At 37.5% G+C, this 72,089-nt stretch overlaps 4 protein-coding genes and 1 pseudogene across 8 annotated transcripts; 4 read left to right on the forward strand and 1 right to left on the reverse strand.

The window, feature by feature from the left end:
• The first annotated feature begins 3,490 nt into the window (after nt 1-3,490).
• LOC124829386 (putative disease resistance RPP13-like protein 1) lies at nt 3,491-7,361 on the forward strand. Its single transcript, XM_047302884.2, has one exon. It carries the CDS (start codon nt 3,712-3,714, stop codon nt 7,183-7,185), a length of 3,474 nt encoding a protein of 1,157 aa, XP_047158840.2. The 5' UTR covers nt 3,491-3,711; the 3' UTR covers nt 7,186-7,361.
• A 9,982-nt stretch (nt 7,362-17,343) lies between these two features.
• On the forward strand, nt 17,344-20,189 carry LOC148202548 (protein Iojap-related, mitochondrial-like). Its single transcript, XM_088110387.1, has 4 exons — nt 17,344-17,685; nt 17,813-17,900; nt 19,240-19,337; nt 19,931-20,189. The coding sequence occupies exons 1-4, from the start codon at nt 17,401-17,403 to the stop codon at nt 20,000-20,002; spliced, it is 543 nt and encodes a 180-aa protein (XP_087966513.1). The 5' UTR covers nt 17,344-17,400; the 3' UTR covers nt 20,003-20,189.
• A 4,631-nt stretch (nt 20,190-24,820) lies between these two features.
• Nucleotides 24,821-27,832, forward strand: LOC148202549 (pentatricopeptide repeat-containing protein At5g66631 pseudogene; annotated as a pseudogene). 2 transcript variants are annotated; one of them, XR_015785128.1, is made up of 2 exons: nt 24,821-27,047; nt 27,448-27,832. The product of XR_015785128.1 is annotated as a pentatricopeptide repeat-containing protein At5g66631 pseudogene, transcript variant X1 (transcript). The 2 variants fall into 2 exon arrangements; XR_015785129.1 differs by lacking the exon at nt 27,448-27,832 and adding an exon at nt 27,277-27,395.
• Nucleotides 27,833-30,829: 2,997 nt separating this feature from the next.
• Nucleotides 30,830-33,395, forward strand: LOC148202550 (serine/threonine receptor-like kinase NFP). Its single transcript, XM_088110386.1, has one exon. The coding sequence runs from the start codon at nt 31,072-31,074 to the stop codon at nt 32,863-32,865; it is 1,794 nt and encodes a 597-aa protein (XP_087966512.1). The 5' UTR covers nt 30,830-31,071; the 3' UTR covers nt 32,866-33,395.
• A 27,747-nt stretch (nt 33,396-61,142) lies between these two features.
• On the reverse strand, nt 61,143-66,287 carry LOC148202551 (uncharacterized). Of its 3 annotated transcripts, none has more exons than XM_088110391.1 (5): nt 66,092-66,287; nt 65,839-65,946; nt 61,980-62,089; nt 61,769-61,893; nt 61,143-61,638 (listed from the first exon to the last, which is right to left on the reverse strand). In XM_088110391.1, exons 3-5 carry the CDS (start codon nt 62,059-62,061, stop codon nt 61,405-61,407), a joined length of 441 nt encoding a protein of 146 aa, XP_087966517.1. In that variant the 5' UTR covers nt 62,062-62,089; nt 65,839-65,946; nt 66,092-66,287; the 3' UTR covers nt 61,143-61,404. The 3 variants fall into 3 exon arrangements, with proteins under 3 accessions (XP_087966517.1, XP_087966514.1, XP_087966515.1); XM_088110388.1 differs by having other exon boundaries at nt 65,839-65,961; XM_088110389.1 differs by having other exon boundaries at nt 65,839-65,964.
• Nucleotides 66,288-72,089: the final 5,802 nt, after the last annotated feature.

The following is a 72,089-nucleotide window of genomic DNA, read 5'->3' on the forward strand; positions in this document are numbered from 1 at the left end:
ATTTTCTTTTAATGGAAAATAATTGGTTTCTATTTATTTTTTTTAATTTTTGAATTATTTTTGGGCTTAATGTATTTTGGGCTTTCTTTTGGAGTTTCTTAGGTGTCTTAAAATTTTGTGCTTGTATACAGGGATACAAAATACATATGTAGACACTTTTGAATCATAATATATGCATTTGCATTTTTTAGAGAGGATTCTTTGGTTCTTGGATTAAAACTCTGATTCTTATAAAAGATTAATATCTTTGTGGCGAATCTTCACTTGACTTATCAATCTGCTAGATTGTCGTATCCCCATCTTTGTCTTGTTCCGCATTATTCTTTGGTTTATTTTTGTTGTACTGATGAGTCAATATTTTCTCAACTACACTTAGTTTATTGTACTAGAATTAATCAGGAATTGTGCTTAAATGTCCAATATTTTTCTATTTTTGCTAATTATGCTTAATTCGATCAGAAATTCTTATTTTGATTAATTTTAATTATCTGAGATTAATTATTTACATTATTGAGTGCAGGGAAAATTTTGGAAATGTTTTGGGACTTCAAGATAAATGTGATATAAACCACACGGCCATTCACGGTGCAGCAAGAATTACACAATGCACATAAAGTGTGAATTTTAGAATAGAGGGAACCACATGTAGTGCAGCTCACGGTTTTACAGCTCTCTTGTAAGATAAATGGGCTGCCACATCTTCTTAATTGTCACGTAAAAGAGTGCTTGGAGAGCCCCCTCATGGCTTTAGCACGTTAGCAATTAATTGAAGGAAGAAAAGGAAGTCATCATCCAAGAGTGGAGCTCACGGTTATTGACCCATAGGAAAACTCATTTTGGTAAGCAAATACCAAAGCATACAATGGAGATGGAGGGGGACCACCATGGTGAAAATTCACGTCCAAAAACCCCAAAGTGCAAGAGCTGAATTTGTTGAAGACAAGCATTATATGCTTTGAATAGAATGTGGGAGCCGCGCCACCTAGGACCATTGGAGAATTTCTCTTTGGTTTAAGAATGAAGTAAGGCCGTGAATGGAGGGACCAGATATTGCAAGTAAGTTCACGGGTTTGCACAATTGGAAAAGCATATAAACATATGGAGAAGAAGCACATAATGGAGGGGACCACGTTTTGAAAGCTCATGACCAAAAAGAAAACATCACTCGGCAATTTACATGAAATAGGAATTTTCTTCCTTTAAGACACATCACACGGCCCACATAGAAAGAGATGGCATTCACTTTGGCTTCATGCAGAATATTGATTACTCTGGGTGTTTTTCCACTCAAAGCAACTCCAGCACTTCACGCTCCAGCTCTTTGAAGTCCAGCAGCTCCATGCACGCAGACCACCATCAAGCACTCCATTACTCCTCACGCAACAGCTGGTTCAGTTTGGAGAAGTGGAAGAGGAGAAGCATGTAGCAGAGGTATCACGGCTTGTGTCCAGCACCTTGCAGTAACGTCCAACACTCCTTCACATCCAGTGGGAGATTCATTGGCTGGAAGAAAAGCACACAAGGAGCAACACTTGGAGGAGAAGAAGTCTCGGCCCTTGAGCAGTAGCCACCACCGAGAAGATGTCTTCACTTTTCTCCATTGGTTCACGCTTGGAAGAATGAAGGAGATGGAGTTGAACGTGTGAAAGAAGAGGAACGTATGGAGAAGCTAGGAAGGGAACCCACGGCTGCAAAACCATTTCCATGAGGAAGAAGTGTGTCTACGGGAACAATTTGAAGAAGAAGACAAACAATGGAGGGCCCACCTATTTCTTTGGCACCTTTAAGAGTTGAAGAAAGTCTCCAACCTACGAGGGAGACAAAAACAAACGTGAAAGTGGGAAGGAATTCAGGCTGTCAATTGAGAACAAGACAAAACAACTATGCTGAATGAGAGAGAGGATCCCACGGGAGTTGGTCAGAGAATTGGTTATAAAAGAGCAGCAGGCAGTCAGTGAAGATTCATTAGAGTTTTAGGAGTAGGAATTAGGAGAGAGTTTACGTTCTGCTTTCATTTTTCCACCTCCCCTTTGGGGAGGTTTTGGATTTGTTCCCCAGTATGTTTTCCAATTTGTTTTACAATTTCAATCTGCACATTTAATTTCCAGTGTGTTTTTCAGTTGTCAAAACTCTACTTTCATCAGCAATTACCTTGCGTTTGCAATTTCGTCTGAACGTTTAAAGCTTTGATCAAATTATTGTCACTGCAAGTTTCTGCTCACATCAATTTCCTTTAAGTTTCATTGCACATTTTAATTTCTATAAGAAGTTTATTTGTTTTTGCAATTTACAGTTTTCTGAATTTACCGTTTTCGTTTTTACCGTTTTTTATCGTTCTGTTTTTACAGTCTTTAAACTTTATTTCAACATTTTTAATTTTGCTTTATTAAATTTCCAGTTTTAATTTTATTTTCCGCATCCAAAACTTTCAAAACCCCCCACTTCGTGTTTAATCTGAGACTGAACCATAAACATTGATCCTTGAGAGACGATCTAGGAGTCACTTCTTAGTCTATACTGCATTATTTTCGTGCAATCAACTTTTGCGAGAGGCGCGACCCTCTCGTCATGTACTCCTTGAGAATTCATATTTAGAGAAGATTGTATTCTTTCCTAGACAGGATCATATCATTTATTAGTTTAGTTTTAATACTTTTTGTTTTGATAAATTTAGTTTTAGTCTTAGTTTTTATTAGTTCATACTTTTAATCTTGAAACTATGCTGGAAACATTCAATATAAAATATTGTGCTAGATGTTTTTTGTTTTCTAGGTTAGGAAAAATTGTAAAAACAAATAAATTATTTTAAAAAAATGCTACAATTGATGTTTATTAATTGACGTTTATTAGTACACTAAAAGACATCAATTAACGTTGGTCTTCTTGGGAATAAAGTGTGAAACTAAGTCTCACATTAGATAGAAATGAGAAAGTTGTACATTATATAAAGATGAAAGATCCATTAACCTATTGCGTTAAGGTTTTGGATACAGAGTGATGTTAATCCTTTATATGATTGAGCTTATATGTCATTGGTGTTTGTGTCTCTCTGGTGAATCTCCTCCTCAATAGACCCAACAGGTCTATATCATAACCAACCACAATTACTTGGTTTTCCATTCCGAAGTTAAATTGACGTCTCTAGCTAAGATGTTAGAGTTTAGACTAACTTCAAATATAAAAAATAATGGATGTCAAAACTCATTTTTGTAGTAGTGATTGAATTTTCAAAGTATGTTTTTACATAGTACCTATTTTAAAAAATAAATAAACGAATAGATAAATGATACTTTCACAAACATAAATTTTTTACATTTATTTAACACTTTCCTTTCTTACTTTTTTTTTTTTCTTATAACTACAAAAAATTCACCCTATTTTATCTTTTATTACGTGTGTTAAATGAAGGTAAACTTTTCTCATCCTACCATACTCTAATAAATATGATGGAAATAAATATTCATTGATGGAAAACAGCTGTGTAAATTTGTGTTGACGGGAAGACTTTAAATTTATTGGTTGATTATTATGGTCTTCGAACAAAATGACCTTCTGCACTGCATTATTCAATGGATTGTGATTCTCTTTCAATTTACTCATTTCCGTTCATCTGCATATTCCGTTTTTCTGTATCCATCTTCCATTAAATAGTTGTTCATCTAGATTATCTCAGCACTCACTCATTCCCATTCATCCACCCCATTTTCTACCATGGCTGTTCAATTGATTACCGATGCTGCTCTGTCCAAATTCTTTGAGAAGACTTTTGACATTTTATTTTCTCGTTTTGAGGGCATATTTCGTGGAGATAATAAAAGTAAAAAGAAACAGATAAGCAACTTGAAGGGGAAGCTCCTGGCCATTGATGTTGTGGCTGATGATGCAGAACAGAAACAGTTCACAAATCCGCGAGTGAGAGATTGGCTTCTCGCAGCCAAAGATGCCGTGTATGATGCAGAGGATCTCCTGGAGGAAATAGATCATGATGCTAAAGAGGTTTGCAATCCCCTCACTTCTTCTTTTATCAGTTTCTTTGAAAATAAATTTGAATCAAGGATGGAAAAACTCATTGAAGACCTAGAAGATCTTGCAACACAAAGCCATGTTCTAGGTTTGAAAAAGGCTGATGATGTTGGGGTCTCAGGATGGGTCAGTAAATTACGATCAACATATTTGCCAAATGAAAGTGTTATATATGGCAGAGATGATGATAAAAAATTTGTGTTTGAGTGGCTCACATCTAACACTCACAACAACCTGTCTATACTTTCTATTGTGGGAATGCCTGGGGTGGGTAAGACCACTCTTGCCCAACATTTATTCAATGACCCAAGCATGAATAAGGATAAATTTGAAGTCAAAGTTTGGGTCTGTGTTTCAGATGAATTTGATGTTTTCAAGGTATCAAGAGCAATTCTTGAGGATGTTACTGGATCACCTGATGATAGCAGAGATACACAGATGGTTCACAAAAGATTGAAAGAAAAATTTACGGGGAAAAAATTTCTTATTGTTTTGGATGACGTTTGGAATGAAAATCAATCTAAATGGGAAGAGGTGCAAAAGCCCCTTGTTTTCGGAGCCCAAGGGAGTAGGATTCTTGTCACTACACGTAATAAGGAAGTTGCTAGTATCATGCAGTCAGAGGAACACTCCCTAGAGCAACTACAGTACGAACATAGCTGGAGATTGTTTGCTAAACATGCATTCGGAAATGATGATACTAAACCAAATCCGAAGTACAATGAGATTGATGTCAAGATTGTTAAGAAATGTAAAGGATTACCTCTTGCCTTGAAAACAATGGGAAGTTTATTATACAACAAATCATCTGTTCCAGAATGGGAAACTGTGTTACAAAGCGAAATATGGGAATTTTCCCAAGAGCGTTGTGATATTGTTCCCGCTTTAGCATTGAGCTATATCCACCTTCCATCTCATTTGAAGGTCTGCTTTGCTTATTGTGCACTATTCCCTAAGGATTATGAGTTTAGAAAAGAGGATTTGATTCAGTTGTGGATGACTGAAAATTTCCTACACTGTCATCAACATAGTAAGAGTCCGGAAGAAGCTTGCCAACAATACTTCAATGATTTAAAATCAAGGTCCCTCTTTCAACCATTAACTGAAAAGAAAGAAGTATTTGTCATGCATGACCTTCTAAATGATTTGGCAAAATATGTTGCTGGAGGCATATATTTCAGGGGCAATATTGATCAAACAAAAAAAATACAAGAAGTAACTCGTCATTTTTCATTTGAACTTGGTTACGACCGACATTTTGAAGGGTTTGGAACTTTATACAAAAGACAAAGGTTACGTACATTTATGCCAACAGGTAGGAGCATGGATCAACTTCCCTGTTATTGGAATTGCAAAATATCGATACCTGAATTGTTCGCCATGTTTAGCTTATTGCGTATCTTATCCCTCTCTCATTGTTCTGACCTTAAAGAGGTACCTGACTGTGTCGGCAATCTTAAGTATCTTCGTTCGTTAGACCTCTCTCGTACTGCCATAAAAAAGTTATCTGAAAGCATATGTTCACTTTCCCGCTTGCAAATACTGAAATTGAATTATTGTGGCGATTTGGTGGAGTTGCCCTCAAATTTGAATTCACTCACCACTTTGTGTCGCCTTGAATTTATAGAGACTAAAGTGATAAAGGTGCCAGATTTGAAAAATTTGAAGAATCTTAAACTAAAGATGAGTTCCTTTAACGTTGGCTGTAGTAGCGAGTTGGGTATTCAACGGTTAGGAGAGCTAAACAACCTTCATGAAAGCCTATCAATTGACGAGTTGGAGAAAATTGAGAAACCCCGGGATGCATCAGAAGCAAATTTGAAGAATAATACACACCTTGTGAAGCTAGAGTTGAAATGGAATTCAAGGAGGAAAGATAACCCTATTGATTCAAAAAAAGAAGAGGATGTAATTGACAAATTGCAACCTTCCAAAAACTTAAAGGAGTTATCAATCTTTAGCTATGGAGGCACACAATTTCCAGATTGGTTACTAGAAGATTCATCATGGGAGATGGTGTCCTTAGCCTTTAAGGAATGTAAGTCTTGCCAACGTTTACCTCCACTTGGACTTTGGAAAGATCTAAAGGACTTGAAGATTGGAGGACTTGATGGGATAGTGAGTATTGATGCTGATTTTTATGGGAACAACTCTTCTTCCTTTAATTCCCTTGAAAATTTAGAGATCTCTGATATGAAACAATTGGAAAAATGGGAGTGTAAAGCTGTGAGAGGTGCTTTTCCAAGTCTGAAACGTCTTTCAATAAGTAATTGTCCCAAGCTGAAAGGAGATCTGCCAGAGCAACTTGTTCCTTTAAATGATCTAAAGATTTCTCATTGTGATCAAGCTTTAACTGTTACTGCTCTAAAAGTGCGATGGCCTACAATGAAACGTCTAAAAATAGACGGGGACTACTTGGAAGCATCAATGGTGAAAATTGTTTGGCACTTCACTTCTCTTGAAGTCTTAGACATTAATTCACACTCGAAGACAAACAGTGATGAATCTGTCTCTCCGTGGACCTTTCCTCTACATTTCTTCCCAACATTAAGTGCGCTTAATCTCAGAGGGTTTCTTAATCTGCAGATGATCTCACAGGATGACCGTCATAATCATCTCAAGTATCTGACAATCGAAAAGTGCCCAAAATTTGAATCATTGCCTGAAAGCATGCATACATTGCTTCCATCTCTCATGAGGCTAAGCATATATGATTGTCAAAAACTTGAGTCGTTCCCTCACGGAGGTTTGCCATCAAATCTAAATTTCGTGAAACTCCAGAATTGCTGCTCCACACTTATTGGCTCATTGAAAGGAGCTTTGCGAGCCAATACCCTGAAAAGCTTGTGGATTGGACTCGTGGATGCAGAATGTTTTCCTGATGAAGGTTTGCTTCCCCTCTCTCTTACTTCTCTATGCATCTATTGTTTTGAAAATCTAAAAAAATTGGACTACGAGGGTCTTCGTCAACTCTCATCTCTCGAAAAACTGAGTCTTCGTGATTGCCCCAATCTCGAAAGCTTACCGGAGGAGGGCCTTCCCGAATCAATTTCACAATTTTCAATTTCGGGTAACTGCCCTTTACTCAAACATCGTTGTCAGAAAGAAGTAGGGGAAGACTGGGAAAAGATTTCACACATCCAAAACCTGGATGTGGAATGATATTTGGCTGAATGTATGTGCACTGAGTTATCTACCATTCGATCAAACATTTCACTCTTGAAATTCGTTTCCCAAAGTCCTACTATAAATTACCATGACATTGCTGACTAGTTTTTGATATATTGTTTGATAATTCGAACAATCGGATCAATAGAAACATTTCTTTGCAAACACAATTTTTTTTGTTGTAAATTTTAAAACAATAGCCGAATAATAGTAAAACTATTAAAAAAGATTAATAATTTATCGAAAACATCCATCATTTAAAATACTACTAGTATTATATATATGTAAGATACCCGAGTTTAAACATAGAATGTTATACAAACATCTCAGTATAATATTTACAAAGTCTTTTAAATATAAGATTAAAAAATAGGCATGATGACGTAAATATTTGAACAATTATTTCCGCATAATTAATTTCTTAATTTAAAATACTAACAGTATTGATTTACTGCAGAAAAAAATTGCAAATAATAACTAAAATACAACAATCAAATTTACTGCATATTTCAAATTAATTTTGCATCCAAATGATTTTCTCTAAAACCACACCATTAAATTTTTTAATTTCACTTCTTAATATAATTTATACATAGTTACAGTACACGGTTCAACATGGTTGAAAGAAGATGATTTGCAATTTCATGTTTACCATCTATATTGTTTTGTTTGGAGCGTGATTTCTATTATCTCCTTATCTTCCTTTTATGTTTTACTTTTCTTTTTTCAATGATTTTCTTTTTCAATTTTTAAGCTATAACAAATTATTAAAGTTAATTTTTAATAGATATTTTAACTTATCAATTATCAATTAATAACCAAGTTCCGTTTCCCACCTGTTTAATCACTAAGACATCATAATTTGAACTTTGATTGAAAGACATTTTTAACAGAGTTTTCATTATATCTTTTCAATCTTTTCTAGCATGCTTTAAGAGAACTCACATGGAAGAGATAGATATTAGGTTTAGAATAATTATAGAACTCTGTTTGAACTCCTTGAAAAATATATTTATCTGTATTTTATGTTTAATATCATATTATTACTTTTAAATTATACTTTAAATATTTAAAAAAAAATTAGTCTTTTCACCTACTCTTGTCTTAATAATGAATATATGTATATATGTTTATCTTATATATATTTTTATCATAACATAAGCTGTAAATAGAGGTAATAGAAGTGACTTAATATTGTATCTGATTCCTTGTCATCTGCGCGTTTGAATGAGCACTGCGGATACTGTATCAGTCTGAAAACCGTTTGCAACTTTTCAAATAACACCTCCTTCGGAATTCTAAGACTATATTCAACACATCACTGTTTAACTTTTAAAAAGGAATAATCAGAAGCGATGAATAAAAGAGAATGTTGAAGGAGGAGTTGAATTCGTAGAGTTATGTGAGTTTTGGTTATAACTAAATTCAATTAGTTCAATCCTTCAACTCAAAACATTAATTAAATCAAGATAATTTCTCTTATAATATGTTAGGTCAATAGATTTTTCCTGTAATCCATGGTTTTTTTTTATATATATTAACAATAAAAGAATTAACCCAAGTTACAGTAAAATTAGTATAGGCAACTTAACTCGATGTTTTACAACATGATCGGGAAGTGGATGTAAGCATGTTCCAATCACCATCCAAACTCAAACAATTAACGTAGTATAATCACTTTCTAGCTTTATTGTTGGGTTGAATTTTTTTATTAATTTAATTTATTTATATTAGTTTCAATACGAGATTTTTTTAAGCATTAAAATAATTAGTTGTGGAGGTATGTGTAACGTCCCAAAATACAGTAATTACCATAAGTCAGAATTAATTACAATTAACAGTAAAGTGAACAGTCTTTACAATTAACAGAAAAACACGTTTCAAAAGCCGAACGGCCTTGATACAAAATAACGAGTGTATCATAACAACAGGAATTAAATCAGAACGAACGGTTTTACAAAAGAAATAACCGAACGTCCTCATAAGCTAACATTTACAATCTAAACATCTACGAGCGCTCTAATCAAAATGAAAGAACGACGTCCTACTGCTCCGCTTTCACTTCTACTTCAACTAAGTTTTCTTCCTCGATGACGTCCTCTAGAGTGGCCTCGCCTTCTGCTCACATCCACACGGATGATCATTGCAAGACAGGACGAACGTACAGATACGATGGACAACAAAGGAAAACGAAAGGGTAAGCTTATATAATTTAAGTTATACATCATCACATACAATAAACATATCATTCCACACAAGCACATAGTTTTCACATATAACAATCATGTAACATTATATATATATATATATATATATATATATATATATATTTATGACGACCGTCCGGACTGTATGATCTGTGTAGTTACAAGCGTCCTTGCACTCGAGTGATGTAATAACCGGGATACACCTAATCAGCTGCCACTCGAGGTTAGTCCGTTCTTACGTCACCCATGTTAACTTATGGACTAAGGACCTCCTGCCATTCACACGCATGACTTACCCTCTCTACGTGAGAAGAGTAATCACTGAATATCAGGATGGACAGCGAGTCTTAACTTATCCACAGTCATACTTTACCAAATTTAATATTTAACATATCTGAGACGTTCCTCCTTGGAACGCTCGTTCAAATCCCATACTCGTATAACCATTTAATATAGTGTTTGAACATCTTAACATTTCATATTTATCACATTTTCATTCTATGTTCCACTCTCTTAATAAAACGAACGTTCAACTCTCGGAAGGAAGAGGACGAACGTTAAAACCAGATTTAGCGGGACCCAGTAATAATCAAAAAGACTCCAGAATAATAAGACCCTTTTTCAGAATATTTTAAGTACCAAGAGGTCAGGTTGACTCAACTTGTACGAAGATACATCAAGATAAATACTTAACTACATTAGGAACTTTTTGTTTAAAAGGGGAGGCTGCCAGTTAATGACCGAACGCGCCAACATTCATTTACTAAGTATTTTGGACGAACGCGATTTACGTTCGTTAAGGAATCAAAAATAAGGACGAGCGTTCGGTTTAAGACCGAACGCTACATTAAAGCGAACGCTAGGTAGATGACCGAGCACCAATCATGACGAACGCTTGGTATAAGACCGAGCGCTATTTAGGACGAACGCTTCGGTATAAGACCGAGCGCTAATTTGAACGAACGCTTCGGTATAAGACCGAGCGCTAATTTGAACGAACGCTTCGGTATAAGACCGAGCGCTAATTTGAACGAACGTTCGGTATAAGACCGAACGTTACGTATTTTAAAGTTTATGGTATTTATATATAGCTGAGCTGGAACGAACACTCAGACATTCAAATGGGGACTCTCGTTCTCGAGCGGAGTTCTTTCCAAATGAAAGAATTCCAGTCTAAGTTATTTCCAGGAAAAACCGAACGGTATAAGACCATACGGTGACGAGCGTATTTTATCATAGGAAGAGTTTATCATATCCAGATTTTTTTCCAACTTTCTTAACTTTAACATTTCTCATACGATACATACTTTATAATTTCATATCCACATTAATTTACATACTATACAGCTTTCTTCACATTAATAAATCCAACTATACTATAGTCATACATCTTTCATACGAGTCCAATTCAACATGCATTTCAACCAACAGAAAACATATTCATACAGCACAACAGGGTTCGTTCATGCAGATCCAGAACAGCACATATACATATATTTCATACAGACAACCCAGATCCTGCCTTCATAAAATCATACAAGTATAAATTAAATATATAAGCTTCCCTTACCCGGATCAGTATGCGAACTTCCTAAAGCAAGGTATGGTGCGTCCTCTAACAGCGTTCTACCCTCAGTTTTACTAAACACTTTCACTTGATCTAAACACCAAAATCAGAGATGACTCAGATATAATTCATGCATGAACCCAGAACTTGTTTTCGCATGAAACCCTAATAGACGAACTACTAGAGAAGAGTACTTACCAGCTCAGATTCTAATTTTGTTTGGTCCAGAATAACGTCCGTGTCTCCGAGAACGTTCCTACGGTTCTGAAATGAAATCGGAGGAGAAGGGAATGAATTACAGTAGAGAGAAGGTGAACTGGTTCTAGAGAGAAGGTGGAGAAAATGGAGAAATCAGTTTTGAGGAAGAAGGTGAATGCATGCAGAGAATGGGAAGGAGTGTTTTCAGAAAATTAAATTCTCTTTCCCAAGTCAAACGGACGTTCATTCACACGCGGACACCTGTCTTCCACTACTGATTTTTAGAAGGTTCCAGCATGACACATGGCAGATGGGTGGCAGAGAGTGTGAGTGGATTTTTAATGTTCTGAGTAATGGCATGGGTGCGTTTTTCAATGCTTGGCAGAGTGGTTTAATCACATTAAATCTGATTGGACAGGTGTTTTGCAGAGTTAAATATCTAGGGTCTTACATTCTCCCTAACTAAAAAAAAAATTTTCGACCTCGAAAATTAGTACTAACCCGGAAATAAATGAGGATACAAGTCCCTCATAGCATCTTCGACTTCCCACGTTGAATCACCAGTCTTCGCGTCCCACACCATTTTGACTAGACGAACGTCCTTTCCTTTGTATAGCTTGGTGCGGCTGTCTTCCACACGCACTGGTTGCAACTCCAGCGTTCGGTCGTGGCGTAGTGGAACGTCTTCCAACTCCAATATATGAGAGGGGTTGGCTATGTACTTCCGGAGTTGGGAAACGTGGAAGACTGGATGAAGATTTGATAGTTGAGGAGGCAAGGCAAGTTCATACGCCACTGGTCCAATCTTCTTCAAAATCTGGTACGGACGTGAGCTTGTTCGGTTTGATGGAAAGCTTAGGACGCCGGGATCTCTTCTACGGTCTCTGAAATGGGATCGGAGTAGAGAACAGTAAGTTACAGAAGAGAGAAGATGGAGGCTTTTTAGAGAGAAGTTGGAGAAAATGAAATCTGAGTTTTGGGAGGAAGAAGGTGTGTGCAGGAGAGTGGAAGGGTTTTTCAGAAAATTCATTTTGTTTTCCCCACGTCCACACGAACGTGCGTCTCTCCTGTCGACACTTGCAACCCCATTTCTGACTTCAATTCTTTCCTGGTGACACTTGGCGGAAGTTGCAGAGTTAAATTCAGTGGGTTTTAATGAAATCAGAGAAGGTTATCAGTGCATTAAATGTGATTTAACAGGTGGAGGCTGGTTTAAATCTCCCAGGTCTTACAAATTTAAACTTATATAATATTTATATATCATAATTAATTTCGATAATTTAATGTTATAATTATTATTTATAATAATGAATCATTTTATTATTATTAATTACAATGTTGTTATATGTTTGAAATAAGTATTATTTTAATCAGAACATTGTAACATCTGATTATATAATAACCAATATTATATAATATAGACGTCAACATCTAAATAAAGAGAACAGTCGGAGTATGACGTGTAATTAAATGTGAAATTACAGTCATCCAAAAATAAAAGAAACGAAAATTTAAACCTAAACAGTTTAAAGGAATGAACACTACAAGTGTTCGAATAGGAAAAATTCCTAAGAAGACTACTCCGCAACATCAGTAACCTCCAGTTTTTGCTCCAAAGGAATCTCCTCGACAACGTCTGCTCCCATCCAAGTGGATGATCATCGCCAAAGAAACATACCCAAACAGCACACAATACAAACAATGCAAGGGTGAGCTAGATATAAAAACATGTTATACATATAATACAGTTAATTCATGTCATCATACATAGATACATATAAAGGAACAATTAAAGCATGCTCATTAAATCACAACTCACACATCTTTACGCTTGCATAGTTCAGCTGGCACTCCCCAACACTATGCAAGGTAAATTTCCAACACACGACTCATCCGGATTTGTATAACTGTCGAACTAACAGTCGTCTTTGCACTTGCATAGTTCTGTCTTTGCACTTGCAAAGTTCTGCTGGCACTCTCCAACACTAGCAAGGTAAATCCCCAACCTGCCTATATCTGCCATTAAAGGCTATAGACGAGGACCTCCCTCTACTCTCACCACTGACACTGTTCTTCTCTATGTGAGCATGAACAATGCTTTGAGTGTAGGGATAGACAGACCGATCCTAAGTTCACTACAGTTATACAGAACAACCACAACACCACATAACCACTTATAGTCATCTCTCCCTGAGATGTCCACTTCATACTCACATACATCATTTACATTTACAATCATATCATCACAGTAATTTATCATATTTCATACATTCACATATTTTCACATACATCACATCGCAGCATATATTCCAAACATTTGTTGTAACATCCCAAAATACAGTAATAACCATAATCAGAATTTAATTACATTTAACAGTAAAACAGTGCAGTCTTTACACTAACAAAAATCTAATAAAGTCGAACGGCTTAAGTACAGAGTTAATTACAACGCAACAGTAATTCCAGGTTCAGATACGAACGGTTTTACAAACATTAACCGAACGTTCAAAAGTTACAAAACAGAATTACTAAAGACTAAACTTAACGAGCACTCTAGGGCTCGGCTTTAACCTCTACTTCGACCAGATTGGCGTCTTCCAAATTTTCTTCCTCCAGCGTTTCTTCAAGCAACGCCTCTCCGTCTGCTCACATCCACACGGATGATCATTGCACAGACAAGACGGACGTACAAGTACGAACGACAACACAAGGGAATAACACAGGGTAAGCTTATATAAATTTAATTCATAAGTCATTCATACAATTCAACATATCGTATTTATAGAAATATCTCAACACGTAAAATCATCCAAAAACTCTCATAAGACAGACCGTCCGGACTGTATGAATCTGTGTATCTACAGGCGTTCGTGCACCCGGGTGATGTAGTAACTGGAAACGTCCATCAGCTGCCACCCGAGGTTAGCCCTATCAGTCCAAAGTACTCAGAAGGACTAGGACCTCCTGCCGTTCCCACACATGACCTACTCCCCTCTACTTGAGGATGAGCACTCATGGAACATCAGGATGAACTGCCATCAGCAGCTTTACCACAGTCATACCACACACTTCTCAATACTTAATACATGAGTCGTTCCTCCACGGAACGCTCGTCCACTTTCCACAACCATAGTTTCACATCATATACTGTTCATCATTAATAATTTTCCAACATAATATCATTTTCATACTTCATTTTAATTCCATAAAAAGACGAACGTTCAGCCCCCTTCATAATGAGGACGAACGTTATCATGAGCCAAAGAAGTTTCTCGAATCTGAACGGAAGGAAACGAACGTCTTTCCAAGGACGGACGTTATGACTACTTAAATCAGTTAAATGAACTGATTCTAGAACGATTCACTTTATACTTGGAATAATTTAAGTATACTAACTATAGATCAACTGCAAAAGAATAAATACACCTCAAGGCTTTTAGATGCCGATACCTAGTAGAATTAATGAAAGAGACTAACCGTCAGTCAGTGACCGAACGCGGTAATAGATATTTATTAAACATTTGGACGAACGCTATATACATACGTTTGATCATCAAGTGTAAGGACGAGCGTTCGGTATAAGACCGAGCGACATTCATAACGAACGTTTTGGGTCGAGACCCATAGCTGATACGAAATATTAATAGAATAGAAATTATAAGATAACCATAAGAAAGTGAATTATTTAGGAATTGACTAAGTATAGAAATTTGTATTTTTCAAGCTTCTCAATTTCTCACACAACACTCAGAGTACCTACGTTTGGCCGAACGCTCAAACGTAAGATCACTATAAGAGGGCGTTCGTCCTAAATCAGTATTCTTTCCAAATGGAAGAGTTCTGTTTATCAAGGGAATTACTAGAATACCGAACAGTCAAAGACCGTTCGATAACGATCGTTCATTATCATAGCATTTTATATTCAAATTCTCACTTACAGTAATTCATTTTTCAGTATAAACTTTCATACATTTAAATACTCATATCATAGCACATTTCAAAATTTCCATATATCATCTCATCATCCAGATCATATACCAAAGATCAATAATACAGATTTCATACTTCATAAATTCACACACGTCATACAGCACAACACATACACATGAATTAAACTTAATAAGCTTCCCTTACCTGGATCAGTAGTGAACGTCCTAACTCAAAGTATTTGGTTTGTCCGCTAACAGTTTTCTACCCTCAAGGGATCACTTAATTCTTCCAAACAGATCTAACCATAAAAACCAAGAAATACTAAGAACTTAACCCTTCATGCAAACAGAGTTTGATTTTGCATGAGACAGAAAACGTTCGACGAAGAAGAGAAACTTACCGGTGTCAGAACGTTGAGGCGATCGGTTCAAAACGAAGCTTACGACACCAGGGATGGTTCTACGGTTTCTGAAATTTGATCGGAGAAGAAGAAAGTGAGTTATGGTAGAGAGAAGATGGAGGTCCTAGAGAGAAGGTAGAGAATTGGAAGGTCAGAGTTTGGGGAAGAAGACGAAGCATGCAGAAGAGTGGGAAGAGTTTTTCAGAAAAATCATTTTCCCCTTCCCATGCAGGACGGACGTCCATTCTCCTGCTGCCACTTGGATTCCACTAACGATTTCAAATGTTCCAAAGTGACACTTGGCAGTTGCATGCAGAGTGGGTGTGAGTGCATTTTAATGGCACTGCACGTGTGGCGCGGTGCATTTAATGATGGTCTGTGGGGTTGGGTGCATTTCTTCACACAAATTCTGAACAGAGTTTTTGGGTAATAAAAATGGGATTTGACAGGTGGAGGCTGGTTGAGTTTTCAAGACCTTACATTTGTACACATAATTCAATTCAAGAGAAAATAAACTTAGACTCCAACATTATTTGTAGAATACTATTTGGACGAGCACTATTTACCGAACACTGTTAGACGAACGCTACTGAACGAACGCTATTTTCCAAACACCAGGCCGAACATTATTTGGACGGACGTTATCAGATCATACAATATCATGCCGAACGCTATTTCACCGAACGCCATATTGACGAACATTCTTAGAACGAACACCATAATGGATTTAAACACTCTCGGGCCGAACGCTATAACCGAACGCCTCACTGGATTAAACACTATTAGGCCGAACACTAAAACCGAACAACACTGGATTAAACACTATTCGGCCGAACGCTATAACTGAACACCTCAGTAAAATGGATACTGGCTGGACGAACGCTCAAAGATAAAACCTCTTCGAGACCGCACGCTGCCTATGACGGAAACTATTAGAACGAACGTTTATTTTCTACGTCGAATACCTAGGTCACTTTACCGAACACCTAGAGTACTGGCCGAACGTCTAGAACCTTGGCCGAATGATCACGACTTAACCAAACAGTATTAAATCAAAATTTTACCGAACGGTACTACATCTAATCTGACCGTTCGGTACTAAATTAAATCCTGAGAGTACTAATTTATACCGAACGTTACAATTTCTAACACTTTAAGACCGAACGTTCAAGATCAAACTTTAGAATATCAATTTAACAACGAACGCTTAAAATAATAATACAGGCAGACGAACGCTCTTGATCACCATTAGAAACTACCTAATTATAACCGAACGCTACAATCACTAATACATCAAAACCGACCGTTTAAGATCCAAACCTCAGATTAATACCGAACGCTCAGAATTGAAACCTCAAAATATCAATTTAAGAACGAACACTCAAGATTGAAACCTAAAATAGCAAATAGAGAACGAACGCTCACAATCATTAATCTACCAAGTCCGAACGCTCGAGATTGAATACTTAATTAAGGACGAACGCCTAAAATTACTAATTCACTGTATACAGTTTGGACGAACGTCTAATATAATACTAGCTTTACCTAAGGACGAACGCGAACGCTCGTTACCTTAGAACACCAAAACCGAACGCTCACACTATTTTGAATAATTGAATCACATTATTATCCACTAAACAAATTACTACCGATTTAATTAAAAGAATCATAAAAAAATTAGAAGATTACAATACACAATTTGATAATATGAACAAAACGGTATTAACGATTTAATTAATGCTTTTAATCAAATTCAACCCAAAATACAACAGAGAAAAATTGCAAATACGGATAGATTAATGGCAGCGAAAACAAAAACTAGAAATGAAAACGGCGTCGTCGCGTTACCAAGGGTTATTCACAAACTCACTCGTACTGCTCTAGTTTGATTTGAGCGTGGAACTGGAATGTGGGGGCTTCTTCGAACTAGAACGTGTTTGCGATATTCAGAGGCCCTTCTTCTTCATCAACCATGGAAGAAGAAGGTAGGGTTCTGTTCTTTGTCCCCCGTTGACGGCCGTAATTGCCTTCTGGATCTGCCGGAGATCGAGAAGGTTCTGATGGATATCAAAGCTGACGACGTTAAGGTGATACCGGTTCCCAAGCACTGCGATTGGGCCGATTTCATGGTTCTCGCCACTGGCAGGTCCACCTGGCACGTCAAGAACATAGCCCAAGCCCTAATTTACAAGGCACCACACCCTCCTTCCTTCGTCCTTTTTATCGCTATATTTGCATTATTGATTTTCGATTGAAACTCAAAAGTGGTTTTCATTTTTGTTTTTCTTCCGACTTATGTATATTTGTGTAATTAACCAGGCCAAACAGAAACAGAGAGGAGCTGAACGAATGATGCTACCGAGTGTAGAAGGGGAAGAGGGAGGAAAGTGGATAGTCATTGACTCTGGTATCTCGTGCTTTTGTAATCATTTTTGTGTTCATTTTGTTGAGTTTAGAAAATCCATTAGGGGTCGTTTGGACAATCTTCTTCAATAGATAGTTTTTTTCGGTTAAAATTAATTTATACATACCCAAATTCGTAGAATTGTTCTTATATAACTTTTTGTTTTTGTTTTTTTTTATCTTTTACTTTGTGCAATGAGCTAATTTAACTTACCTTCTCTTTTTTAATTTTTCTCACCTAAAGTCATTTTGAAGAAATTTGTCCAAACAGAACTCCAAGTAAAGAAAATTGCAGTAGCGATAATGGCTGATAACAGATACAATGTCATGAATTAGCATCTTGACTGCATTTGCTAAATGTTCTGTTCTTTTAGGAATGTTAGGTATTCACAGGCCTTTCCAATAATTAATATTTACGAAGAACTAGTTTACTATCTTTAATGGGGTCTTCTTTTTCAGAGAGGTCTATTCCATCCACACGATAGATGTTGTGTGATGTTATAAATTAGTAAACCAATATGCAGATACTGGTTGAAACTCACATCAGAGAGCTACTGATGCAGTTTAAGTGGAGACTTATACTCTATCCTAGATAATTGATCTACCTGTGTGACAAATTACTAGTTCGTTAGTACTAGAAAGTTGTTAAATTAACTTGTTGGTTCCACAACATTATTGTCTTAGCGTATGTTGCTCTGCGTGATATTCATTAAATCAAACAAGATAATGAGTTTAGTCTCAGCATGGTATCAGTTTCTACACTCTACAACCTCTGATTTTCTTTCTTGCACTTATTCCAGTTTCTTCACTGGTGAATGGAGCCAGCGAATTACCATTCTTGGGTGATTAGGGATGACAAGGTAAGACGGGTGCTGTAAAAAGGTGTGGGTAGGCTGGACATTTAAGCCCGTCAATCTGCATGGGGCAGTATAACCTGCAGCCCATTGGCCAAAGTGTGGGTGAGCCTGCCCCTCAACATGCATGACTCTTCTATTGAAGAATTAACTGAATTTTGTCTGTTACAACTAATCTAACATTGTGGTTTAATTCTTTTTATCTATTTCGGGAGGTGTTGCAATTTAGTGATTCTTTCATGTTAACTTTTCATTGCTCAGCGCATGCGGTGGCTTGACAAGGCTTTGGGGAAAAAATTACTTTGTTAGTCTTTAGGAAATAGGTCCTTTCTCTGTCACTTTCCTTCTATCAGTCTATTATTTTTGGTGATGTATGATTTGCTAGATCGGTGAACATTGCTTTTTATGTTATGAAAACTTTCAATTATTGGATTTATAGTTCTAACATGCCTTGCTTTCCCTTTTTGGTTCATTTTTTTTTATGTTTAGGTAAAGTGATAGTTCATGCACTTGATGAAAAGGCCAGAGCTTACTACAATTTGGAGGGTCTTTGGACCCGAGGGACAATTCAAAATGAACCTGATGGGGTAAGTACGAGGCTAGCTTATATTCGTTTTAAGTTGTAAGATAGTTAGATATAGTTTGGGTTTGTTAAAGGTTTACTATTTAATCATTTTTTGATTTATAGCTTATATTTACACTGTCATACCTACCAAATTTTTTATTGGTTAATAGTGTAGATAACAGCGCACCAAATAAAACTCAATTTGAAAACCATTAAGTGGAATTCACCATTTCTTACTTCTGTGCCTGCCACCTTAACATTCATTCACTACTTGGATTTATATTATGATGGTATTGCCACACCAAATCTTCCTATGGATTAGGCGTTGTGATTGAGGCCAATTCCTGTACCAGTTTGTGTCAAGAGTAGTTCAAAATGGTACTTTAAGTTATTCTTGGTGGAGGTCTTAGAGCAGGCATTCGATGGGTTTTGGGGGCTCGCGCGAGTTATCTGATTAGGCTTATGTTAGTGTATATGGCTTGGTTCAACTGGGCTTGAGCAATTACATAGACATATGTCTTTATTATTTTTATTATGATGATGAATATGTATTCTTGAGATAAATACTATAGGATGAATAATTCGAATGATCATTTTTCTTTTTACTGATTGTAGGATTTACAAAAAGCTTTGGTGAAGGTTCGTCGAAAAAACAATTCGAAGAAACCTGCACAAAAGAATGCTTAATTGGTGTCTCAATGTAAACAACCTTTTAAAACTGTAGCTTCTGACTGCATCTGATCTAGACAATTTAGAAGTTTGTATACATATCACGGTTTTCTGATCTGTTATTTTAGTTGTTTTGAATACAAATTTTGCTAGGGTTGTCTAGCTGCAATGGTAAAGATAGAAAAGAGGTAACATTGAAGCTGTCCATCATCATGCACTCCACTTTTATTTTTGGTGAGTCATGAATCGTTACCGGAGCCTGGACTTTTACATCACCTACATAAATATGTGAATTAAAAAACCTGTTTACAAACAGAAAATATATATATTAAACATACATCTCATTCTCCTAGGTGACAAAAATTACTTGAGTTGGAAAATGGCTAAAAAAATGAAATATTTTCAACTAGAGTGATGAAAACGGAGGAAAGTATATTTTTCAATATAAAAATCAACTTTAACTTTTTTTAACAGTCAGATAATTCTCTTTAGAAATGGTTCTAACTTCTGAATTCTTTTTCTGACGAAGTAAATTATTTTGAAAAAATTTCAGCTAATAATTAGAAGTTAATTTTAAATAAAAATTTCAAGAAATTCTATTTCTTAAATACTCTTTTTAATGTATATTAACAACTTTGATGTCGCAAAATTTGGCAATATTTTCTAAATTCTTTTAGAATTTTTAATTTTTTACATTTTAAAATTAGAATTTACAGTTGTAAGTTTAACTGTACTTGCATTCGTAATAAATTAAAAATAATAATATATATATTTTTTACTTATTGTATTTGCATGACTATTTTTAACAATACATAATAAATTAATCAATGAAATAATGTATTATTTCAAGTCTTATGAGATAGCATGATATTATAAATAAATTATAATAATTTATAAAAATAATCTGCTTCTAAGCATGCTTTACAATTTCTCAAATATGTTTCTCTCTTTCGATTAATGTAATAGATCTTTCCTTAAAGCCAAGTGAGATTGTGCCAAAACAACAAAAGCATGAACAAACCCTTTTCCACATTTTGAAGACTATTATCAATGTGTCATTAGAAATCTTGTTTGATTAAACCCTTATGATGGATTACAACGCGGGAGATACTAATACCCAATGCATAACGGACCTGTTCATTATTATTTTTTTATTAACTATATTACATATTTTGCTACTTAACTATTATTATTTCATAAATTCTATAGTTGAAGTTTTTTAACATTTTAGTATTATATATATATTTTTATATTTTTTGTATTTTTCTTAATTGTTAAATGTATCATAAATTTTTTACGCGTCCTCCTTTTATCATCATTTGTTATTTAGTTACGTGGTTATGTTATTGATATAAAGCTAAAATATAGGTAAATTGTAAATTTGAAAGGAAATAAAATTGAATGACATAGTAACAATTACTTCTTTATAACAAATGTGAATAAAATAAACTTGGACACAAATTTGGAGATTACTTCTTGTACCGTCCGGTCTTCCCGACACATAGACCGAGCGAGCGGTTAATCCAGTGCCGCCCACCCAGATCACAATCATGGACCGAACGGTCCTCCAAGGTCGCCCATCCAGGCGTGGACAAAATCCCTTCGCATAATTTGGTGATACGAGTAGTCAAATCAATTCCTTTAAGCTATCCTTCAAATGTATAGTCACATACCTACACAGTCTCCAAATCCCTCTCATTCCTGTGTATGTTCGATTCGTCCATGTACCCCTTCCACTCGAAACCTACCAGGAGCCGCTCCTTGTCTGTGGCCCCTGCACCATGCCTCTTGCACCGGCGACACTCCCCGCCCTCGTCTCAGTGCCCGGGTGTCACAGAAACAACTATTGTTCTTGATGTTATGTGTTGTATGTTTGGTGACTCTGTAATCTTGATTTTTTTCCTTTAATTCTGTGTTCTTGATCGATGATGTGCGAGCATTTCTTGTGTGTTGATTTGAAAATGAGTTGAACTCGTAGCTCTGCACATTCTAATTCCTTTTTGGAATTAAACGACCCCAAGGTGGGCGTGCATGACCGAGATGTCTTCTCGAGTTAGAGTTGAGTTCAACGATTAAAAAAAATACGGTTTTTAGCTTTTGTAAATTCTAAAAAAAATCTGATTTAGACTCTGTGACTCCACATAGTTGAAATACCTTAGGGAATTACATTTCATTGTGATTTGGATGAACTGAGTGATGATTATTGACCCTGTGATGGGCTTATTTTACCCGGATGTCTTCCTGATATATGATCAATCACTCTGTACACTGAATCTATATAAATTTGATTCCAGTTCTTGAATCTAACCAATTGAATCTTTGATTTTTAAGATTCCTTTTGATTTTAATGTTCTGCTAGTTGATTTGCATATATGATAGTTTGATTTGGTATTGTTTTAAATCTGCATATTTCATTTAGTTGTTGATTTCAGTTTTAGTTGATAGTAATAGCATGATTGTTTTGATTAATTCTGTTTAGAGTATAGGATTTGATGTTTACTTTAGATTTTAGGTCTTACCTTTTGATTCAGATTTTATGCTTAGTTTAGGTGTATCTCTTGATTGTTAATGCATTCTTTTAGAATTAGGTTTAGCTTCTGTTCTGCAGTTTTGCTTCAAAGAGTTTCTTTCCTTATTTTTTAGCATTTGAGTTCTGTTTAGATTGTATGATATCTGTTCTGTTTAGATTGTAGGAAGTTGTAGTAAGTAGATTTTGTTGCTGTTTTGATAGTGTAATTTTCTTCTATTTCATTACATTTCAAATTCTTTATTCTTTTAAGCATATGTTAGTTTAGATTAGTTTCAATTCTTTTATTTTAGTTTCATTCATTTAAAATGTCCCCACCTGTTTAGTAGTTAGTAAGTAAATAATTAGTAAATAACTACAAGACCTTAACCATACACTTTAATCTTAATTAGCTGAGTCCTAGGATTGATACCTAGGTTGTCCCTATACTTCATTAGTGGGGAAACTTAGTTTGTTCTGATTTTGTGCGACCAAATATCAGTTTAACAAATGACGCCGTTGCCGGGGACTCGACGAGTTAAGTTTTAGAGTGTTAGGTTAGTCTTGTCTAGTTTGTTTCTTTTTTTGATAGATTTTTGCTTGAGTTCTGTATTAGAAATTTTAGAGGTTGATTGGTGTTCTTCCATTGAGCCTTTGGTAAGCATGAATTACTACTCTGCATATGATAATTGCTATTTCCCTTATAATGCTCAACCACCACAATTTATCTTGTTCTGTGAGCCTTTTAGTGAGTAATCTCCCTGTTTTCAACCTTATTGTGAGCAGCCACCCTGGCCTGTTCAACAAGAGTTGTCTCATTGGGACCAGTATGCTGAACCTGAGCAGGAGAATTATCAGTCGCTGCAGCCATGGCAGGACCAACTTTGTGACCAATTGCAGCAGGGAAATCCAGCTTCTGAACTTCAAGGGATGACCAAGCAAGTGGCTCAGTTGGTAGCTGCTGTCCACAAGCTGACAGGGAGATCTGAAGAGGAAGAGGGCACACCTGCTGCCATTGAGTTTCAAACTTTTGAGAGTCAAACCACTTCAGCCATTGTGAGCTCCACACCACAGTTTTATCAAGACTCAGGTCAACCTTGGCAACCTCAATTTGGTGAATCAGAGCAACAAGATGCATACTCTCCAGATTGTATGGCACACTTGTGGAAGGTAGCAGCAAAGTTTGCTAGGAATGAACCTGAAAAGGTAGCTGGTGAATCAAGAAAACAGGTTTTCTCTGAACTGAATATTCAAATTAATATTGATGAGGTTCAAATTCATTTTAATGCTTTTGATCTAGTTAAAGTTGAACCCATAAAACCTGCCATTGATACTGCTGTTTTGATGCCTGCACACACTCACATTTTAGATTCAGTCTTTCACGTAGAACACATTGATATACCTGATGCTGTTTATGATGTGTGCACTGAGCCTGATCACAGTTTTGATGATAATTTTGTGCAATGTGCTGACTCAATTGATTCCGTTGTTGTTGCTGAAGACAATTTTTATGAGTCAATACAAGTTTATTCTAACCTTGAAACTCCCACTGCCACATCTGAATTTCCTATGCCATTTGATGCATTTGATTGTATGTGCTTAGATCTTATAGAGCCTGTTGTTAACACTGCTGAACTTATTGACTCTAAGGTTATTAAAGCAGCATTTGAAATTGAGCATATTGATGTGTATATTGCTGTTACAGAGTTATACACTGATTTTGACACTATTTCAATTGATGGTAGCTGTGCAGAATGTGATGTTGTGGCCACTGAATCCTCTCATACTGGTGAGGTTGTCTTTGATGAATTAGTCCAGGTTAACTGTTAGGGATTGAGAGTTTACGAGTGAAGGAATAAAACATTAAATGCCCAACTGCCTTACCAGTTAGGAAAAGCGGGGTTATTGGTTGTAAAAATAGCCTAATTCGATCATTTCAACTGTGACTGTCTCAACTAAATTCGATTGATTTTTCATCTCCGTTTCAGATTTCCCATTCCAGGGCTTTCTTGCACGGCCGCAAGCCTTCTCTACTGCTCCAAATGTGTGCCAAAAATTTCAACAAAAGGCCACATACTTACAGGAAAAGAGAAAACACAACTATCCACGTAGTGGGTAGATGGGAGAACACTCAGCTGCACAGGGAAGGAGAAGGAGATAAAAAAAAATTAAGATTTAATTAAATAGCCATAAAGTTACTTTTGGTATTTTACATATTTGATGGGGGTGCAGGAAGCAGTTACCAAAACACAATGCACGGAAGTCCCACTATTGTTGGGCCTGGTAAAAGAGGCTTGGATTTTTCAAGCACACCAATTGAAAAAGAAATATTTGAGCTCGCTGAACCTGGTTTGTGTAATTCTTTTGCCCCGTGTATCAGCTCATCCACGGCCTCGCACACCAAGTGTTTGATTATTTGTGTCACCCCGACGAAGAATACTAACGGTTCCTGGATTATGAATTGTAAGCACAAACAACCTTCGCAGTGCTGAATGAGGATGCACTTGAGGTCGTTTTTTTGCGAGGTTAACCTGTTGAACAGGTTAAGCTCGCAAGTGCAAGCTCGTTCATATGTCCGTCGTCGTGAACCGTTTCCCACAAAAGTTGCTCACTACCTCAAACGTGCCAAACTCATTGACTCCATTAGACTCACTCTACGCTCTAAAACCCCCGACTCCTCTCTTCCCTCTCTCATAAACCACCGTCTTTTTGACTCTTTCGTGCTCACTCATGCCATTCGTTCTTCCCCCTCTGTAGATTCCGCTCTTTCCCTTGTTCATGCCCTTGAAAAAAATTCCAATTTTTCGCACACCCACCACACGCTCAATGCACTTGCAACTGTTCTTGCCAAGGCTGGTAGATGCTCCGCGCTCAAATCCCTCATTGATGCTATCCAAGCCAACCGATTCGGCACCATTCGGATCAGCTTCATGAATCTCATGCAGTGGCATGCTGCAGCTGGGGACCTGGACACTGTCCTTCAAGTGTGGGAACAGTATACACTCGAGAGCAACCATCTCTGTACTGAATCATATAATATTGTTATGGCTCTCTATGCTCAAATGGGTAAGGACTCGCAGGCTGTACGAGTTTTTCAGGGGATGATTGATGAAGGGTCTCTGCCGAATTGCAGGAGCTTCACTATAATAATCAAGCACCTTGTGAAGTCTCGGAAGTTATCGGAAGCAATGGAGGTTTTTAATCTGTTGCCTTTGATGAGGGTCAAACGCACTTTGAAGCAGTTCTCGGTTCTGCTAGAGGGTTTTGTAGGTAGCAAATGGTTTGATGAAGTGAAAATTTTAGTTGATGAAATGCAGGTTGATGGAATACTTCCTAGTAGAGGCGTGAGTTTGTTGCTGCAGCAGATGAAAGAGGAAGGAATTCTTGAAGACAAGGAGCAATTACGGCGAGGAATTTTGCCAGATGAGAGAATCAGGAGTGTAAGTTATTCTGTTGATGGTGGTGACGGGGATGATGATGAGAATGAGAATGAGGTTGAAGACGAGAATATAAATGATGCTAGTCAATGTAATCTTGTTGATGGAGTTCATTTAAAACCATGGCTGGACCCACGGGCTTTGGCAAGTGCCTTGCGGAATTGGAGTCCTGATGAGGTAGCAGCACTAGAGGGTGCAAACTTTGTGTGGACAACAGGGTTGGTCTGCAGGATGCTTAGAAATTTCAAAACACCAGAAGCTGCATGGAGTTTCTTCTGCTGGGTTGCTAATCAAAGTGGATTTACTCATGACATATACACCGTACAAAGAATCATGACCCTACTGGCACGACATGGACGTACTGACTTGGTTAATACACTCATCTCCAAGATCAGAATGGAGGGAATGAGACTACCATTCAGCACCATCAGGCTGATCATTGACTTTTATGGGATTTCAAAAAATGCTGATGCTGCTATGAAGGTTTTCAATGACGACCGAATACTTTGCGGTCCCATATCAAATGTAAACCTGATGCTTCTGTGTTCGTCTCTTCTAAGAACATTGACTAAGTGTGGAAGAAACTCCGATGCCTTGGATATGGTTGATGACATGATTTTAAATGGTATTTGCCCAGATATCCAGACATTTTCAGGCCTAATGCTATACTTTTCACAGCTTGGGGACATAAAAACAGTACAAAAGCTCTTTGCAATGGTTAGGCAGAGTGGTCTTGAGCCTGATGCTTATTTATTTAAGGTATTAATCCAAGGTTATTGCAAGTCAAATAGAGCTGCACTAGCATGGAGGCTCTTTGAAGACATGAAGAATTCTGGTTTAGTGCCTGACTCTGCCACCAAAGAGTTGCTAGTAAAGAGTCTCTGGAAAGAGGGGAGACGAAGAGAGGCTGCAGCAGTAGAAGAGAGTTGTGAGGAAATAAATAAGGTTCTTCCGCTTGCATTGCAGGGTCATGAATGGACTGTCAGCTCTGCAGATCTCAGAAGAGTTTATAATATTTATTCTAATTCTTTTGCTTAAAATGGGGGCTAGAGCTATCCATCGGCCTATACGATGGGTGAGAATTCCGTCGCACATGAAATCTCAGCACACATTCTTACAGGTGACAAACAATTTTTAAAAAAAGTTCGCAATTGTTTTATTTCCATAACAACAACTCCTGTCACGCATTAGTATGTATTTTTCTGCAATGTCAAGGATTGTGGTGACAGCAATTGGAATTAGGACCATAATTTAAAATCGTGAAAACGATTGTGGAGATTGTTTTAGACGGTGAGATTGACTACAAAAGTTTAGGTTGCTGTAATAAGATTTCTAAATATTTGTTGTAGGCTAGGACGTGGGTTGATACTCAGAAGCGGGCCTTTATTCTTATGGCTACGAAATCCTTCGTTGTATCCACTCAATCAAGCTCTTTGTTTAACGTGTGGAAACCTGCATTCAGTGGCAATTTTCAACTCCTTTTATTTTTTCTTACGAAAGTATTTGGTTACAAATTTCAGTTATGAATAAACAAGGGATGCACTCCGGTAGTGAAAGAAAGGGTGGCGGAACAACGTTAAGAGAAACAGATACGGACGACATTTGGGTGAATCATCAATTTGATCCATGAAATATTGTTCTCTCGTCAATGGTTCTTAGAGTAAGGAAAATTACTTAAAAAGCATTAGAAATTATGTAAGTAATGCCTTAAATGTTCAAAAACTAACCTTCAAAGGTTCTTCGAATTTACTCTAATACATCAATTTTAAGAGTAAATTAATAAGTATTCAAAATTAATTAAACTATTTGTTACTTTAAAGACTGTTTAGAAGGGAAGGTAACAACTTGAGGACAAAATGGGTGATTTACTTTCAAGAGTCAATGGATGATTTTTTTTTTTTTAAAGAGCTTGTGTTGCCAAGATAAACTATATTGCATAAGACTTGGCTATGTTCCATAAATGGGGAACACAAAGAATTTCAATGATATACAGGTTCGTTACTGCAACTATAATCCCATTATTTTAAATTTTTATCTCCGATTTTATCTTTAAAATTAATGTCTGACATGATTTTGAATCAGTTTTCTGTTAGAGGATGCTTACTCCAAAAGAAAGAGTGTAAACTGCAGCTAATGACATTTTTCCTTTGGTTTAGTCATGATTATCTTTTTTTATTGATTGAGAATAGAGATGCACCACCATCTGCTCACATCCACAACGGATGATCATTGCATTTAGACAAGACGGAAAATACATGGACAGGGAACAACACAAGGAACATGGCAAGGGTAAGCTTATAATATTTAATTTATACAATCAACACATATATTCACGTTTCAAAACACACATACAGCATGTAATTCATCAAATAATAATCATATAAAGACATATAATAAGACAGACCGTCCGGACTGTATGAACCATGTAGTTACAGGCGTCCTTGCACCCGAGTGGTGTAGTAACTGGGTAACACCAAACAGCTGCCACTCGAGGTAAGTCCGTTCTTACGTCGCCCATGTTAACTTATGGACTAAGGACCTCCTGCCATTCCCACGCATGACTACCCCCTTCTACTTGAAGAGGTGTATCACGGAATATCAGGATGGACCAAGCCAGCATTAACTAACCACAGTCATACCTTACCAATTCAATATTCAATCATATAAGAGACGTTCCTCCCTGGAACGCTCGTAAAAATCCAATTCCAATAATTCGTTCAACATATCATTCGTCCACATTAAACATTTCTCATTTTCACATTTTCATTCTATGTTCCACTCTCTTAAATTCACTAATGTTCACCAGTTAATCAATAGGGACCAACATTTTACAGTACTCCTACCTTCTCGTTTCTGAACAAAAGAAACGAACCATTTATCCACTTAATACGTTTCGACACTTAATAATTTGAAAATACTGATCTTTAAAAGAGGTGGATGATACTTAGAAAGATTTTGAGTGTACAGAGTTCAGGTAGAATCCAAAGGATAAAACCAGTAAGAAAATGTTTAGATAAACCACCAATATAATTGAATTTCAGATAAACAGCACTGCCAGTCAAAGAACGAACGTTCAGAATTTCAATTTGGACGAACATCAATTACGTTCGCTCAGAACTCAATAATAAGAACGAGCGTTCAGTTAGAAACCGAACCCTGCTGTGGACGAACGCTAGGTCAATGACCAAGCACGAATCAGCACTAACGCTGGTTATAACCCAAGCGCTTTATAGGACGAGCGTTTCGGTATAGGACCGAACGCCAACTTTGGACGAACGTTCAGTATAAGGACGAACGCTCTCTAGAACTAACATTCGACATAAGGTCGAACAACAATAAGGACGAACGCTCGACATGAGGCCGAACGTCATTGAGGACGAACGCTCGACTTAAGACCGAACGTCACTTATTTATAAAGTTTTAAATATTGATCTATACTGAGCAGAACGAACGCTCATTCACTCAATTGGGGGACGCTCGTTCTCGAGCAGAATTCATTCCAAATGAATGAATTCCAATCTAAGTCATGTTAACCAAAAACCGAACGGTCTAAGACCGTACAGTGACGAACGTCCTTTTAGCAACAGAGAATGATCAGAAAATTTAGATTTTTCACACTTAGCAGAATTTTTCCAGATTTCCATTTTCCAACTTTATACTTCCATTTCAGGTTTAATTCCCTTCAAACATCATCATCATGCAGATTTCAACATTTAAAATCATTCCAACCACACAATAGCCATTCTCCATTCATCCATAATCAACTCAATATGCATTTAAAACAAATTCAACATCAAATATAATTCATACAAGCCGTATCAGTTCATGACAGATTCATCCAAACCAGAATGCATATCAGATATCAGTGATCATTTCTAACAACTCAACTTCATATTTTTCACACATGCAAAACAAACCAGAAATCATATTCCATATCAGTAAACGTTTCTAAATACTCAAACATCATGCTTTCCATATATGCATCTCAGATCATAAATCAAACAGTATAAATTAAACATATAAACTTCCCTTACCTTATCAAGCAGTTCACTTCAATTGTTTAGAGTTTCTCTCGTGCTCTCACAGCTTTCTATCAGAATTTCACTCAACCACTTCCACTTAATCTAACACACCAAAACCGTAAGCAGATCAGACTTCTAACTCATACATGCAACCAGAATTTTTGGTTTGCAGGAATTTAATGGACGAAGGTGCAAAATGTGGTATTTCATTATATTAATTAAATTAATTTTTAAATTTTAAAAAGAGGAAACATAAATAAAAATTATACATATATGGATTGGATTTTATAAGAGGTTATTATTTGAGCAAAATTTAGTAGACTGTAAATGGTAAATTATTATAAAAGGATCTTCATTAGAGATCCTTCAAGCTCTTTATGACTCATCGTAAATTTTGCATTATTAAACTACAAGAAATCAGTTTTGTTCCTTTGGTGTGAAATTGTTGGTTTCTATCCTTTTGCTTTATCCGATGTTGTTTTCAGTTCTTATAACTTCTTCCGAACTTTTCTTTCCTTAAACTTACTTTATAATTTCGTTTAATAATTCACATCTGATAGTATCATTTGATATTTCATCTGATAACAACATTTGATAAGCTTTTTAGTTATTTCGAAGTCTATTTTCAGCTAAATCTTACAGCCCCCTGTACATGCAATATTCCTTCTATTACTATGTTGAATCATGTGTAAATTACAGTCGCTAATAATGGTCTTGGTAAGTCTGAGCAAACCTACCCATATCGCAAGATATCAGCAAGTTTAGTTGGTGTATTGGTGTCGGCTTGCTGGCTAACATCGTGCATAGATAGAACTGGTAGGAACATTAACTGGCCGTCCAAAGCTTTGATTTGACATCAGAGTACCCTATTACCAATTTTTTATATATCATGCGCATGAAGTGCATACAATTTGTCTAATATAAATATTGACGTGTCCACTGTGTCTAGGATTCGGACAGCCAAAAGGAAATATGGTTAAAGCTAATGAAACAAACAGGACCATATATTTATATTAAACCAAATGATACTTTTATTGATAAAGAACTCTTCATATCAACAACGCCGATTGCCACTGATAGTAGACTGCCTCATAACTTACATTTGATCACAACTTCACATCAATGGCTGCCTTGTTTGTTTCTCTTTCTCTCCGTGCCCAGATTCTTTATGTTGTACTCATGTTTTTCACTTGTATTGCAGCTCAATCACAACAGACCAATGGAACAAACTTTTCATGCCCTTCCGATTCACCTCCTTCGTGTGAAACCTATGTGACATACATAACCCAGTCTCCAAATTTTTTGAGTGTGACCAGCGTATCTAATATATTTGACACGAGTCCTTTGTCAATTGCAAGAGCTCGCAACATAGAGAATGAGGAAGACAAGTTGATTCCAGGCCAAGTCTTGCTGATACCAGTAACCTGTGGTTGCACTGGAAACCGCTCTTTCGCCAATATCTCCTATGAAATCAACCCAGGCGATAGCTTCTACTTTGTTGCAACCACTTCATACCAGAATCTCACAAATTGGCATGTAGTGATGGATTTAAACCCCACTCTAAGTCCAAATACTTTGCCAGTAGGCATCCAAGTTGTAATTCCTTTATTTTGCAAGTGTCCTCCAAAGAACCAGCTTGACAGAGGGATAAAGTACCTGATCACTCACGTGTGGCAGCCCAATGACAATGTTTCCCTCGTAAGCAACAAGTTTGGTGCATCACCAGAGGACATATTAAGTGAAAACAACTATGGTCAAAACTTCACTGCCGCAAACAACCTTCCGGTTTTGATCCCAGTTACACGCTTGCCAGATCTTATTCAATCTCCTTCAGATGGAAGAAAACACAGAATTGGTCTTCCAGTTATAATTGGTATCAGTCTGGGATGCACACTACTGGTTGTGGTTTCAGCAATATTACTGGTGTATGTATATTTTCTGAAAATGAAGAGTTTGAATAGGAGTGCCTCATCAGCTGAAACTGTAGATAAACTACTTTCTGGAGTTTCATGCTACGTAAGTAAGCCTACCATGTATGAAACTGGTGCAATCTTGGAAGCTACCATGAACCTCAGTGAGCAGTGCAAGATTGGCGAATCAGTGTACAAGGCTAACATAGAGGGTAAGGTTTTAGCAATAAAAAGATTCAAGGAAGATGTCACGGAGGAGCTGAAAATTCTGCAGAAGGTGAGTCATGGAAATCTGGTGAAACTAATGGGTGTCTCATCAGACAATGATGGAAATTGTTTTGTGGTTTATGAATATGCAGAAAATAGGTCTCTTGATGACTGGCTTTTCGCCAAGTCTTGTTCAGAGACATCAAACTCAAGGACCACGCTTACATGGTGCCAGAGGATAAGCATAGCAGTGGATGTTGCAATGGGTCTGCAGTACATGCATGAACATGCTTATCCAAGAATAGTCCACAGGGACATCACCAGCAGTAATATCCTTCTTGACTCTAACTTCAAGGCCAAGATAGCAAATTTTTCCATGGCCAGAACTTTTACCAACCCCATGATGTCAAAAATAGATGTATTTGCTTTTGGGGTGGTTCTGATAGAATTACTTACTGGCAAGAAAGCCATGACAACCAAAGATAAGGGTGAGGTGGTTATGCTGTGGAAGGACATTTGGAAGATCTTTGATCAAGAAGAGAATAGAGAGGAGAGGCTCAGAAAATGGATGGATCCTAAGTTAGATAATTATTATCCTATTGATTATGCTCTCAGCTTGGCCTCCTTAGCAGTGAATTGTACTGCAGACAAGTCTTTGTCCAGACCAACCATAGCAGAAATTGTACTTAGTCTCTCCCTTCTCACTCAACCATCTACCTCTACACTGGAGAGATCCTTGACTTCTTCTGGATTAGATATAGAAGCTACTCAAATTGTCACTTCCATCGCAGCTCGTTGATTGAGTAAAGCCAATCCAGTTTCTCAAATCCAAGATGGTATTTTTTTTTACATAATGATTTCACCTTAGTCAATAATGATGAACTTGGTTTACGGGGAGTGTTCAACATTTAGTTTTTCCGTCCCTGTTGTTCTTTAATGTTTGAGGTAGAGTTGGCAAACGAATAGCAATTGCAGCTCACCTCAGACTAAATTTTCTTGCTTCTATACTTTTTTTGGATGACAATTGAAAGTGAATCAAACAATGGAGTTGTTTATTGCATTGTCAAACAAATTCAATAAGTTTAAAGTATATGTTTCTGTCTTTGCATTAAGCTCATATTTCATACTCAAATCATAATATTGCAGAGACAGAATAATCTATTCATCCATTCTTTTTGTTTTTGGTCACGAGGTTGGGCATAAGACCCAATTGAGAATGTTGAAACTTGGAGAGGATTAGCATTAGCAAGAAGACCTTAAAAGGCTTTTACATGCAATAGAGATACTGATAAATTAAAATGGTGGTTGCCTTTTTGGCTAATCTTAAAACAGTTAGCTAGACAATTGAGAATTTTTAGATAGACAGTATATATCTCAAGCATGTCATAGTTGATTTATGTAGTAAAAATGTACTTCTTAGGAACAGATGCATTTTTACTTATGATGATGCATGAAGTGACGAAGCAAATTTGTGCAATACAATAATATGGCCCTAAGTTTACAATATCTTATCGACAGCCCCAAAGAATGCAGCTAGCTCTACCCTTAGATGCTGCTGCTGCAAGTCAACCAGTTATTCATGTAACAGGAAGGCCGTTTTAAAATGAATAATATGTTTATAAAGTATAAAATAGAAGCTTCCTTGTTGCTCCAATCATTGACGGAGCTACCTAACTTTAGTGGAAAAAAAAAACTAGTACCAATAATGGGAATCGGTGAGAGTTGTGGGTCATGTCTCTATGGGAATCTTGGGTAGACATTACTGCTCATACGTACTTGGCTGTGACAGTTCTGCACCTCAAAGCTGCTGTCAGAGAAGGTTTTGAATATATATATATGTATATATATATATATATATATATGTATATATATATATATATATATGTATATATATATATGTATATATATATATGTATATATATATATATGTATGTATATATATATATGTATGTATATATATATATATATATGTATATATATGTATATATACATATATATGTATATATATATATATATATACATATATATAAAACTAAAAAACTCAAGCAAATTTAAAGTCCGAACACTACCTTTGACGAGTACTTCCTGAGGATAAACATCATCGAGAACGAACGTTCCCTATGAACGATCACTAACTGAGAATAAACATCATCAAGACCGAACGCTAACCATCACTGATGAACCAAGACCGAACGCTTAAGATTGAAACCTAAGAATACCAACTTAAGGTCGAACGCTCACAATCACCATTAAACCAAGGCCGAACGCTCAAGAACCAAACATAAGAATACCAACTTAAGGCCGAACGCTCACAATCACAATTAAACCAAGGCCGAACGCTCAAAATCCAAACCTAAGAATACCAACTTAAAACCGAACGCTCAAGATTGCTACCCAAGAATACCAAGTTAAGAACGAACGCTTATACTCACTAATATATCAAGACCGAACACTCAAAATCAAACACTATTAAACCGGACACCATTAGGACGAACGTTTTGAGATTTGGTCGAACCCCTAGGTCACTTTGCCGAACACCTAAAGTACTGGACGATCGTCTAGAATCCTGGCCGAATGATCACAACTTAACACATGACCGACCAATACCACATCAGCACTTAACCGAACAGTATTAAATCAAAGCCTTGTGATGTCAGTTTACCATGTTTGGATGACTTTTGCATGTCGTGTGAGATTGTATAACATGCTTTTTATACCTAGCTCACCCTTGCTTTTTTGTATTGCTTGTGTATGTTTCTTTGGCGATGATCATCCACTTCGATGGGAGCCGATGGCGGGGAGATAATTTGGGAACAACTCTTGATGGAGAGGCAGTACTGCAGCTTAGATAACTTTTGTGTATTTAAAGTTTTAAATTCTCCGTAATTTTCAGGGAGAAATTCTAATGCTCTAGTTGGCAATTTCGCACTATTCTAAGGATGACTGAAATTCTTAATTACTTTTAACTGTTTTTCTATATTATGCATGATGACGTCTTTATTATATGATGACGTCTTTATTATATATGTATGTATATAATTGGGATGTCACACAAATCGCACTTAATAATAATCTAATTTCACAAGTAAAATATTGTTCTTGCCATTTACAGACAAATTTTTTTTCCTTAATTCCATTACTCTAAAAAAACTAGATATTTAACATTGGATAAAGACAATGATAACAAATTGACACTAATTAATTATGATAGTATCAAATTTGCAGTGCAGTGAATTATAAAAATCAACTCTAATGAAATAGTATTAACTTTTGAAGGTTAATTTTAACTAGTATTCATTAAGTCGAGACTAACTTATTATTAATTATTAACTTGATTTTATTTAGAACAGTTTATCCAATGTGTTTTATTTTAAAATTTATTTAATTTAACATTGTTTAAGCCAATAATAATGACTTTAATTTGAAAAAATTGTTTAGTGTCAGACCTCGGAAATTTAACCCAAACCCCACCTGTTTAATCTCATTTAATGCGCCCAAAACCCTGTTCAGATTCATTTAAAACACACCCAAAACTCTGCACACTGATGCCAGGTGTCAAGAATAGAAGGTTCGAAAATCAGTAGTGGAAGACAGGTGTCCGCAGGAGAGTGTACGCTCGTTTTACTTGGGAAGAAAAATGATTTTCTGAAACCTTCTTCCCACTCTCTCTACATGCACCCTTCTTCCTCCAGAAAACCTGATCTTTTATTCTCCTTCTTCTCTCTAGAAAACCTTACCCTTCTCTCTACTATAACTCATTTTCATCTTCTCCGATCAACATTCAAAAACCGTAGAAGCGTTCCCAGTGTCGTGAGCTTCATTCTGAACCGAACAGCTCCAGAATCTAAAACTGGTAAGTTTCTCGTCCTTAGCTGTTCGTTCTTATGAGCATGCAAACCAAGCCCTGGTTGCATGTTTTTCCCCTGTCTGAATCAATCTTGGTTCTGTAACCTGTTTTAGTTTGAAAGAGTCGAGTGGTCTTTGAGGGTAGAAAACTGTAGACGGGCGAACCCAAAATCCTACGTTTAGGACGTTTTACTCACTGATCCAGGTAAGGGAAGCTTATTTAATTTATATGTTGTTGCACTGTATGAACGTCCGTTCTTTGACTGAATGAATATTATGCATGATGGTTGATATGTTTGGATTGTATGAATATTGATATGATTGTTTATGTGGAATATGATTTATTAGTATGATATGGAGTGTAAGAAGTATGCAAATTGATTATGATATGGATTTTATAAAGTTATGGAATTATCTAATGAGAAATGAGTTGAAGATAAATGAGTCATGAATCTGAAATTTTCTATGATCATGTACGTCCGTCATTGAACGGTCTTTGACCGTTCGGTGTTTCTAGTAAACTGGTTTGACATGGAATTCTTTCATTTGGAAAGAATTCTAGTTGAGAACGAGCGCTTTCTTGTAGTAATGCTGTGCTTGAGCGTTCGGCCAAGCGTAGTTGCATCTGAGCTTTTAGTGATAAACATAGATCTGGTATATATATATGTAATTGTATATGGTAGTTATTCTTAGACACAATTCCGACAATATCCTCTTTATTAATCTTTTATTTTAAGTTTAGCAGTGCTGGTCTTATACCGAGTGCTTGTATTCGTTCATAGTGAACCAATCTTGATAAAATAGCGTTCGTTCAAATTCAGTAGAATTTCCTTTACCGTGTTCGGTCATTGACTGGCATTCGGTTCCTGTATATGAATGAATCTAAATATGGTTACTTAAAGTTTTGACGTATCTATTTTCATGGGATCCGGCTTAGAGCCTCTGTACTTGATTTCTTGTTTGAATACGGGTTTTGAACTCACAAGAGTCAGTTCATTCAACTGATTCACGTTGTAAATAACGTCCGTCATATAGGATATGGTTGTGCTCGGTTTATTCCTAAATATGTTAGTAACTCTCTCGGTTTTATTCTAATCTGGAACAGGCCACTTCTTGGTCTCGTTCCTAGTGTTCGTCCTCATTCTGAGTGAGGACTGAACGTTCGGTTTTTATGGTTAGTAAAATTGGTGATAAAGATGAAGTTAGAATGATGGATAATAATAGATGAGTAGTATATGAGATGTATAATATGATGTGGAATATGAACGAGCGTTCCGGGGAGGAACGACTCTTGAGTGAAGAATTTAAATTGGTAAAGTATGACTGTGGTAACGCTAAGCTGTCGATTCATCTTGATGTTCCGTGAATACTCGTCCTCATGTAGAGGAGGGTAGGTCATGTGTGGGAACGACAGGAGGTCCTAGTCCTTAGGGGTACTTTGGACAGATAGGGCTAACCTTGGGTGGCAGCTGTTGAGTGTATCCCAGTTACTACACCACCCGGGTGCATGAACGTCGTAGCTACACAGATGTCATACGGTCCGGACGGTCAGTCTAGTGATAGGCTTTGTATGACGAGTATGTTGAATTTCTATTGTGTGTTGGATTGTTTAGAATATATCTTGATGCATGAATTAAATTATATAAGCTTACCCTGTGTTTTTCCTTGGGTTGTCTCGTCCTTGTACGTCCGTCCTGTCATTGCAATGATCATCCATGTGGATGTGAGCAGAAGGCGAGGCATTGTTAGAAGACGTGATCGAAGAGGAGAATTTGATGGACGTTGAAGTTAAGGCAGAACCTTAAGTCGTCCAGCTTTATTTGACATCAGTGTTTTGTAGTGATCGTTCGATATTTCTTTTGTAAACCGTTCGATCCTAACGCTTCCTTATTTCTGTAATATTGTAATTTACCTCTGTACTTAAAGTCGTTCAGCTTTTGAACGTTAATTTTAGTGTAAGACTGCACTATTTAATTATGAAATGTAATTAATTCTATTATATGGTTATTACTGTATTTTGGGATGTTACATTAGTGGTATCAGAGCAGTTTTGTTCTTTTAAGGACACTGTAGGTTATGAGTGCACTGTGTTTTTGTTGTGTGCTCAACGTTCATTTAATGAGTTACTCTTAAACTCTTTAGATTTTACTAACAATTGTTTTCTCTGCTTCTCAGAGAACTGATGGCACCGAGACCCCCTCCTCCACCTCAACCCACCGAGCGTGATGCGTCCGACAACACCAGGTTGTTGGAATCGGTAATAGAGAGGTTGCAGCAGCAGAACGTTACCTTGATGGAGCAGAACACTGCTGCTTTACATAGTTTGGAGGCCGCTCGCGCCAACTCTGAAGCTACACAGAGGCAGTTGATGGAGATTATTGCCGCTACTAGGAATACATCGGGAGCGTCCTCTTCCAATGCTACTCACCAGGCGGAGTGGAGCTTGGAAAGCTTCCTTCAACACCACCCAGCCAAATTCAGTGGGAATTGCCTCCCTGATGAGGCAGATCAGTGGCTGCGTAACATGGAGAGAATTTATAATGCCAAGAGGTGCCCGGACGAAAATCGCTTGGCATTCATAGAGTATCTACTAACCGATGAAGCAAGCCACTGGTGGACGAGCATGAGAGCTATCTTGGCGGACACTCACAGTCCCATCACATGGGAAGTATTCAGAAGCAAATTTTATGAAGAATACTTTCCAGACAGCGTTCGTTTTGCTAAGGAAGTGGAGTTTCTGTAACTGGTACAAGGTGGGATGTCTGTATCTGAGTATACAAATAAGTTCAAGCATTTGGTTCGTTTCAACACCATGGCGACCAGTGAAGAATGACAGTGTAGGAAATTTGAGAACGGGCTGAGGAGTGATTTGAAGGTGTTGATATCCAGCTTGTGTATTCGGTCTTTTCCTGCCATGGTGGAGAGAGCCAAAGTACTGGAGAAAAATATGGCAGAGGTAGAGCAACAGAAGAAGCAACAAGTGGGTAAAGGACCAATCCTGTCAAGAAATAATTCGAACGTGAGAAGGTCTCCTTACGTTCGTCCAGCTCAGTCTCATAGTGGTTGCTGTCGGACAATCTGGGCAACAAGGAAACGTAACTTGTTTCCAGTGTGGAGGACCACACTACCGTTCCTCATGCCCTCAGTTGGTGGGTGTCAAGTATTGCACTCGATGTAGAAGAAGTGGTCATTTGGAGAGTGAGTGCAATATGGGAGGACGAGCAGTGATGAGGCCACCAAACGCTGGAAGGAATCAACCGAGAGGTGGTGGCAGAGCACAAGCAGTTGGACGTGTGTATGCTATAACGGGTGCGGAGGCAGCAAACTCAGGTACACTCATCACCAGCACCTGCTTAGTATATGGAATATCTTGCTGTGTACTGTATGATTCGGGGGCGACCCACTCCTTCATCTCGAAGGCGTGTGTTGAAAAATTGGGAATAACTGAGAGGGAGATGCAGTTCGACCTGGTGGTGTCAACCCCAGCGGCTGGTGAGGTTAGGACGTCTATGGTGTGCGTCAGATGTCCTATTGAGGAGGGTGGACGACCAACCCAACGGTCGTGAGCAGGGAGGTAGTTGGACGAGCGGTAGACGAGGGAGGACGACTAGACCGAACGGTAGAAGGTGGGGAGCTATGTGACCGAACGGTAGAGGGAGGACGACCAGACCGAACGGTCGAGAACAGGGAGGTAGTTGGACGAGCGATAGAGGAGGGTGGACGACCAGACCGAACGGTCGTGAGCAGGGAGGTAGTTGGACGAGCGGTAGACGACGGAGGATGACCAGCTCCAGAATTGCTTCCCTCTGTTCTTAGCAGTTCTAGCTGTTCTTACCACTGTTTTCTCTCCACACAGGCAAAGGGGTGATACACCATCAATCGTAGATACTCCACCACCACGAAAAACGAAATCAGAGTTTTGATTCCGCCACCCATTGCATGTCGAAGATGAACAAGAATGGGACTTCTGCACTTCATTATTCATCACTTCGAATCGAAGAAAGAACGCGCACCCTCCCACTTCCAACTACATAATCTTCACCCACGAACACTGGCGCTTCGAATCAAAGAAAGAATGGGATTTTTTCCCTCACGCGAACCCTACTAGTAAGAACCCCCAATTTGTTTCCCCAATCTCAGTTGCATTTCTCAATTAAAGGTGGTTGCCCTTAAAGTTTTTCAATTTTCCTAGTATGCCCTTACCCAAAAGTGATTATACCTCTGTTCCTTCTTCTTTATTTAATGCAAAAATGCTTTTAAATGCCACGTCTGCGTAGTAACTGCAATGACCATGCGACGTAACTAATACGGTAACGGCCGTTTGTCCAATTTAACGACAGGCCTGTAATTGATTTAATTTTACAAAAACAAGGACTCAATTGATACGCCGAAAAGAAAGAGGACCTATTTGAAATTCATGACCAAAATAAGGACCTACGGAGACATTAAACCAAAACATAATTTCTCTCGCTTTCTCCTAGGCTCTGTTCTTATGATGTGGACCCTCCGACGAGCTTCTTTTTGTCTCAGGTAACCAACCAACTCACTCTCTTTCATTCAGACACAGATTCTCCAAATTACATTCAACACAAACTCTCCTTTCGTCTCCACCATCTTATGATTAAAGTTTAATCCTTCTGCGCACTGCCTGATTGTATCAATTTTTGTGAACTAGGTTTCTTAGTGCCTTTAGGCTAATGATTCTACCGAACTAGGTTTCTCTCCCTCCCGCTCTCTCTCCCGCTCTCTCCCTCTTCCTCTCTCCCTCTCCCTCTCTTTGTCCCTCTCCCTCTCCCTCTCCCTCTCTCTATCTTTATCTCTATCTCTCTTTCCCTCTCCCTTTCTCTCTCTTCTTACTTTCTCTCCCTCTCTTCTCTCTCCCTCTCTCTCTCTTCTCTCTCCCTCTCCCTCTCCCTCTCCCTCTCTCTCCCTCTCCCTCTCTCTCTTCTCGCTCTCACTGTAACACCCCTTATAGGATATATTAATAATAATAATAATAATCTTGAAGCATGAATCTTATGAAAGTGTTTTTTTTTTTAAAAAACAATACATCACATAAACAACCCATACACACATCATAAGTTCATACATTACAACAAACCAAATCTTAATTGTTTCCTTAAAATAACAAAATCAAACAAACATAAATAAGAAAACATTATAAAAATCCCAACAAGTTTTATTTCCCGTCTCTCTCGAAGAGCTATTCCAATCCAGCTTTATATGCAATACCATCTACTCCCGTACAAGTACGATCATCGCAGGTGGAAACCACAACCACAACATGCAAGGGTGAGTAACCAGAAGTATCACATCATAAACCCATTACATATAAATTATAACAATTTCCAGGACTTAATATAAATCGACACACATGACATTGTAGACTAGTCTTTCATAAACTAATGTTGTTTCCTTGTAATTCGTCGTCATAACTTGTTCTCAATAACAGGCGACTCGAGTCGTCTTCCATCGCGACTTTAGACCTATCTCCCCGACTCCTCAAGGACTAACGAGTAAAAACATCGATACTACGCATAACGATGCACTAAACTCAACACGAGCCGAAGTCAATGGGCGAGACATTCACCTCCTCGCGCAGAAGAAGGTGACACTCGAATCTCAGTCTCACGCGAGACTCGCATTTATTATAATATTAAAATGCTCATAAGACAGACGAAGTTACAAGTAAAAAACAATGTGTATGTACCAACATCAAACAAAAATAAACGTGCTCAATCACAGATTCATACATATTCTCAATAACATGTATAAATAAACCAATATTAGATCAAGAAAATAACCAATATTCTCAATAATTGTTTTAAAATACTACCAAAGAAATTACGGATTCATACATATTCACCGAACGCTATTTGGACGGGAACTATTCACCAAACGCTATTTGGACGAACACTATTCAACGAACGCTATTTGGTCGAACACTATTAACCGAATGCTACTTGGACGGACGCTATAAGATCAAGCGTAATCAGGCCGAACGCTTATGATCAAAAACCGAACGCTTATGATCCAACCCTAAGAATCCAAATTAAGGACGAACGACTCCAATAACTAATACATCAAACCGAACGCTCGAGATTCACACCTAAGAATCCAATTTAAGACCGAACGCTCAAAATCAACAATACACAAAATCGAATTCGATATTTAAACCTAAGAATTTAAATTAAGACCGAACGCTAAAATCCACAATTCACCAAAATCGAACGTTCATGATTTGAACATAAGAACATCAGATTTTAGACCGAACGCTACAATAACTAATTCACCAAAACGAACGTTCAAGATCTTAAACATAAGAATATCAAATTAAGGTCGAACGCTCACAATCACTACTCACATAATAATACCGAACGCTCAAGATCCAAACTTAAGACTATCAAATTAAGACCGAACGCTGAAGATTGCTATCCGAGAATACCAAGTTAAGAACGAACGCTTATGCTCACTAATACACCCAAAACCGAACGTTCCAGATTCAAACCTAAGAATATCAAATATAGATCAAACGCTTAAATTACTAAAACATCAAAACCGAACGCTCAGGATTCAAGCCTGATAATACTAAATTCAGCCGAACACTACAGTCACCCATACATGAAGAACGATCGCCGAACGCTCACCAAAACAAGCCCAGAACGAACGATAACGCTCATTACTGGAGGATACAAGACCGAATGGTTATTTGGCCGACCACTGTTGTCGAGCACTGTTGGGATGAGCGTCTAATATGTTACTACTTTCACCCAAGGACGAACGCTAACGCTGGATACATCGGAAAATGAAACCGAACGCTCATAGTATTTTGGCCGAATACTAATTGGTCGAGCCATTTGGCCGAACGCGCGTTCTGCAGAATTCTGCAGAATCGCACCAGATTTTCCAGAAACCCAGAAACCCCATTTTTTTTCATCCCTTTTTCTCAGATCTTCTTCAACAACACAATTTTACAACCACTCATACAGATTCATACACAACAAAGTCACTCTAAATACGAAATTTGTTCATCAACGGCAGTATATTATAGATTTCAGTACACACATACATGGTTCATACAATCCAGAGAAAGGATCTAGCTCCCCTTACCTTCTACCCGTCATACAATATGTTATATCCCAAGTTAAACCCCTTACCTCTAGTTCCAGTGAGTTTCCACAACCCCTTGAGGTTCAAAGCAAAGACCAAAGATGGCTTCCTTTCCTTGCGTAGCAACAGTGCTTCCCACAATTCAAAACTACACTCCCAACCTATGATTTAGCATAGTATCTGTATATTCCTCCACTCTCTCACATAGACTAGAGTTTATATAAGAAAAATGGTAGGGTTCTTATCTAAGTCACAACTCACGTTTTTAATATGCCCCTAAAACTTAACCATAGGTTTCTTTTACTTAACTCTACAACCTCTCCAAAACCAAGCACAACAAAACAAAACAAATCATGGAAAATCTTGCAACACCTTTTGTCAACTACTGTCACGTTCACAACCTCAAATCATGCAAAAAAAAGAGGAAACACAAATGTTAAATACATCCAAAACTAAGTACTAAACTATGTTTCCTTTCTTATCATAAACATGAAAAGCCAAAACACATAAAAACTTTAGAAAATTAAAATAAAATTAGTACTCATTAATTTTTTTTATTTACTTTCTTAATATTTTCATTATACAAATACATATCATAATTAATTATTTAGTAACACAAAATGTCAGACCTCGTAAATATGCACCCAAAACCCTTATGTCAGACCTCGGAAAATGCAAACTGAAACCCCTTGTCAGTCATTTAAAACGCACCCAAACCCCTCTGCGCTGAAGCCAGGTGTCAAGAAACGAGGATCTGAAATCAGATAGTGGAATGCAGGTGTCAGCAAGAGAGCGGACACTCGTTTTACGTGAGAAGAAAAATGATTTTCTGAAACCTTCTTCCCACTCTCTCTGCATGCACCTTTAGTCTTCCAAAACAATCTGATCTTTCATTTTCTCCTCCTTCTCACTAGAAATCCTATCTTCTCTCTAAGAAAACTAACCTTTCCTCTTCTCCGATCATCATTCAGAAACCGTAGAAGTGTTCCCGGCGACCCAAGCTTCATCTTGAACCGAACAAGTTTCAAGTTTGAGCTGGTAAGTTTTCTCCCCTTAGTCGTTCGTTCTTTTGTTACATGCAAACCAAGTTCTGGTTGCATACAGGGATATAGTCTAAGTTATTTTTGGTTCTTTATGTTGTTCGGTTTAGTTTGGAGAATTGTTGATCGTTAAGGGTAGAAGTTGTAGTTGGACGAACCAAAAACCCACTTTTAGACCGTTCAATCACATATCCAGGTAAGGGAAGCTTATTTAATTTAATTTGTATGCTGTTGAAATGTTTGAACGTTCGTTTGGTTGATTGAATGATTTTGATGCATGAAGACTGAGGTGATTGGATTGAATGAACGTTCGTTGAGTTACTAAATTAAAGTGAAATATGATTATGGTGATATTTGACTATATGATATATGATGGTTGCCTTGTCGGATGTATGAAAAATATGAAACTTATATGATATGGATTGTATGAAGTATGAAAGTTGATTATGACATAAATGTATAAAGTTATGAAACTATATGTTAAGAAATGAGTTTGAAAATAAATGAGTCTGGTATGAAATTTCCCATATAAAAGTGTACGTTCGTTACTGAACGATCATTGACCGTTCGGTTTTCCTGGTGAACCTAGTTGAAACGGGATTCTTTCATTTGGAGAGAATCCTAGTTGAGGACGGGCGTCCTCGGGTGATAATACTATGCTTGAGCGTTCGGCCAAGCACAGTTGTATCTAAGTATCCTGTGATAAACTCAATTTATATATATATATATATATATATATATAATGGTATATTTCCATTGTTCGTAAACACTACTTTGATAGTATCTTATTATATTTATCAAGCTTTTTATTATAAGTTTAGTAGTGCTCGGTCTTACACCTAGCGCTCGTACTAAGTAGTGCTCGGTCTTACACCAAGCGCTCATTCTCGTCTAACTTCAATAGAATTTTCTTCTCTACCGTGCTCGGTCATTGACTGACATTCGGATTTCTTGAGGTAAATTCAAATAAGCTAATCATTCATAAACGTTCGATTTCTTCATATGAATGCTTCTAAGCATTATTATTGGAATATCTTGAAGTGTCTGTATCGATTGGTTCCAGCATAGAGTCGTAGCCTTTGGCGAGATCTTTTCAGCGTTCGGTCAGAGTCATCAAGAGTCAGTTCATATAATTGATTCACTTTGTAATGAACGTTCGGTTCATTCGTTCCTTGCTATATCTATTACGCTCGGTTTCTCTCTCAAACCGACAGTAAACCTCTCGGTCTTATTCTATTTTGGAACTGGAGACCTATCTGTTTCGTCTCAAACGTTCGTCCTCGTTCTGAGGGAGGATAGAACGTTCGGTGTCTGGTGTCTTTATAAACCTTTGAACAAAGATGAAATTTAACTTATTGGCAATGAAAGATGAATTTGAGAAAGGTGATAATGAAAGATGGAATTGGGAATGATTATGAATGAAATAAGAAGAGAATGTGATATGAATGAAATGATGTGAAGTTGAACGAGCGTTCCGGGGAGGAACGACTCATGTATGAATATTGGAATTGGTAAAGTATGACTGTGGGCATGCTAGTGCTGGCTGTTCATCCTGATGTTTCGTGGGTACTCGTCCTCACGTAGAGGAGGGTAGGTCATGTGTGGAAACGACAGGAGGTCCCGTCCTTAGGGATACTTTGGATGAATAGGACTAACCTCGGGTGGCAGCTGATGAGAGTATTCCAGTTACTACATCACCCGGGTGCACGAACGCCTGTAACTACACAGATTCATACAGTCCGGACAGTCGGTCTAGTATCAGGGTTTGATTGAATTGTTTATTTGAATGTATTTGAATATGCTTGTATATGAAAACGTATGTTATCTCTTGAATTAAATTACATAAGCTTACCCTGTGTTTCCTTGTGTTGTCTTGTTGTACGTCCGTCTTGTCTTTGCAATGATCATCCGTGTGAATGTGAGCAGATGGAAGCGCGCTACTTGAAGAGGCGCTGGAAGAAGAAAATTTGGAAGATGCGAACCTCGTAGACGTTGAAGTAAAGGCCGAACCGTAGGACGTTCGGTCTGTAGTTAGTAGTTTAGCATGAAGTGACCGTTTGGTCACTTCCTTTCCCTTTTTGTTATTTGACCGATCGGTAATTTGACTTTTGTAAGCCGTTCGGTCATGTTTCTCTAAATCTTGTACAGTTTACTTCTGGTAACCCTATGTAGGCCGTTTGGCCAAAGATTGTTAGTTTGTTTAGTATAAAACTGAACTGGTTTATTATTAAATGTAATTAATTCTATTATATGGTTTTTACTGTATTTTTGGGATGTTACATTAGTGGTATCAGAGCAGTTTTGTTGCTTAAGGAACACTGTAGGTTATGAGCATACTATGCTTGTGTTGTGTGCTCAACGTTCGTTTGATGAGTGATTCAAACTCTTTGAACTTAACTGACGTTCGTTTTCTCTGCTTCTCAGAGAACAAATGGCACCAAGACCTCCTCGTCCACCACAACCCACCGAACGTGATGTGTCCGACAACACCAGGTTGTTGGAATCAGTGATAGAAAGGCTACAACAGCAGAACGCTGTCTTGATGCAGCAAAACGAGGCTGCTTTACAGAGTTTGGAAGCCGCTCGTGCAAACTCTGAAGCGACCCAACAACAGCTAATGGAGATTATCGCGACTACAAGGAGCACACCCGGAGCGTCCACTTCCGCTGCTAACCATCCGGCCGAGTGGAGCTTAGAGAGTTTCCTACAACATCACCTTGCCAAATTCAATGGAAAGTGTCTTCCTGATGAGGCCGATCAGTGGCTGCGAGATATGGAGCGGATCTACAATGCCAAGAGGTGTCCGGACGACAATCTCTTGGCATTCACTGAGTATCTACTGACTGGAGAGGCCAGTCATTGGTGGACGAGCATGAAGATGATATTAACGGACGCTCAAAGTCCCATTTCATGGGAAGTATTCAGGAGCAAGTTTTATGAAGAATACTTCCCAGATAGCGTTCGTTTTGCCAAGGAAGTAGAGTTTCCTCAATTAGTGTAAGGTGGGATGTCCGTTTCTGAGTACACAAACAAATTCAAGCATTTAGTACAATTCAACACCATGGCTACTAGTGAAGAGTGGCAGTGTAGGAAGTTTGAGAATGGATTGAGGAGCGATCTCAAAGTACTGATTTCAAGACTTTGTATTAAGTCTTTTCCAACAATGGTGGAGAGAGCCAAAGTATTGGAGAAGAACGTTGAAGAAGTGGAACAGCAAAAGAAGCAACAACAGACGGCTAGGGGACCGGTCTCGTCCAAGAGCAATACGAATTTGAGCAGAAGTCCTTACGCTCGTCCTACACCACCATCTACTTCTAGTGGGTCTCAGTCACAATCTCTGGTTGCTGTCAGTCGGTCTGGACAACAAGGGGCAGTGACGTGTTTTCAGTGTGGAGGACCACACTACCGATCATCATGTCCTTAGTTGTTGGGAGGAAGGTTTTGCACTCGTTTTAGGAGGAGCGGACATCTGGAGAGCGAGTGTAATATGGGAGGACGAGCGGTGATGAGGCCACCAAATGCTGGAAGAGGTCAACCAGGAAGAGGTGGCCGAGCACAAGCAGTTGGACGCGTCTATGCTTTAACGGGCGCTGGAACAGCACGCTTAGGTACATTCATCACCCACACTTACTTATTGTCTGAACTGCCTTGATGAGCATCGTTTTAAGTGTTGTTATAAGGAAGCTGTTGGTCTGGTGGTGTAAACACCAGCAATTGGGTTAGTTTGGATATTCGACCTGTGAGATAGATGTTTATTACTATGTTAGTGAGAGTGTAATTTTCTAGAATTGACTAACTTAGGAGAATACTTCACATGAATGGTGTGTCGACGTTCGGTATCTTTTAAGTTAGACCGTTCAGTAGCAAGAAGGTAGCCGAACGGTAATAGTAAACATTTGAATTGTTGAGTCCTCCTGAAGCGGCGCCAAGGCTATCTACTCAGAGTAAAGTTGAGTCTCTTTCGCACTAATGCCAGGTGTTAGATTAACATCAGTAACTTCTTACCAAGTAGCTTTTGCAGAGTGGATGGAACTCAAGAATCAGTTTAAGGGAGTTGAATGTTTCGTTATGTAGTACGCTCGTTTTGCTGGCATACAAGAAGGATGAATCAGAGGGAACCTTTGAGAGCATTTTTAGGAGTGTTAAAGATAATGAGAGTTGTGTGAAGAATTGTTCGATGTGTGAAATACTGGAGGAGAAAAGTGTAAGTCCTAGGGCGTGTGTAAGTCGTGATAAACGGAGAGTTGGGTTTAGTTGAGAGTTTCAGGAACTTAGTATTATAAGTAAGGATACGAACGTTATTAAGGGTCTCAGTGTTGGATGTAGAAAGTGAACCGTTCGGTAGAACCGATCGGAAGTGAGCAAGGAGAAGATTTTGAGTTAGGAATGGACGGTATCTTGAAGATTCAGCTAAAAGATTGTGTCCTTTGTAGTAAGTTGAGAGATTGATATTTTTAGAAAGGTCATCACAATCAATTTAGTAGTTGAGTTTATATACAGAAGTAGCTCGGTTTATGTGTTATAGTGTAACACGTCAAAATGTGAAGGAAGAGCCTCAGGCATCGAACGAAAATACTATAGCATTACCATAAAATTCATCACTAACTTTCACGATCGGTCATAAGGCTAAGATACTATTAGAGTTACTGATAGTAGATTAACCAAGAATTTTCACTTTATAGTCATTGATTTGATAAGTTAGTGTTAAGGAATCGTTCCACTTACTACTCCAGAACGAACGGCCAGACTTATAGGACAACCCAAAAACATGAAGACCTGGACATACGAGCGTTAAGAATCGATTTGGGGTCAGAGGTGAAGTGTTGTTTTCTCCAATGACCAAGAAAATCCAGTCTCTGCCTAAACCTAAGACATTTGATACTCTCTTTCAATCCCTCGAGAATTACCTATACTCTCTTCTTCAAACAGTAACTGTCAGTTAGACTCAGCTTTTAATTTTATTCATTTGGTTTCTTGTGATTAATCGTTCGGTTTTCGTCTGATCAATTGTGGCCAAACATTCTCTTTCTTCTAAGCGTTCGGTTATGAACGAACGTTCGGATCTTTTGGTTGCTAGGTTTCGTTCGTTCCTTAGCGTTCGTCACTTATGTTCTTTATTTCGATTAGCTATATATAGGTATATATTGTAACTTGTCTTGGTTTTCAATAATAATTCTATGATATTCAGATTATTCTTTCTGTGTTTTCTCTCCACTGTTTCTCTGGTCTCTTCTGTTTCTCTGCTTCACCCTCGAATCCAATAGTAACAAACTCCCATATTAATTCTTTTCCTCTTGGAAGACTTGTGACTCTTCCTAATAGTAATTTTCTTGTTCGGTATTTATGTTACCGATCGGTTAACCTTTCGAAGCCATTATCTCTTTATGTAAAGGTTATCAACCGATTCCTTACTTCAGAGTTCTTCTGTAGTTCACTCTCTTTCCATAACCATTCAGCCTTACCCAAATTTTACCGTCGGTATAGTTGAAACCGATCAGCCTTGAAAATTTACTAAGGACGTGCGGGTAGGTAGAGCCGTTCGCCTTAAAAGCTGTTTCTCAAATTCATTGGTCTTACCAAATCTTAAGTAGAATCTGGCAAGTTGCGTACGAGATTTCATGTCTTCCTCAATTAGCTAATCTTCATCTAGCTTTCACGCATCGCCGCTCTGGAAGTATATTGGAGACTCGCCTCATGTGCTAGAGCTAGAAGACGCTCGTATTTGTGGATACTGATCGGTAGAAATACAACCAGTACGTATTGGAGATAGCCAAACCAAGTACTACAAGAGGAAAGCCATCAGACTGTTGAGAGTGGTTAGGAACAAGAAGACTGACGACATTACATGGGAAGTGGAAGATGCAGTCAGAAACTTGTACCCTCGTCTATTCTCTAAGTATGTCTTAATTTTCGAGGACGAAAATTTTTGTAGTTAGGGGGAATGTCAGACCTCGTAAATATGCACCCAAAACCCTTATGTCAGACCTCGGGAAACACAAACTGAAACCCCTTGTCAGTCATTTAAAACGCACCCAAACCCCTCTGCGCTGAAGCCAGGTGTCAAGAAACGAGGATCTGAAATCAGATAGTGGAATGCAGGTGTCAGCAGGAGAGCGGACGCTTGTTTTACGTGAGAAGAAAATTGATTTTCTGAAACCTTCTTCCCACTCTCTCTGCATACACCTTTAGTCTTCCAAAAAAATCTGATCTTTCATTTTCTCCTCCTTCTCACTAGAAATCCTATCTTCTCTCTAAGAAAACTAACCTTTCCTCTTCTCTGATCATCATTCAGAAACCGTAGAAGTGTTCCCGGCGACCCAAGCTTCATCTTGAACCGAACAAGTTTCAAGTTTGAGCTGGTAAGTTTTCTCCCTTTAGTCGTTCGTTCTTTTGTTACATGCAAACCAAGTTCTGGTTGCATACTGTCAGAACCAGTAAAATCAAAAGTCAGAAACCAGTAAAATCCAAGCACGTGTCGTTAGTGGAATTCACGTGTCAAGAGGGAGGCTCGACACTCAGATGACGAACGTCAGGTGTCAAGCGAAGGAGACCCGGAAATCAGTTAGTGGAAAATAGGTGTCGACTGAAGAGGGGACGTTCGTTCTCGACTGTGGAGCAAAACTTGAATCTTCAGAAAAATCTACTCCACTCTCTGCATGCACCCTCTTTCCAGATTTCTGAAGAATCCCCTTTTCTCCTCCTTCTCTCTACCTCCTCTTCATCTTCTCTCTTAGAAAACACTCACTTTCTCTCCTCCGATCAATATTCCAGCACCGTAGAAGCGTTCCCGGCGATCCAAGCTTTCTCTTGAACCGAACAAGTTTCAAGTTTGAGTGGGTAAGTGTATCTGTCCTTGGTCGTTTGTCTTTTGTTACATGCAAAACCAAGTTCTGGTTGCATGCAGGGGTGTAGTCTAAGTTATTTTGATTTTCATGTTGTTTGGTTTAGTTGGAAGAGTTAAGTGATCGTTGAGGGTAGAAAGATTTTAGTCGGACGAACCAAAAACCTACTCTTAGGACGTCCAATCGCGTATCCAGGTAAGGGAAGCTTATTTAATTTAGTTTGTATGCTGTTGAAATGTTTGAACGTTCGTTTAGTTGATTGAATGATTTTGATGCATGATGAATGTTGTGATTGGGTTGAATGAACGTTCGCTGAGTTACTAAATTAAAGTGAAGTATGAGTATTGTGATATTTGACTATATGATATATGATGGTTGCCCTGTCTGATGTATGAAAAATATGAAATTTATATGATATGGGTGGTATGAAGTATGAAAGCTGAGAATGATATAAATGTATAAAGTTATGAAACTATATGTTAAGAAATGAGTTTGAAAATAAACAAGTCTGGTATAAAATTTCTCATATAAAAGTATACGTTCGTTACTGAACGGTCATTGACCGTTCGGTTTTCCTGGTGAACCTAGTTGAAACGGGATTCTTTCATTTAGAGAGAATCCTAGTTGAGGACGAGCGTCCTCATGTGGTAATACTATGTTTGAGCGTTCGGCCAAGCATAGTTGTATCCGGATATCCCTTGATAAAGTAATATATCAAACCTTGTACTTTAAGATTAGTAGTGCTCGGTCTTACACCTAGCGCTCGTACTAAGTAGTGCTCGGTCTTACACCTAGCGCTCGTACTGAGTAGTGCTCGGTCTTACACCAAGCGCTCGTACTCATTTCTTGTATAATCTCTTTTGATGAAAGAAATAACGTTCGCCCAACTTAATGGAATTTTCTTATCGACCATGCTCTGTCATTGACTGGCATTCAGATTTCTTGATGTAAATTCAAATAAGCTAAATATTCATAAACGTTCGGTTTCTTCATGTAAATGCTTCTAAGTATTATTATTGGAATGTCATAAAGTGTCTGTATCGATTGGTTCCAGCATAGAGTTGTAGCCTTTGGCGAGATCTTTTCAGCGTTCGGTTAGAGTCAGTTCACATAAATGAATTCTCACTGCAAGGAACGTTCGGTTCATTCGTTCCCTGCTATATCTATTACGTTCGGTTTTCCCCTCAAAACGACAGTAAACCTCTCGGTCCCATTCTATTCTGGAACTGGAGATCTCTATGTCTCGTTCCATGCGTTCGTCCTCGTTCTGAGTGAGGATAGAACGTTCGGTATTTGGTGTCTTTGTAAACCTTTGAACAGAGATGATATTTAACTTATTGACAATAAAGATGAATTTGAGAAAAGTGATAATGAAAGATGGAATTGAGAATGATTATGAATGAAATAAGAAGAAAATGTGATATGAATGAAATGATGTGAAGTTGAACGAGCGTTCTAGGGAGGAACGACTCAGGATTGAGAATTGAGATTTGTAAAGTATGATTGTGGTTATGCTAGTGCTGGCAGTTCATCCTAATGTTTCGTGGGCACTCGTCCTCACGTAGAGGAGGGTAGGTCATGTGTGGAAACGGCAGGAGGTCCCACAAAATATTTTTGGGATGTTACACAAAATATAGTAAAATAAAAGTATTTTTATTTTACACAGGTCTTACAGACGCGCTGTTGAAGGAGCGGCTGGAAGAGGCGTTGGAAGAAGTTGAAGCAAAGATAGAATAGTAGAACGTTCGGTCCTTTGTCTAGTTAATGAGGTGATCGTTCGATCACCTTCCCTGTCGTTAAGAATGACCGTTCGGTATTTCCTTTTGTAAACGGTTCGGTCAGGGTAGCTTATCTTGTACGGCTTTAATTTGTAACTCCTTGTGTTGCCGTTCGGCCATGAGCGTACGCTCGACTCTAGTGTAAGACTGATTCTGGATTATTATTAATGTGATTATTCTAATATATAGTTTAGTGTTGTATTTTTGGGATGTTACACTCGACTATCAGAATTATACACACGTAAATTTAATATATTTTTTTAATTGTTAATATATGTCAAACGAAGATAAATATATTGGTTATTTTATCATTAATTTTATATTATACAACCATTTTATCCTAGGTTTCTGATGGAGGATTATTTATATCCAACCTCCAATACTAATAATTTTAATTTATTTTTCTCTTTTTATGTTTTCTTTAATACTGTTAAATGAAATTTAAATATTTTTTAAATTTGCATAAATATTAAATATTGGAGAATTTAATTATGATGTCAGTGTGTGATGTAAGATAAAAGAGGAAGAAATTTTGTTGGAGTTCGAGGCTGACAGGGATGTCATCATGTTCTCACTTTTTTGTCCATAAAGAAAAGCTCATTCTTATAAAATATCTGAGCAAATTCGAAGAAATCTAACAAAAATTTAAACATGTGGTCGAATAAAACAGAGTTACATAAATAATTAAAATAGAAAATTGCACTCACATTTAAATAAAGAATTGAAAATTGATAAATGTAACATCCCAGTAATCCCCATAAATTAGAATTAATTACATTTAACAGTAAAACCATGCAGTCTTTACTAAAAGATCATAGCTCAAAAACCAACAGAGGTTTGAATACAGAAATCAAAAGCCATACAACAGGAAAGAGTTATGAACGAACGGTTTTACAAAACCAAATAACCGAACGTTCAAAGTACTCAGAAGGACTAGGACCTCCTGCCGTTCCCACACATGACCTACTCCCCTCTACTTGAGGACGAGCACTCACGGAACATCAGGATAAACTGCCATCAGTAGCTTTACCACGTTCATACTACACAACTTCTTATGATCCAATCATAGAGTCGTTCCTCCTTGGAACGCTCGTTCAAAATCCACGATCACTTAATCATCTCATATACTGTTCATTATTTATAATATTTCACTTTATTGTCATTTTCATCTTTCAATCCAAGTTCATAAAATAACGAACGTTCAGTTCATGAAATAACGAACGTTCAGTACTTTTCATAAATAGGACGAACGGGAGAAAAGAGAACGATAACCTTCGTTCCAGAACCGAATGAATTTGACTACAATTACACATTTGTTTTAACGAACGTTATTCATCATTTGAACCAGTTAAATGAACTGATTCTAGAAGATTTGATTAATACTCAAAGAATAATATAGGTACAGGACTCTAAGCCGGAATCCAATGGATAACCACCTCAAGACCATTTCAGAAACATAATGAGAATAATTCTAAGTTTAGAGACCGACTGCCAGTCAATGACCGAACGCGGTAAAAGGAATTTTACAGAATCTGGATGAACGCTATTATCGAACGTTCAATAATTAACGACGAGTACGAGCGTTCGGTATAAGACCGAGCACTACTTAGGACGTACGCTGGGTGTAAGACCGAGCGCTGCTTATTACGAACGCTTGGTATGAGACCGAGCGTTACAACTCTTTGAATTACAATATATATATATATATATATATATATATATATATATGTGTGTGTGTGTGTGTGTGTGTGTGTGTGTGTGTGTGTTACTTTATTCCGAATATTACTTTACGACTGTGCTGAGCCGAACACTTCAAGATAGGATTTCCACATGAGAACGCTCGTTCTCGATCAGAGTTCCTTCCAAATGAAGGAATTCCACTTTAATCAGATTACTGGAAACCGAACGGTAGAAGACCATTCGAGGACGAACGTATATAATCATAGTAAAAGTTCATATTCAATTTCATAATTATTTTCAACTTAAGATTTCCACATACCAGTTCATACTTTATACTTCATCTAAATCATAAATCTTCAGACTTTATAGTATCCACATCCATAATTTATACTTCAAATTTATAAATCATTTTCATATTCATACAATTCATACGTATCAACCATCATACATTATCCTCATACTGTATACATACATTCACTCGTTCAGCAACAAACATTCATTTACAGCAAGCATACAATCAGCATATGAATTAAATTAATAAGCTTCCCTTACCTGGATAGTGGTGCACGTCTAATAGCAGGACTTGGTCGTTCAAATATGGCTTTTCTACCCTCAACGATTTTCTTAAGTTCTTCACTAAATCTAACCAAAAGAGATGTAGAAGAATTTAGTTTATACTCTTGCATGCAACCTGTAACATCCCAAAATACAGTAATTACCATAATTGAGAATTAATTACAATTAACAGTAACATAAACAGTCTTTGCATTAATCAGGATTAAAAGCCAAATGGCATCAGTACAAAAGAACGCTCAAGAACACATACAAGAGAAAACCTGGAACGGACGTCCTTAGATAAACAAAACAACGTGCGTCAAAATAGAATGATAGATGATTAAGACGAACGGCCTTATAAAATACTTGGCCGAACGTTCAAACTACAATAACATTTACAATTCTATTCTAACGAGCGCTCTAAGGCTCGACCTTCACTTCAACTTCTACCAGATTAGCTTCATCCAAATTTTCTTCTTCCAGCATTTGCTCAAGGGATGCACCACCATCTGCTCACATCCACAACGGATGATCATTGCATTTTGACAAGACGAAAGTACATGGACAGTAGACAACACAATGGAAATGCAAGGGTAAGCTTATAATATTTAATTTATACAATCAACACATACATTTACATTTCAATTCACACATACAACATGTAACTTATCCAATAAAAATCACAGAAATACGTATATAAGACAGACCGTCCGGACTGTATGAACCATGTAGTTACAAGCGTCCTTGCACCCGAGTGGTGTAGTAACTGATCAAATCTCCCAGCTGCCACTCGAGGTTAACCCTATCTGTCCGAAGTACTCAATGGACTAGGGCCTCCTGCCACTCCCACGCATGACTACCCCCTTCTACTTGAAGAGGAGTATCACGGAATATCAGGATGGACCGCGAGGCTTAACTTATCCAGGTTCATACTTTACCAAATTTCTCATTCAACACATCTGAGACGTTCCTCCTTGAAACGCTCGTTCAAATTCCACAATCGTATAATTCATTAATACAGTGTTCGAACATCTTAACATTTCATGTTTATAATATTTTCATTCTTTGTTCCACTCTCTGAAAAAGACGGACGTTCAACTTTCAAAAGGAAGAGGTCGTACGTTAAAACCGGATTTAAAAGAACTTATTAAAATCATAAGGACTTCAGAATAAAAGATCAACTCTAGAATATTTTTAAATAATAAGGAGTCAGATTATCTCAATTTAGATGAATAGACATTAAAGAGAATAATTGAGTATATAAGGAACTTTGGATTCGAAAGGAACAGGTTACCAGTCAAAGACCGGACGCACAAATATAAATTTTTTTCAAATGATTGGACGAACGCTATTTACGTTCGGCAGGGAATAATATTGAACGTTCGGTTTAAGACCGAACTCTTTATTAAAGCGGACGCTCGGTATATGACCGAGCACAAATCATGACGAACGCTTGGCAAAAGGCCGAGCGCTCTTTAGGACGAACGCTCAATATGGAACCGAGCGCTCTTTAGGACGAACGCTCAATATTAAACCGAGCGCTCTTTAGGACGAACGCTCAATATTAAACCGAGCGTTCTTTAGGACGAACGTTCGACATGAGGCCGAACGCTATTAAGGACGAACGTTCGACATAAGGCCGAACGTTCTTATTTCAGCATTGTTTAAGTTAAGGCATACGACACTCTATGTTGAGCCGAACGCTCAACATAGTAACTCAATAAAAACGGTCGCTCTCACACCGAATTCTTCCCAAATGAAAAAAATTCAATTCTAAGTCTTTTGCAGGGAAACCGAACGGTATAAGACCGTACAGTGACGAGCGTCATTTATCAAAGGGAAGATTTAAAGTTTCAGATTTTTCAACCTTAACAAAATTTTCCAGATTTCAAATTTATAAACTTTATAACTTTCATTCCAGATTTAATTCACCTTAAATATCTTCATCATATAGATCTCAACATTTTAATCATTCCAACCATACAATAACCATACTCAAGTCATACGTAATCAAATCAACATGCCTTTCAATCAAAATCAACAACATATATAATACATACAAGCAGTGCTCGTTCATGACAGCTCAATCAAAACCAGAATCATATCAGATATCAGTGAACATCCATAACAGCTCATACTTCATACAGTTCGTACATGCAACTCAGATCGTACAACATACAGTATAAATTAAACATATAAGCTTCCCTTACCCGGATTGGAAATCAAACTTGTCCTAGATGTGAATGTGGCTTCGTCCAACTACGTTGTTCTTAGGTTCTTGACTCTTCCAGAACACAATCTAACCACGGAATGCAGATCACTTAGAATACATGCTTGCATGCAACTAAAACCCTATTTTTTTTTTCCAGAATTCCTAAGGACGAGCTACGGAATGGAACTTACCAGTTTCAGTTCTTGAAGCTGTTCGGTCCAGTGGATAGCTCTCAATGCAGTGGACGTTTCTACGGTGCTGGAAATGGGATCGGAGGAGAAACGTGAAGATTACAGTAGAGAGAAGTTTAGGGTTTCTAGAGAGAAGTTGGAGAAAACGAAAGGTTGGGTTCTGAGGAAGAAGATGAATGGTGCAGGTGAGCGGAAGGGTTTTCGAAGATCACTTTTGTTCCTTCCAATTCCAGACGAATGAGCGTCTCACTTTCGGACACCTGCACCTCCATTCTGACTTCCGAAACTTCCAACGTGACAAGTGGCATGCGTGCATGCAGCGCTTGGTGCGTTTTTAATGCACTGAGTGTGTGACGTGGTGCGTGTTTCAGAGAATGATGTGGCACGGTTTTCAGTGCACAGCAGAGGGATTTAGCATATTTGAAGTGGGCTTTAATGAGATAAGCATTGATTATAGTGTGCATTAATTTGATTTAACACAGAATTATTATTGCTAATTATATAGGGTTTTACACAACCAAATCTTGGTTTTGCATGGACCCTAAGAACGAATGACTAAGGGAGGAAACTTACCAGCTTCAAACGTGAACTTGTTTGGTTGACTGGAAAGCTTAGGACGTCTGGATCTCTTCTACGGTCTCTGAAATTGGATCGGAGAAGAAGAGAGTGAGTTACGGTAGAGAGAAGATGGAGGTTTTCTAGAGAGAAGGTAGAGAATTGGAAGGTCAGAGTTTTGGGGAAGAAGAAGAAGCATGCAGAAGAGTGGGAAGAGGGTTTTCTGAAAAATCATTTTCCTTTCAACGTAGGACGAGTGTCCATTCTCCTGCTGCCACTTGTACTCCACTAACTGATTCCAGATTATTGGTTAGCGACACCTGGCATCCACGCAGAGGGGATTTGGGTGCGTTTTAATGGCGCCTGAGCAGGGTTTTTGGCATTAATAACGTGATTTGACAGGTGGAGACTGGTTACGTTTTCGAGACCTTACAATAAATATCTAACTTAACTTGAATATATATTTTAATATCCATAAATTTTTATATATTTTAAAATTTTAAATTTGATTTTTGATATGATACTTTTTTATTAAAATTTAATAGCATATTTACGTCAATTATTGAAAACAAAAACCTTTAATCATTTAAATCAACCAAATTATAATTTTTTTTCAAGAACTATAGATCTTTAGATATTTGTGAGATCTAGAAATATGGTCATGGTTGAATTTATTTTATTAAGGACACAATTCTTCGTGTGTACCAATTAGTCAAGAGGGTAATTTCCAGGAAAGTCACATAGTATGAAAGCAAAACATGAGGATGAATTAAATTTGATGTGACCCAAATGATAGAAGAAATGAAAATTCAAACGATATGTATATTATTAACTAAAAGTTATTAATACTTTATAATTATTTATGTCCAATATAAATCATTTTTAATTTTTAGTATAAAAAAAATCGCCGGTCAATATGTAAGTAAATCTGTAGAAACATATTCAGATTATAGAATAAAGGTTTAATCCTTTTTGACGTCCATATTTGTGTAGGAATGTCTCAGATAGGTCCTCATTTTCTAAAGTGTATCAAAATGGTCCTTAATTTTGAAAATTTATATCAATTGAGTCCTTTCCGTTAAGTTGGCTGGACGGCGTTAAAAAAATTGATGAGTGAGATGCTGAGATGACGAACGAACGCTCGTCCACCAGCGAACGAACGCTCGTCGACCTCTTACCGCTGGACGACCGTTCGTTCCACACTGGACGACCGTTCGTTCCACACTGGACGACCGTTCGTTCCACACTGGACGACCGTTCGTTCCACACTGGACGACCGTTCGTTCCACACTGGACGACCGTTCGTTCGGTGGTCGCCGAGCGTTCGTTCGCTAGTGGACGAGCGTTCGTTCGTCATCTCAGCATCTCATTCATCAATTTTTTTAACGCCGTCCACCCAACTTAACGGGAAGGACTCAATTGATCTCAATTTTCAAAATTAAGGACCATTTTGATACACTTTAGAAAACGAGGACCTATCTGAGACATTCCTACACAAATAGGGACGTCAAAAAGGATTAAACCTAGAATAAATTTGTATACTATATTTCTAATGAAAGAACCAATACAATTACGTTTTCTTAATTATTTTATTTTGTGAAGGTATTTCTCTTCAATATTCTGTAAACAGACCAATTTGTGATCTTGACTCTTAAATAAAGTTAGATTTGTCTCATATATAAACAATTACAATATAAAGTTTATTATAATTCATATTTTTATTTTAAAAAATTATTGTAATATAAAATGTTTGTAAAAGGTGTATTATTTTTCCTTCTTCCACACCAAAATGGCACTGCTCAAAAGGGAAAGTTGGAGGAAAGTGTTATGGTAGGGAAGACTTCCAACATTCAATGTTACCGCACAAATAGTGTATGGTACTTGTCAGCCACACAAAAAGGAAAATTGGTCAAATTCAAATTTCCCTAATCTTATCAAATAGTGACATTTTGAAGAAAAAAACAAAACTATTTATGACTTTTTGTATTGAACACTATTAAGAATTTGAGTTTACATACACTACTTTTTAATGGAAATCATGTTTATATGTACTTTTACTTGTATTATAAAAAATTTATTTGTATGCACGTTTTTTTTAATTTGTTACAGGTGACATGTTCTTAATTTTTATTAGTATTGCTTATTTTTATGAGACTAAGTTATTATTTAATCATTTTTTATTTATTTTTGGAAATAATTTTATTTTTAATGCAGAATGTGTTATTAAACTATTTTTTTATTAATTTAATAATCTTTTAGAAAATAAAAAATTTGAGAAAATATATTAGATATAAACTAAAATAAACACAAAATATTATATAAGTCTCCAAACTTACCTTACCTTTAAAAGTGAAACAAAATCATAACTATGATGAAAATCAGACTAGGCTTACAGCATGGGCCGGTGGCCATGCTCATTTTCTTTTTCCTTTTTTATCTTTTGGTGTTTCTTCCTTCACCTCCATTAAATATTTGTAAACAACAATTGAGGGCAAAAATTAACTCACTAAACTCCTAAAACTACTATGCATTGCATGTCTACCAAACATAGTAGAATATGAAAGAAAAACTGAAAAAATGTAAACACAACATATACTAAAACTATGTACAAATAAAATTGAGTAGAAGAGAATTTGAACTGTGAAATTTGATTACAAAAATGTATTGAATCATGAGACCGGATATAGATTTCACTTTGCAATAATGAAGAATGTTTATGATGGTTACCTCATCAATAACGATGTTTGACTCCTGACGGATGAAGCTATCATGGAGAAAGGCGTAGACCTGAGCGTTTGTGAAAAATTCATCAGCATTAAAGTTTGTGAAATGGACACTGAGGTCTCTACCGATGAGAGGAACTACCTTTTTATCGTAGTCCTGGAAGCCAAAGTCCTTGAATATGTACTGGTATTTTTTTTTAATTCAAACGGTTATTCTACCGTTGAACTCCAATTGTAGATGTAATTGTGTTAAACATTGATGACTATTTTACTCTCTTTTTCATGAAAAACCCACTATTTAACAAACGTACGATAGTTTAAATTCAACAATAGAATTTTATTGTTACACATTACTCACCTCACAAGAAATATTTTATTGTTAATATAGCCATCCACAACAGCAAAAAGTTACCAGAACAGGTGATTATACATTAAATACCGTGCAAACACCCTTCTTGGTTGCGCTAACAAATTAGTTTGGCCCTCAAAGACTTGTACCATTATTAACCAAAATAAATGTTGCTATGCTAGCTAACACTGCATATAATAATCAAATATAGTTAAGCAAACAAATAAAAGGAGCAACTCCTAAACATGTTTAAGTACCAACTCATGTTTCCTTCCACAGTCATTCTTTTAAATAATTCCAATAGAAGAGTATGTACCAGCCAACTAACCCATTTTTCAATTAAAGAAGGTATTAATAAAGGCAGAGTGAGAACATATCGGTGTTCACATAGCCAAGAAGGTAAGTTGAATTCTGTCACCAGATAAAAAATTTCTATCATGGATGACATTAGTGAGACTTACACAGCAACCTTTACTTCAGAAGCAGAGGCATTTGCATACAGAGGGTGGAGAACATGGCCTTCCTTAGGCTCAACATGCACCCATTTGCGACCAGTCAGCTTGTTCCGTTCAAACTTCACCAATCCCTCTTTCAATGCAAACAGAGTATGATCTTTCCCAAGTCCGACATAGTTTCCTGGATGAAAACGAGTGCCACGTTGTCGAACAATGATATTTCCAGGTATCACCCTCTGCATAGTAAGAGAAGAGTTACATCATGAGTGAATGAAGTCAATGAACCATGTTCAGAACATCTAGATTCAGTTCTCACTTCCTCTACCTGCATGGCAATAATTAGTACTAAAAAGTGTAGAAAAATACCTCCCCACCGAATTTCTTCACTCCAAGGTTCTTGGGTTTTGAATCCCGTCCGTTCTTGGTAGAACCAGCAGTCTTTTTGGTAGCCCAGCGCCTGAACAACATACTCAAACCTTCTCCAGATACATCTACAATAGTGGGTCAAAAAATCATTAGTCTAGATTACTTTAGAAAGACATCATACAGTAGCCAATATAGGATAATGAGGCTATACCACTGGTGCTTCTATACACAGGAATATTTGTCACAAGTTCCTTGACATTCAATCTTCTGTAAAATGACGCTGCAAAATTCATGGTGTTTTCTATGTGACAGAGACACAACCTGAGACAAATTAGAACACTGGAAATTTTCAAAAAACTGTGAAACAGATCAATTATGACTGGTGCGCTTGTGGTCACCAAACACCAGAACTAATCGGTTGTGGCAAGATCAGAGATAATCAGAAATAAGTTGGCCATACAATTCCACTGTCATATGATCATTATAACGTATTTATATATTTAATAAGCAGACAAGTATTTATAATGAGTACAGGCCAATCTCATAAAAACAATGAAACTTATTATTTCAAGAAATCAATCATCTGCAGGCACAGGAATCTCCATGCCATCCTCATCTGTGGTGATAGTTCTCTTCTTTAAGTACACTATACAGTAATAAATTGCATAGAAATTTAGTTTCTATTCATTAGAAACTAAAATATGTCAAATTAAAGTTTCAAGAAAAATATGAACAGACGGTTGCCTTGATTAAATATAGCAAATTAAGTGAATATTAGTTACACAACTCAAGAAATCTAAATTCACAAAATAAAAATTAAAAATATTCTATATACAACTGACAAAAATTTTTAAGAAACTAATATATAGAATTGTATATGTTCTGAATATATTGCGTGTCTAATGCAGACCAAATGTATTTATAGCATAATACAAAATCAATTATAATAAATACACCTAATAATTAGAAATCAATAATCCTAATTTTCTAGATTATGTAACACTTAATCCCCTAAAAATCCGTAACAACGGATTATATTTTAACACTTTCCCTCAAGCTGGAGCATATATGTCATATGTATCAAACTTACTACAAATGTACTCAATCCGAGGACCTCTAAGGGACTTGGTGAACATGTCAGCCAGCTGATAGCTAGTGTTAACAAGATCAATAGGGATTTCTCCATAGAGCACCTTTTCTCTAACAAAGTACAATCAATTTCAATATGATTGGATCTTTCATGGAAAGTCGGGTTTGATGCAATGTGAAGTGTAGTTGATTGTCACAAATAAGCCTTGTTTCATGGATGTCTCCTATTTTTGGTTGTAGAAGTAGTTGCCTAAGCCACATAGCTCACAACTAGTTGCTGCCATAGACGATATTATGCTTCTGTCCTAGATCTAGCAACTATATTTTTCTTCTTGCTTCTCCATGAGATAAGGTTACCTTCGATAAGAACATAGTACCCAAAAGTGGATCTTTTATCTGACGATGATCCTGCCCAATCCAAATCAGAGTAACAAGTGATCTTAGTACTACCTTTGTCTTCGTACAATAATCCTCATCTAGGAGCATCCCAATGGCTATCACAATGAGCATTTAGAAATTGGCTTACCACACTAACAGCAAAAGTGATGTTGGGTCTGGTGATAGTGAGATAGTTGAGTCCGCCTACTAGGCGACTATATCTTTCCAGGTCTTTCAATGGCTCCTCCTGATCCAAAAGAAGCTTGATATTGGGATCAATAGGAGTATCACAAGGACAACAGTCAAGCATAGCAGTTTCAGTAATAATTGTTGTGAAAGGTGCGCTTTGAGTTGTCGAATCCAATCTCATCATCACCCGTGATGATAATGTCATCAACATAAGCAAGGAAAATGCACTTGCCAATAGAGGAGTGTAAAGAGAAGACAGAATGATTAGCCTCACACCTGGTCATGCCAAATTGTATCAAGACAGAACTGAAACAACCAAACCATAGAGAGACCGTTGAAGCTTACAAACAAGACAAGAATTGTTGGGAGTAAGAAAACCAGGGTGTTGATCTATCTAAACTTCTTGCAATTCACCATGTAAGAATGCATTTTTAATGTCTAGCTGATAAAGAGGCCAGTGATGAATAGCATCCATAGATAGAAAGAGATGAAAAACTATTCTTCCTACTAATTATGTTTACTTACTTTAGTTAGTCTGATTGTATCAGTGATAATCTTGAGTTATGAATTTACTTTGACTCTTCATCACAGCCTAATTCTTCAAGTTTTCTTTAGTTATGATAGTTTAACCATAATCTATAATAATAAGTACACTACTTTTTGTTAACTTTAATCAAAAAGTTTGTTTTATATCAGCACCAGCTAATTGGCATGACACTTATTTAATATTGACAATCCAGCTTTGACGTCACGAGCACTGCTATTTGGTCCTTGATCCTTTCTACTTTCGAACAAAACTATTATTAGCTATGCAAACCATAGGAATAGGGAACGTTGTTTAAAATACCTGCATTTGTATTATTAACTAAATAAATTAGATAGTTAGTAGCATAGGATACCACAAATATGAAAAACTGATTGATAGATGAGGAACACTTTACTGTTTATACCCTATTATTTCGTTAAGTTCATCATTTCATTCCTCTTTTTGGAACATTCTTATGTTGTCAAAGTTTATAAACATGTCTCACTTGAAAAAGGAGGGAAATTTTGTTCTGATGAGCAAAACCAGCCAACTCAAGTAAAACTCAAATCAAACTGAAAAGGCTCAAGTATGATACAAGTAACTACAAATTGAGTTCCATATGTCTGCTGATGACAGAAAGCCCTACCATACTTCAGAGACATTTTTTTCACAATTAGACGTCTTAAGGGGCCTAATGTATTGTGTTGAGGAAGAGAGAGACAAAGAAACAAAAAGGGATTGGGAATTTTGGGTTGGCAACAAAGCAGAAAGCAGAGTTGGGGCCTAATGTATTGTGTTGAGTGTTTAAGCTACACTACAGGACTTTTGAAACGATTCTTTTTCTCCCTTTACACTAATGTGGAAATTTTATTTTGAACTTTGCTGCTGCCAGAGATGGATGGACGGATGGCTGAACATCACTCTGAAATGCTATCAGAATGCCCCCTTTTCATATCTTTCTTTGCAATTGGACAAGCAACTATGTTGGAAAGGGAATGATTTACAGCTGGTTGCACCCATGTCAATAACGATTATGGGTTAAAAAAACTACACATAATTAGAAACACACCGTTCTTGTTCCTATTATCGTTATTAAAGGAATTTTAAGCTTTTCATGTTGACAGGTACATTTTTTTTTTTCATTTTCTTCTGTTTCTATATTTAAATCTTTTACTCTCTTTTTTGTTTCCACTTCTTTATTTATATTGTTACAGAATTGTGGTGGGCATGGAAGAAGTAATGTATGTTTTGTTTCTAGGACTCCAGAAACTCCTAAGCCTATGAACAATCTTATTGCAGCAGCCCGGGTAAAACAGAGACAAGTAGCTCAAGCTCAATTTCGCCCTCTTTCCACTTACTATACTCAAGGGAACACCAAGACCCTCTACAATTCAACCATTTTTTGTCTGCCTCAAGTAATATTGACCAGGCTGATTGGCAGGGAGTTCTTCAACACCAAACATTGGCTTCTCCATCAACTAATGGGTATCAATCCATTTCTCAAAATGAAATTGATGATATAGAAAATAGGAGAAAGGAGTTAGTCCACTGCAAAAGGATGTAAGGAGGTTCTCTAAGTGGTGGTACTGATAGAGACTTTGTCTAGGCAAGGAAAGAGTTGGCCTGCAACACGTTTACCTATTGACTGTGCTAAGTATGGCATTGCCAATGAGGTATGCTTTTTCATATCTTTCTATTTGTAAAAAATCAATCAGATAACAACTAAAAACTTTATTCCTTATCATCCACATCAAGTATCATATAAGAAACTTTCTTCCATTCCATTCAAATACCAAACTACAGATTGTATACCAACCAAACAAAAGAAGAAAATAGAAACACATTTTTCTGCATCAAAGAAACTTGAATGGCAAAGGAAGTCACTCACCTCTGGTTCCTTCACTAAGGGCCTTCGCAACAAGAAGTGCTATATGTCTCAGTCCTTAATACCGCTTGGAATCTTCTTAAACCGCAACACAGTCGCCTCAATCGATGCCTGGTAACAATCCAACTACTTTTTTTACCATTTTTGCGAGCACAAACAGAAATGTGCCAAAAATAAAATAAAAAACCGAGATTAGGGTTCGCGAGTTTGACCATTTTACTAATTTATGGATTACTAACCATTAGGGTTTACTTACCAGATGAAGATACTCTCTCAGCGCCGCCCTAACCAAGAGCGACAACGAACTGCGCTGAATGACGGACTCCGCCACCGAACCACCGAACGACAATGTCAGATCAACGAAGTTGTCTTGTGAAGGAGGCACAACGAGATTGCTGCGTTTGAGAGTTCGAGAGAGGGGAAGGCTTCCAAATAATCAAAACTAAATTTAATTTTTTTTAAAATAAAATTTCCAGATCCGTACGTAATATGGGTAGGCAACACTTGTTTTTCATTAAAGACTTATGTCAGCCATTACATACGGATCATATATCTAGGAAACTTATGTTAATATTTCTCATTGATTTTTAAGTTACACTACACTAAATATATAAATATATGCATCTAAAATTCGATACAAAACACAATTGAAAAATATTAATAAATTTTAAGATATACATATTAATATATATATATATATATAATGACCTGTTAAAAAATTATTAATCTTTTTAATTTGTTCAATTAAACAAGATTTAATATGTCTCTTCTTATATTAATTTAAAAAAAAATTAATAATTTAAAAAAATTTAATTTTTCATAAAACTTTAAGACATTACATAATTTTTGTGAAGATAGAGAGGAAAGAGAAGAAATGCGCGAAGCAATAGTGGTGAAGCATACAAGAGGCTTTAAGAAAAGCGCTGAGGCAAGTCGCGCATCTTCTCCAAGTGTCGACCGAGGGAGTGGTGTAAGGACCGCACGTTTTAAGAGAAGTGGTGGGGATAGGGCAGTCACCCACTTATTGCATTATAGGAGTACAATTATTACATGGAAGCACCAGCCGCCCATAGGAAGAAGTGGGTCTTTTTTTTTATTTATTTATTTTGGCACCATGGAGAGCAGCCACCAAAGGGCCCCTTTCTCTCATTTTACACCGTCCAGAGAGCACTCACAGAAAGCAAGTCTTGGCTTTAAAAATATGCTGAGAGGAGGATTTGGGGGGTGCAATTGGGAGAGTGGAGTCCTTGCTGCATGATCGTTCAGGGAGGTGAAGTGGAGGTTTTCTGGAGTTGCAAGGAGACCTTGGTACTGCAAGTCTTGGGGGAGATAGATTCAAGAGTCTTCAAGAGGTAAGGGGAGTTAGATGTTTTTGTTTGATTGTTGAAATATACTGTGTTTGATGCAAATCTGGGAAGAAGGGGATGAGAAATAGGGTTTCTGGGTTTTCTGGAAAATTTGGTACGATTCTGCAGAATTCTGCAGAAATGCACGTTCGTCCAAACAGTGCGCGACCTATTAGTGGTCGGCCAAAATTGAACGTTCGGTTTTAATTAGGTTGTTTCCAATGGTGATCTAGAGCGTTCGTCTGGGTGTATTATTGATTTTGACCATTCGTAATAATTGGTATACTTAAGTTTCAATCTTGAGCATTCGAACGATCGGTCTTCGTGTATTAGTAACGGTAGTGTTCGACTTAATTTAGTATTATCAAGCTTGAATCTTGAACGTCCGCTTTGGCGAATTATTGATTGTAGCGTTCGGCCTTCATCTGATATTCTTAGGTTTGAATCATGAAAGTTCGGTTTCTATGTATTAGTGTGCGTTCGGTCTTAAATTGATATTCGTAAATTTAGATCTCTAACGTTCGGTTGTAAATTGATATTCTTAAGGTTGGATCATGAACGTTCGGTCTTAGTGAATTTGAAATTGTAGCGTTCAGATTAAATTAATATTCTCAGGATTTTATTTAGTACCGAACGGTCAGATTGGATTTAGTACCGTTCGGTCAGGCTTTGATTTAATTCTGTTTGGTTAAGTGTTCATGTGGTACTGGATTAAGTGGTAATCATTCTGTCAGGAATCTAGACGATCGTCCAGTACTTTAGGTGTTCGACATAGTTCTCTAGGTATCCGATCCATCCTCAAAACGTTCGTCCTAATGGTGTCCAATTTAATAGTGGTTAATCTTGAGTATTCGATCTCGGTGTACCACTTATTGTATGCGTTCGGTCTTAAGTTGGTATTCTTAGGCTTCAATCTAAAGCGTTCGGATTTCGTGAAATAGTGATCGTAGGCTTTAAACTGGTATTCTCAGAGAGTGATCTAAGGCATTCGGTCTTAGTTCTGTATTAGTGATTGTGAGCGTTCGGTCCTAATTTGCATTCTTAGGTTTGGATCTTAAGCGTTCGGTTTTGGTATAATAGTGATTATAAGCGTTCGTCGTAAATTAGTATTCTCAAGAAGTGATCTTGAGCGTTCGGTCTTAATTTGATAGTCATAAGTTTGAATCTTGAGCGTTCGGTATTATTATGTGATTAGTGATTGATAGCGTTCGACCTGGATCAGGTATTCTGAGGTTTAGCTGGTAAGCGTTAAATCTTGGCGTATCAGTGCTTTTAGCGTTCGATCTTAATCAGATAGTCTCAGGCTTCAATCTTAAGCGTTCGGTCATATTATGTGTTAGTGAACGTTCGGTCTTGATGGTGTTTAGTGTCGAGCCTAAGTGATCAATCTTAACGTTCGTCTAAACAGTATTCGATATGATATGAAGTTCGGTGTTTTAGCGTTCGACCCAATAGCGTTTAATCTCATAGCGTTCGGCCTAATAGTGTTTGATCTAATTTGGTGTTTGGTTTTGAACGTTCGGCCTAGTGTTTGATCTCTTAGCGTTCGTCCAAATAGTCTTCAGCAAATAGCGTTCGGCAGATACCGTTCGATCAAATAGCGTTCGTCCAAATAGTACTCATCCAAATAGTGCTCGGCAAATAGTGTTCGTTTCCAAGGATAAATGCTCTTGTTTTAAGTGTGTAATGTGTTTTGAATATATACTCTGATGTATGTGAAAAATATGTGAATGCATGAGTTATGATAAATTACCGTGATAATATGATTGTGAAGGTAAATAATGAATTTGAGTATGATTTGGACATCTCAAGGAGAGATGGATGATAGTGTTATGTGGTGTTGTAGTTGTTCTGTATAACCTTAGTGAACTTAGATCAGTCTCTCTATCTCTACACTCAAAGCATTGTTCATACTCATATAGAGAAGAACAGTGTCAGTGGTGAGAGTAGAGGGAGGTCCTCGTCTATAGCCTTTAATGGCAGAGATAGGCAGGTTGGGGATTTACCTTGCTAGTGTTGGAGAGTGCCAGCAGAACTATGCAAGTGCAAAGACGACTGTTAGTTCGACATGTTATACAAATCCGGGGAGAGATGGATGAAAGTAATATGTGGTGTTGTGGTTGTTCTGTATAACTGTAGTGAACTTAGATCGGTCTGTCTATCCCTACACTCAAAGCATTGTTCATGCTCACATAAAGAAGAATAGTGTCAATAGTGAGAGTAGAGGGAGGTCCTCGTCTAGAGCACTTAGAGCACTTTGTCGAACACCTAAAGTACTGGACGATCGTCTAGAATCCTGACCGAATGATCACAACTTAACACATGACCAACCAGTACCACATCAGCACTTAACCGAACAGTATTAAATCAAAGCCTGACTGAACAGTACTAAATCTAATTCTAACCGAACGGTACGAAACATTCAAGGCCGAACTGTAACAGATCAATACTTAACCGGACACTGTAACACCCTTTATAAAATATAATAATAATAATAATAATAATCTTGAAGCATGAATCTTATGAAAGTGTTTTTTTTTTAACAATACATCACATAAGCAAACCATACACACCTCATAAGTTCATACATTACAACAAACCAAATCTTAATTGTTTCCTTAAAATAACAAAATCAAACGAACATAATTCAGAAGACATTATAAAAATCCCAACGAGTTTTATTTCCCATCTCTCTCGAAGAGCTATTCCAATCCAGCTTTATCTGCAATACCATCTACTCCCGTACAAGTACGATCATCGTAGGTGGAAACCACAACCACAACATTTCAGGGTGAGTAACCAGAAATATCACATCATAAGCCCATTACATATAAACTATAATAATTTCCATGATTTAATATAAATCGACACACATGACATTGCAGACTAGTCTTTCATAAACAATGTCGTTTACTTGTAATTCGTCGTCATAACCTGCTCTCAATAACAGGCGACCCGAGCCGTCTTCCATCGCGACTTCAGACCTATCTCCCCGACTCCTCAAGGACTAACGAGTAAAAACATCGATACTACGCGTAACGATGCACTATACTCAACACGAGCCGAAGTCATTGGGCGAGACATTCACCTCCTCGCGCAGAAGAAGGTGACACTCGAATCTCAGTCCCACGCGTGAGACTAGCAAAAATGCTCAAAAGACAGACGAAGTTACAAGTAAATAACATAGTGTATGTACCACCTCCAACAGAATAAACGTGCTCAATCACGAATTCATACATATTCTCAATAACATGTATAAATAAACCAATATTGGATCAAGGAAATAACTAACAATTCTCAATAATTGTTTCAAAATACACCCACGGATTCATGCATTATTGCCGAACGCTATTTCCAACTCTGATGCTGTCTGAACGAACGTTCTGGAATCAATCATCATCAAAGGCCGAACGCTGCCGATGAACACCAAACCTTATTAACCGAGCTCCAAGGACGAACGCTCGAAATCAAGTCTAGTCGTACGTTACCTCAGACGAGTACTTCCTGAGGATTAATGTGACATCCCAAAAATACAGCATAAACCATAAAATCAGAAAATCACATTTAATAATATTTCAGTACAGTTTTCCAACTAAAACAAAACAACGCTCAAGGACGAACGTCCTTGAGTACAGTCTTACAATAATAACAAAACAGACGTGCAAAACCGCACGTCTTCAGAGTTACAAATGAAAAAGCCGAACGTACACGAAACTTGATCGAACGGTTTACACAGCACAAATACCGAACGATCTATCGGAATAAAATAACAAGACAAGATGGTCGAACGACCACTCTAATACTGGCTACATAACTGGCCGAGCGCCTCACTGCTCGGTCTTCACTTCGACATCAACCAGGTTCTCTTCATTCAGCGCCTCTTCCAAACGCTCGTCTCCCTCTGCTCACATCACACGGATGATCATTGCAATGACAAGACGGACGTACAAGGACAATAGACAACACAAGGAAACGAAAGGGTAAGCTTACTTAATTTAACTCATGCATCAGTCATACAATTCATTACATAATTTATCACACATCAAGACATTATAACGCATGCACAAAATAAAACTCGACACGACTGACTGTCCGGACTGTATGAATTCTGCGTAGTTACAGGCGTTCGTGCACCCGGGTGGTGTGGTAACTGGCATTCTCATCAGCTGCCACCCGAGGTTAGTACGTCCGTCCAAAGTACCTCTAAGGACGACGACCTCCTGCCATTCCCACGCATGACGTGCGCCTCTACTTGAGGACGATCACTCACGGAATATCAGGATTGAACAGCCAGCATTAACTTCCCACAGTCATACTTTACGAATTTCAACTTTCATCTGAGTCGTTCCTACCTGGAACCCTCGTTCAATAATCATAGTTTCATTTTCATCTCGTATACTGTTCATCATTCATTACTCATCAATTCATATCCATTTTCATCATTTATAAGGAAATCATCAAAAACGAACGTTCTGTCCCGAATAAGACTAAGGACGAACGCTGTGAGCAAGACCAAGAGACGCTCGTTCGAATACGAGCACGAACGGCAGAATTTCCATGACGTACACTGTTCATTGGACGAACGTTATTTAATTGAAAAATTCAATTGAATGAACGGACGGTCGTTAGGAATCAGAAAACGAACGTGGTAAATCTGAAGTTGGACCTACGGTTTTTCAATAAAACCGAACACCATTTTGAGCGAGCGCTCAGTGTAAGACCGAGCCTCATTTTTAGGACGAACGCTCCTTTCAAAACCGAGCACCATTAGGACGAGCGTTCAGTATAAACCGAACACCCTTTAGGACGAACGCTCAATCAAAACCGAGACCATTAGGACGAACGCTCACTTCAAAACCAAACACCATTTGGACGAACGCTCAGTTAGAGACCGAGCACCAACTAGAG

Source organism: Vigna umbellata, chromosome 3 (genome assembly GCF_029865625.1).
Source record: "Vigna umbellata cultivar VRB3 chromosome 3, Vumbellata_1.0, whole genome shotgun sequence".
NCBI classification, from domain to species: domain Eukaryota; kingdom Viridiplantae; phylum Streptophyta; class Magnoliopsida; order Fabales; family Fabaceae; genus Vigna; species Vigna umbellata.

What these genes read in the sequence shown, in the direction of transcription:
- LOC124829386 (XM_047302884.2), top strand. Translation starts at nt 3,712, where the DNA reads ATGGCTGTTCAATTGATTACCGATGCTGCTCTGTCCAAATTCTTTGAG.
- LOC148202548 (XM_088110387.1), top strand. Translation starts at nt 17,401, where the DNA reads ATGTGGGGGCTTCTTCGAACTAGAACGTGTTTGCGATATTCAGAGGCC. An exon ending in CCCAAGCCCTAATTTACAAG is followed by an intron (nt 17,686 to 17,812) that starts GCACCACACCCT and finishes GTAATTAACCAG; the next exon opens with GCCAAACAGAAACAGAGAGG. An exon ending in GTGGATAGTCATTGACTCTG is followed by an intron (nt 17,901 to 19,239) that starts GTATCTCGTGCT and finishes TTTTATGTTTAG; the next exon opens with GTAAAGTGATAGTTCATGCA.
- LOC148202550 (XM_088110386.1), top strand. Translation starts at nt 31,072, where the DNA reads ATGGCTGCCTTGTTTGTTTCTCTTTCTCTCCGTGCCCAGATTCTTTAT.
- LOC148202551 (XM_088110391.1), bottom strand. Translation starts at nt 62,061, where the DNA reads ATGAATTTTGCAGCGTCATTTTACAGAAGATTGAATGTCAAGGAACTT. An exon ending in TGTGTATAGAAGCACCAGTG is followed by an intron (nt 61,894 to 61,979) that starts GTATAGCCTCAT and finishes CCACTATTGTAG; the next exon opens with ATGTATCTGGAGAAGGTTTG. An exon ending in TGAAGAAATTCGGTGGGGAG is followed by an intron (nt 61,639 to 61,768) that starts GTATTTTTCTAC and finishes CTTACTATGCAG; the next exon opens with AGGGTGATACCTGGAAATAT.